Here is a 71,354-nt window from a genome sequence, read left to right as displayed (position 1 = left end):
GATTCAGCTACAGCCGATGGCTTGGGAGCAGATGGTGAGGCAGAGGCTCCAACAGTGGGGACAGCCAGGACCAGGGCTAGAGAAAAACAGGGGTTGGTCTCAGCCACACAGAGTCTGAGATGGAGACAGGACAGGCAGCTCTATCCAGCGAGTGAGAGAATCCAACACAGGCAGAAGGTCAAGGGCTATGGTGAGGACATGACCCATTGGAAAGCAGTGAGAGCTCAGAGTCCCTCAACACTCAAGGACAAGGTGTGACGGGCCACTGGGACCCCAAAGGGGTGGCAGTGGGAGGTGATCAGGGCAGGAGCACAAATAATTGTGTTAAAAATGTATACAGAACTCCTAGCCCAATGGAAATGTAGACAAAAACCACAAACAGGCATTTCACGAACAAGGAAACACCTAGAGCCAACAAGCACACAAAGAGATGCCTGGCCTCCTTGGTTTTCTGTTGTTGCCGATTGTATGTTTTTAAAACTTTTATTTTGTACCTGGATATAGCTGATTAACAACGCTGTGACAGTTTCAGGAGAACAGAGAAGGGACTCAGCCATATATACACACTCATCCATTCTCCCCCAAATTCCCCTCCCATCCAGGCTGTCACATGACATTGAGCAGAGTTCCATGCGCTATATAGTAGGTCCTTGTTGGTAATCCACTTTAAATACAGCAGTGTGTACACACCCATCCCAAACTCCCTAACTATCCCTCCTCCTCTTCCTTCCCCTGCTCCAGCAACCATAAGTTTGTTCTCTAATTCTGTGAGTCTTTGTTTTGTAAGTAAGTTCATTTGTATCATTTCTTTTTAGATTCCACATATAAGGGATGTGATACAATATTTCTCCTTCTCTGTCTGACTTACTTCATTCAGTTTGACAATCTCCAGGTCATCCATTTTGCTGCAAATGGCATTATTTCATCCTTTTTAATGGCTGAGTAATATCCATTGTGTATATGTACCACATCTTTTTTATCCATTTGTCTGTTTATGGACATCAAGGCGTTGCTTCCAAGTCTTGTCAATTGCAAACAGTGCTGCAATGAACATTGGGGTGCATGTATCCTTTCAGATCATGTTTTTCTCTGGGTATATGCCCAGCAATGAGATTGCAGGGTCATATGGTAGCTCTATTTTTAGTTTTTTATGGAACCTCAATACTATTCTCCATAGTGCTTGCCTCCTTGTTAATCAGGGAAATATAAATCAAGGCAGCAAGAAAGAAGCATTTTTCACTCACTCTATGACAAATGAAGAATCTGACAATGCCAAGAGCTAGAGAGGTTGTGGACTAGCAGCCTCTTCAACACGGCCAAGGAGAGTGAAACCAGTGTTAACAACCACCTGGATTTTCCTTGTAAAGGAAACTGCCCCTTGGTGTATTACCCAAGACAAAGCCCCAAACACCTACCCCAGGAAACAAGTTTCAGAGAGTCCTCCAGTCTATTTGTGACAGCAGCCGTGACCCTGATGCCCACCAGCAGAAGGTGAAATAGGGTAGGGGCATTTTCTAGCAGTGAACGTGAATCAACACCAGCTTAAAAAACAAAAGTATCTGGATCTTTATAATATGATGTGTTGTGGAGAAGATGAAGTCCAGGAAGCTACTTAGGTGATGGCTAATTTTATGTGTCAATTTAGCCAGGGCACTGTACCCAGATACCTGGTCAAATTTGTTGTTGTTTTTTAGTCCCTAAGCTGTGTCTGACTCTATCACCTCATGGACTGTAGCCCGCCAGGCTCCTCTGTCCATGGGATTTCCCAGGCAAGGATACTGGAGTGGGTTGCCATTTCCTTCTCCAGGGAATCTTTCCAACCCAGGGATTGAACCCATGTCTCCTGCATTGGCAGGCAGATTCTTTAGCACTGAGCCAAATACCAGTCTTGATTCTGTGATGATATTGTGTAGGCGAGATTAATGTTTACATAGTCAACTTTGAATAAAGCAGATTACTATCCATAATGTGGGTGGGCCTCATCCAATCAGTTGAAGGCCTTAAGGAAAAAAACAAACCTGGTTCCCTTGAATAAAGGCTTTCCCTAGTGGCTCAGACAGTAAAGAATTTACCTGCCAATGCAGGAGACACAGGTTCGATCCCTGGTTTGGGAAGATTCCACATGCCTTGGAGCAATTAAGCCTGTAGGGTTGAACTACCAAGCCCACACATTCTAGGCCCCATGAGCCACAGCTCTTGAACCTGTGTGCCACAACTGCTGAAGCCCACACCCCTAGAGTCTGTGCTCAGCGACAATAGAAGCCACTTCGATGAGCAGCCCCTGCTTGCCACAACTAGAGAGCACTCTCTCACAGCATCAAGGACTCAGCACAACCAAACAATAAAAAAGCAAAAAAAAAATTTTTTTAATATATGGTAGACCAAAGATTTTGATCAATCTAATTCTATGCATAAAATAAAAGTGTCATACATCAGTATGTATATTATGATTATATGTATATACACATATATGTGTAAATTCGCATTTAAAATTTTGCATAGGAAAAGCTCAAAAGGACAGACACTGCTGTCTCTGGGCAGGGGGTGGCTCTTCATCAGGGAAGAGCTGATGATGCAGTCTAAGTCATTTATATTCTCTTACTTTTGCTTTTCTGTATTTTCCAGTTTCCACAATAAAAATATATTTTTTAAAAGAGCTTACTTCCTAATAACAGAAGGGGAAACTCAGTAACATTACCAGGATGCACAGCTGTAACTTAACTGTGATTGCCTATTGTGTGCTATTTTCATGCAGTACCGAGTGGTCAAAGACATGGGGAGTTGAAGATCTCATTCTTCTTTTCAACTTAATTCTGTTACATATTTACCAAGCGTTCACTGTAAAGTAGACACAAAGATAAGACATGGTCCCTACCTTTAAGGAGCTTGCAGACCAGTAGGAAAATAAATCTTGGGAAATAACTGACCACAGAACAGAGCATGTAGCAGCTGTGAGAATACCCCGACTGCTGTGTGTTTCAGCCAAGCAAGGTGGCCCCAATGCCCAGAGGTGCTTTGAAAACCTTTATGGAAATTCTAAATGGGCAAGTGACCAGTCCAGGGGATTGCATGCTGAAGCAGGCAGTGAAAATGAAAAGGTTACAAGAGGGCAAGGAGGGTAGCAAAATTTTGGGGGGATTTTTTTTTTTTTTTGGCTACTCTGCATGGCTTACAGGATCTTAGTTCCCTGACCAGGCACTTTTCACAGTGGTGAAAGTGCCAAGTCCTAACCACTGGACTGCCAGGGAATTCTTCTATTTGGGATAATTTATACAACATTTCAACAACTTGAGGATTTACTTTTAACTTTTTATTGGACATAATTTCAGACTTAAAGAAGTTTCAGGACTTCCCTAGTGGTCAGTGGCTGAGACTGCATTCCCAATGCAGGGGCTCCAGGTTAGATCCCTGGTCAGGGAACTAGATTCCACAAGCCACAACTAAGAGTTCACATACTGCAGCTAAAAGTCACGCGTGCTGCAACAAAGATCAAAGACTGTGCATGCTGCAATTAAGACCCAATTAGTGCAGCCAAATAAAGAAAGAAAAAAAATTTTTTAAGAAAAGGCCAGTTAGAAACACACAAATCCATTTAAAAAAAAGTTGTGGGGCTTCCCTGGTGGCTCAGTGGTAAAGAATCCACCAGCGAACTCAGGAGACAAGGTTCGATCCCTGGTCGAGGATAAATTCCACACGCCACATGCCACAGAGCAATTAAGCTGGTGCACCACACTACTAAGCTGTGCTCTAGAGCCTGGGAGCTGCACTACTGAGCCCACTACTGAGAAGCCTGCACACCGCAACTAGAGAGTAGTCCTCACTCACTGCAACTAGAAAAAAGCCTGAGCATCAGTGAAGACCCAGCACAGTCCCCTCAAAAAAGAAGTTGCAAAGTTAGCACAAGGAACTCTATACACTTCACTCATCCTCCAACTGCTAATGTTTTCCCATATCTACTTCATTGCACTCTGTACATGTGTGTCTTTTTCTGAATCCTTTGAGTGTAAATTACAACCATGATGCCTGTTTTACTTCTAAATATTTCAGGGTGTATTTCCTAAAAACAAGGATATCCTCTTACAAAGCCACAAGGAAAATGATCAAAATCAGGAAATTAACATTAACACAGTATTATTTTCTGATCTACAAACCTTATTCGGATCTCATCAATAGTGTTCTTTATGGCAAAGAAATGCCCCAATTGAGTTGTCGCATCTCTTCATCCTGCAGTCTTCATCTCTCGTGGCACTGGCATTTCTGAAGTTAGTTTGCAGCCTCTGATTCTGTGGACGTTCGTTCAGTGTAGGTTTGTCAGCTGTTTCCCCCAGACTAGATGCAGGTTCTGCATTTCTGAGAGGAATACTACAGAAGTGATATGTGTCCTTCTCGGTGATTGTATCAAGAGACACCTGAGGTTGATTTATCCCATTCAGGGTGACGTTATCTGTGATCACTTGGTTAGGGCAGTGGCTGCCAAGCTTCTCCAATGCAGGGTTACTGTTTTTCCTTTTGTAATTAACAAGTACTTCAGGGAGATTCTTTGAGACTAGGTCAATATTCACTTTACTCAGCAAATTTTCACTTACTGTTTTTAGTATCCATTGATGATTCTTGCCTGAATCAGTTGTCACTGTGATGATTGCTATTATGCTTCATATTCCATCATTTCTTCTATACTTGTCACTTTGCTTTCTACTGTAAAGAGCTCTTCTTTCTCTCAATTACATATTAATATCAGCACATATACATGGAATACATCTTGTTTTATTCACTGGCTTATAATCTGTTACTATTATTCTTTATTTGATGCTTAAATTATCTCAGATTTGGCTAAGAGGGGTGTCCTTTTGACATGTCCCACTTATTTTTTGAGCATTTACTTACTTTCTGACACAAGAGATTCTAGGCTCAATTTGTGCTTTCTCTCCTCCAGCCCTGAAATCAGCCATTTCTCCAGGAAACTCTGGTTCCTTTCAGTACAGAATGGTATTGAGAAACCAAGGTCTGGGCACTAGGAGTGCTCATTGCTCCTGGGGTGTCATTGCTTCTCAGAAGTATGTATATAAATAAATACATCCATACATATGTCCGTGTGTGTACTGCTACATCTCTGTATGTGTCTATTTCCATATTTATCTGTGTGTGTATGTTCATATGTTTATTTGTATGTGTATGTGCATGCACATGCGCATGTCTGTGTAATGAAACCACTAGCTCGTATTGATACCTCTGATTCTAAGCCAGTGCCCTACAGGGCATGTTCTTATCTTTCCGGGCTACATTCCTAACTTTTACCGGGTAAAGATTTCTTTAAAGGCTATGGATGGAGTTCAGGTCATTCATCATTACTGCTGGCCCTGGAAACCTCCTTTTCCCTTCCATATGGCCTTGCTTGTGCTCAGCATGGACTTGGGCATCGCCAGTCATTGTCTAACTGAATGAAGGGCAGGCGGAGGAACCCAGCAGGGGCCCGGTTCAGAGCAAGACAGCCTTCTGGAAGATACAGAGGAGGCTGAAGCAGAACCCCTAAGAGCAGGGGGGTAGAACACTGGGATTTTCTGGATGAAATGAGAAGCAGAACAGATGGCTGTTGGCTGGCTCCATGGAAAGACCACAAGTGACCCAAGGGTGCTTGGAAAGGGCAAACCTGTTCCCCATGGCAGCTGGGAGAAGAGTCCTGACTAGAGGCTTTGTGGGCACAGCTGGCTCTAGCTGAGCCACTAGGACAGCTGGGAGGAGGCCCTTCATATCCCCCTGTCACTGAGGAGGCCAGCTCCCTGCTACTTAGGGTGTGAGTGGGTTCAAACACGAGTGACCTGAGTTACAGCCTCCTCAGACCTGCTTATCCATCACCAGCTGATACATTTTCCGACTCTTCTATTTTAGGGATGCTGTTCCTTTTTACAATAGTTGTATTTGGGATATCAACTCTCTTGTCCAACAAATGTACCTCCTAAAGAAAGATGAAAGTCCCTCTGGGTTTTATGTTCATGGTCTCTCAACTCAACACCGGGTCTCTGCAGAACATGGAGCCTGGAGGAGAGGTCTGGAGGAAGCTCAGTCACATCCATGAATTACACTCACAGGGCAAGGCCGTTTGGGGCCCTCGTGTGCCAGCTGCACCACTGAATGGTCTGCACACATCTCACCGCTGGGAAGCAGGAGTGAAACAGTGGAGGCCTGCCACATTCCAAAGAACACATAGCTCTTCCAGGGACTCAGGGAGCTACGTGGGAGGTGGTGGATGTGAGATAAATAAGCTTGACGGGTGTGCGAAAAGCAGTCTCTCAGCCTCTGGGAGTGCCACAAAGGTTTTATTTTTTTAAGGTCAAGAGAAGCTATAAATCAGGGAGGGGGAAGGCTATTGAGTTAAGTCCCAAGGCTGAGAAACGGTACCCCTTGGAACCCAACACCAATGCAAGGAATTGATTTTCTACCTCTTGGAAGACAAAAATCCCTAGAATAAACAGCAGGTGCATGCCTTCTTCCCAGGCCGGATGCAGTGATCTCTTTAGATTATTCTAGAAGAACACACCTGCTTCCAGACACCCAAACTCAAGAAAACATCCCTGGAGACTTCAACACATGCCAGCCGACTTCTGGGCCCAGAGCATCAGCTGAGATGCATCTGCAAGGTTGGGTGCCCTGTCTGGGGATCACTGTGCCAATGCCCTCAGGGATGGCGCCCCTCCACACTGGATTCTGCTAAGTTCACCTTCTTCCCTTTTTTCCTTCTAGATGGGAAAGGACAGAACAGGCCAGGAGGTCATGCGGCTTCTGAGCAGCTCACAGCAAAAAGGCCGATACAGATTTGACCACGAATACATTTGACTCCCCACCCCCACCCAGTCTCTCCTGCCTTCCTTGCTGACTCTGAATCTTCTACTACCTCATCTTCCCCCCTGCTCTGGCACCAGGGCTCATTTAGGTGGTGGGCAGCACTTCGCTTGCTGTGGGGAGTTAGGTTAGCCAGGGCAAGGACGTGCATTCAGACTGAGGTTGAGAAGTGCCTCCCGATGCAAAGTGGGAGACAGTCTATGAAATAAGGCCCCTTCACCCCTCAGATATGTCAATGCCAAGGACACAGACAGGCAGAGGCGGGAGCAGCTCCAGAGTGAAACAAGGAAGGGTGAGGGCCCCCTGGATGCAATGGGATCTTCTGTTGCTACAAAGGACATAATTGGGACATTTGGCAATATCTGACTCAAGTCTGTCAATGAACTTCCCTTCCACCTCCCATCGCCATCCCACCCCTCTAGGTTGTCACACAGCATTAGATTTGAGCTCCATGAATCATACAGCAAATTTCCACTGGCTATCTACTTTACATATGGTAATGCATGTTTCAATGCTGGTCTCTCAATTCGTCCCAGGCTCTCCTTCCCCACTGTGTCCACAAGTCTGTTTTTTATGTCAGCATCTCCTTTGCTGCCCTGTAAATAGGACCATCAGTACCATCTTTCTGACTTACTTCACTTGGTATTACAGGCTCTAGGTTCACCCACCTCACTGTGTTCATTTCTTGTTTTTGATCACTATACTCTGGTTAGGCAAGAGAAAAATCCTTGCTTTGGGAAAGAGATGCTAAAGGGCATCACACAAGTGATTCTCAAATGGTTCAGGAGGAATAAAAACTAGAGAAAGAGAGGTGATGAGGCAAATGTGGTACCATTTGGGGGATCTGGGTGAGAAGGACTATTCCTCAACTGTTCTGAGTTTCAACTTTAAGCATAATAGGAAAAAATAATAGAAAAACAAAGGCGTGACCTACAATGTCTGACCCCTTTCTCCTTCTCCTGGCCTGAAACCAGGAGAAGGCTCTGGCCATCTGAGGACACTGGCCCCCAGCCTCCTCCCCTTACCCCCCTGACTCACAGGTCTCCCCAGCCCTGGCAAGGCTCACTGCCATCTGCTGCCTCCTGCTCAGCCTCCAAGCTGCTCCAAGTGGCTGGAGACAGTGTGCTTCTGCCGTGGTCTTAGCAGGATCCTGAGCTGTTTAGGGATTCTCATCCCAGCCAAGCCTCATAGGTCTTCTCGGCCTCCTTCTTGGCATATGGCCTCGCTCTTGGGCACTGGAGCAGACGCAGGAACAGTTCCAGCTTCTCTGCTGTCCACCAGAAGCTCCTGTGTCTCTCCTCCACTCTCCCTGGTATCATGAGCAAAAGGACAGATTCTTGCCTCCCATGGCCCAGCCACACCTCCTATACCCATCTCCAGGTTCATGCTTTTCTTTGTTGGTTACTATTCCACATGGCACTAGCAGTAAAGAACCCAACTGCCAGTGTAGGAGACATAAGAGACGCGAATTCGATCCCTGGATCAGGAATATCTCCTGGAGGAGGAAATGGCAACCCACTCCAGTATTCTTGCCTGGAGAATCCCATGGACAGAGGAGCTTGATGGGCTACAGTCCACGGGGTCACAAAGAGTCGGACACGACTGAACGACTAACACACACAATCCCCTCTGTCACCCGGGCAGCTCTTGAACCCATAGTCCTGCCCTCGCTAGCAATGTGACATATGGCTTCCATGCTCTCCCCCAAGGTGGCAGCGTCAAAGACAGAATTTAGAATTGGAGACTTGAGCTGCAGCCTCTGCTCCACTCCTTAAGAGCTGTGTGATTCTCCACCTATTTCTAGGACGGGCAGGAAACGTTTGTCAGGTTCAGTGTGAACTGTGACACCTGACCCCTGGCCTCATTCTCTCCCCATCTTTCTCACTTGTCCTTGTTTTCTCTATGCGGCCTTCTGGGAGCTGATGTCAAATCCATGCTGTCTGCTGGCAGCTCCCAAACCAGCATTTCCACAGGTGCCCCTCGTCTTGACTCTGCTTCTCTGGGTCCCACAGCTGCTTGGACACTCCCTGCCCAGCACCCAGCTGGCTGCTCAGACTTCACATGCCAGTACTTAAGATTCACACTCACTCATGCTGGATTTGCCAAAAGGCAGTCCCAACAAGTGCTTAAGGCCACCAAGAGGTAATAAACTTCCCAGGGAAGAATTTGGTATTCCAAAAATGCATCAAAGCAGTTCTTCCTGTTGGGTCCTGTCTATTGTGAATTTCATAGGGGAGGAAAACCTCACATTTGCAGCATCTGAATCTCTGAAGTCTTAGATCAGTGCTCTTACCATCTCAAACAACAGCCTTGAGAGCAGTCACTCAGAACACACACTCTAAAACCACCCTTCACTCTTCTCCCCCGTTTACACATCCAGTTTTAAATCTGGTCCTTTCTCATGTCCTCAAAGCCCCAGTGGCTCCTTCTCACTCAATCAGCTGCATCCAGCCCCCGCTGGCTTGGGTCTGCCAGGTGGTTGCTGCCTCCTGACTAAGCCCATCCATGCTATCCTCTGCCATGGTCACCTCCTCTCTGTCACACTCCTGTTCACATAGCTCCAGGGGCTCCCCCTCAACTCAAGCCCAGTCTCCTGCCAACATGTGAAGGCCTCCCCACTGGGCCCAGGTTTAACTGCCTCCAACTCTTTTGTTCACCACCCACTCCTCACAGACTTTGGGCTCCAGCCAAACTAGACTTTTCACCATCTGGGAACACATGTTCCCTCTGCCCAAAATAACCTACATTCATCTCCACCTGTCGAGATCTGTCCTTGAAGGGTTATTTAATAAATAGTACTGGGACAATTGGTCATTTGAAGGAAATTTTTTAGATTCTTCACTTGATACTATTCACCAAAATGTACTCAAGATAAACTAGAGTTAAAGATGAAATAAAAATATATGATATAATCACACCTATTAAAAATTGAACTGTAAAAAGTCTGGAAAATGTATAATTTTCAAATAGATAAAAAGGGAGAAGATGCTAAGCTTAAAATCCAAGAATGAAATTTCAAAGGAAACAAAGCAGGAACTTCCCAGGTAGTCCAGTGGTTAAAACTTGCATTCCCAATGCAGAGGGCACAGGTTTCATCTCTGGTTGGGGAACTATGATCCCGCACAGCACAGACAAAAAAAGGAAATAAAGCAATGTGTCTAACTCATTAAATAGGATTTGACATTAAAACTGAACTGATAAGGAATGAATATATGGGTAGAAAGTCCTTCACATGAACTGAGTGTTGGGGTCCCCTATGCAGAAAGTGGTTTGGTTAGCAAGAAATTAGAGGAGCTTCATGGACATCTTTTATGAAGGTTAAGTGATGCCTGACATCAGATTTCTTCCCTAGGGATTTCATATGTCCAAATTCACTCCAAGACTGAAATGTTCAAGACCCCAAATCTGATGCTTTCCCCTGGACTCTTCTGTGTTTAGTTGAGAGGTATTACTCTAATTTTGTTTGGGTCTTTTTTATGAATCAGGATGAAGAGTGATTAAACACTTGGGGAGGGGCTTCCCAGTGGTTAGGTCTCAGAACTTCCAGTATAGGGAACACAGGCTGGAGAAGTAATATCCCTCATGACACATCCAAAAAAAGAAAAAGAAAAACTTGGGGAGTGCTTCTTCTGTGCCAGGTGAAGTGCTTTATGTGCATTATCTCACTTAATTCTTATAGCAACTCCACAAGATAGTTACTATTATTCCTATTTAACAAGTTATGCAACTAAGGCTTAAGAGGTTAATTGACGTACCCAAAACCTCACAACTAGTATGGGATTCAGACCCAGGCAGAATGACTCTTAGCACACACCTCCCCCCATCAAAAGATACACATTTTACTTTTTTTTTTTAATATTTATTTATTAGGCTGGGCTTCCCTGGTGGGTCAATTGGTAAAGAAGCCGCCTTCAATGCGGGAGACCTGGGTTCAATCCCTGGGTTGGGAAGATCTCCTGGCGACGGGAACAGCTACCCACTCCAGTATTCTGGCCTGGAGAATTCTATGGACTGTACAGTCCATGGGGTTGCAAAGAGTAGGACAAGACTGAGCGACTTTCACTTTCACTTTATTTGGCTGTTGCCGGTCTTAGTTGCAGCATTGAAATCTTTAGTTACCACAAGTGAACTCTTGGTTGAAACATGTGGGATCTAGCCCCCTATATTGGGAGCATGGAATCTCAGCCACCAAACCACCAGGAAGTCCCACTGTTCACTTTTTAAATCCATTCCTGTTTCTCCACACAATGTAACACATGAAACAAGTATTCTTCCAAGTTAACGTGTAAAACGGTTACCAGTCCCTGTACGTACGTGCTTTATAAAAATTAACTCCTTTCCTAAACTCCATCCCCACTACCACTACTTAGTTCAGGCCATCATTTTATCTTACGCCACTGAGACGGTGATGATGATGTTACCAAGCATGTTCCAGGCACTATGTACAGTATTCCACGAACTAAGAGTACGTATTTATTGAGCACTCACTATAACTCAGTCATTATGCTAAATATCACTCACGGATTCTTATACAGCAATCCTATTAGGTTAGTTTTGTTTTGAGTACCCCAACATCTTCCTCCCTTTAATTCCTCTCGTAAATAATAACTGTAGTCCGGTATAATCTCCCTAGAATAAACCGCATTTATTTAAAGCGTAGTTTGAATCACTTTCGGCTATCTGTAAAACCACCACCACAAACAAGATGCAGACTGTTTCCGTCGCCCGTAAGCTTCCAGAGTTCCTTCCCAGTTTGGGTCTCCAGGATCCCCAGACCCCCGCGGACCCGTGACGTCACTGCCCTGCGCCTCGCAGCCGCCGCCTCGCGCGGCGCTTCCGGCAGCAGGAACGTGGGGGCGGGGCGGGGCGGCGTCACGGAGGCGCGCGCCGGAAGCTGGCCCGGCGGAAGTGGCGGGGCGGGGCGCGGGGGCGATGGGGGGGCGGCGGCGGCGGCTGCCGGCGATGAACAGCGGGAGCGCGTGAGCGGGCCGGCGAGCGAGGCTGGGGGGCCCGGGAGAGCGAGCCGCAGGGCGGAGGGCAGGGGCGCGAGCGCGGCGGGCGGCGGGCGGCGGCCTGGGCGCGGCGGCGGCGGCGGCGGCCGAGAAGATGGCGGACGGCGACAGCGGCAGCGAGCGCGGCGGTGGCGGGCCCGGCGGCTTCCAGCCCGCGTCCCGCGGCGGCGGCGAGCAGGAGACGCAGGAGCTGGCCTCGAAGCGGCTGGACATCCAAAACAAACGGTTCTACCTAGATGTGAAGCAGAACGCCAAAGGCCGCTTTCTCAAGATCGCCGAAGTGGGCGCGGGCGGCTCCAAGAGCCGCCTTACGCTGTCCATGGCGGTGGCCGCCGAGTTCCGTGACTACCTGGGCGACTTCATCGAGCATTACGCGCAGCTGGGCCCCAGCAGCCCGGAGCAAGTGGCAGCGGCGGCGGGCGCCGAGGAGGGCGGTGGGCCGCGGCGCGCGCTCAAGAGCGAGTTCCTGGTACGCGAGAACCGCAAGTACTACCTGGACCTCAAGGAAAACCAGCGCGGCCGCTTCCTGCGCATCCGCCAGACGGTCAACCGCGGCGGCGGTGGCCCGGGACCCGGCGGCCTGCAGAGCGGCCAGACCATTGCGCTGCCCGCGCAGGGCCTCATAGAGTTCCGCGACGCGTTGGCCAAGCTCATCGACGACTACGGCGGCGAGGATGACGAGCTGGCGGGGGGCCCGGGCGGCGGCGCCGGAGGCCCTGGGGGCGGCCTGTACGGGGAGCTCCCAGAAGGCACTTCCATCACGGTGGACTCCAAGCGTTTCTTCTTCGACGTGGGCTGTAACAAGTACGGAGTGTTCCTGCGCGTGAGCGAGGTGAAGCCGTCCTACCGCAACGCCATCACGGTCCCTTTCAAGGCCTGGGGCAAGTTCGGGGGCGCGTTTTGCCGATATGCGGATGAGATGAAAGAGATCCAGGAGCGGCAGAGGGATAAGCTTTATGAGCGACGCGGCGGGGACGAGTCAGAGGGAGAGGAGGTGGATGAGGATTGAAACACGCGGCTTCCTCCCTTACGGGCCTCCCCACCCCACCACCGTCTCCTTGGCTAGAGAACTCCCCTTCCTGTTCATCCCCAGTGAGCTAGTGGAGGGGAAGCAAGGGAGGCCCCGGAGGGGGAAAACAAAATTTTAAATAATATAGTTAATTAAGAGAAATAACCGTAAGAAAACAGTCAGGACAATTAGAGAAAAGCAGTAAAGTTCCAAGGAATTGACAGTAATCTGCAAAGAGAGGACAACAGCGTCTCCTCACCTGAGCAGAAGTCTCAGCTTCTCTTCCTTCCCAGCTAAGGTTCCTAAATCCATCAGGATAACCCTGGATGGGATAGATCCTTGCACGCTGGCCAAGGAACACCTCATCAGTTACCCAGACCCGTTGATGACAGCTCAATTTGTGTTATATTTGGGTAACTTGATCTAAAGATCTTTCTAGACCTCATTGTTGCAGTGTCTATCCCTTCACCTCCATTGAAATCAGCGTTTTGGATCTAGATCTTCATGGAATTCTTGTGAAGAGAGAGGCCTTTGCAGTTACCCAGTCCTGAGGGTACAAGTTTCATGAAAAGGAATGCAACTTTACATAATCATAGACAGGGCAAAATAAGAATTGAAGAAGCCACCAGGGACAGAAACAAATTGGATCCATTTTTAAATGGTTTTGCATAGAACCTGGACCAAGGCCCGTGTCTTGTCTTTGCAGAATTATTTTCCGGGATGCAAATGGATTCAGATGTCAATCCTTGAACTAGAATCCCTTACTATAATGTTTTGGAAGTTGGCAGATTTTTTTCAAAGATAAAAGCAGTTTTACATTGGGGGTTGCTGAGGTAGGCACAATAAGAAATCAGGCATAAAGCACAAGGAAAACTGTTTGAGTGGATTGGTTGCTGCTCACTAAAGTTCTTCCCCGATCTCCAAATATGGAGGTCATGGCTTAGATATGAATGAGAGCCAGATACCCGTGGCTCCATCGTGTGAGCCAGTGAATTATGGCTAATTCGGCTGTTTCGGCCACTGGTTGGCTGGATTTTAAACCATAAAACTTGGACATCTTTACAAAAGGAACATTGTGGCTACAAGCCTGAGCTTTAATGGAATATAAGTCCACACAGAAAAGTTGGAAGTAACCAAAACTGAAGTCATCTACCTTCAGTTTAATCTGTGGATTTGTTCAAATACTAAGATCCTCAGGTCCAGAATTCCAGCATCATTTATTCTTTTAAAATAAATTTTTAAGAACTTGGTCCATTGTATCAGTACCTCACAATCAAAGTTGGCAAATGATGGATGAGTGATTCAAGCAGCGTGCCCTTTGAAGCTGAAATCCATTTGAATGGAGCTGAAATGAACGTGAATATGCTGACTATATCCTGGAAGCATTTTTATACCATCTTGAAATTTCAACAAACTGGCTTTTGCCAGTTTATCCAGCTGTCTTTCAAGAATAAAAGTTGGGGTTTTCAAGGATCGCCTCTTCTATATTTTAAATGGATTTTCAGTATGATTTTTACTAATCAAGTTAATCCCACCCCATCAAAAGGTATTCCTAGAAGTGTCATAGACCTAGGTAACTTTGAATTGAATGGGAGCTAATGGTCTTTCCAAAGTTTTCAGGTATACTTTGTGCGACACCTTCTCAACAAGGAGGCAAGTAACCCCACCTCCACAATCTTAGTTTCGTTTTTTTTTTAAACTGCATGCCTGCCCTTTATTTGAGCTGCCTTTTAATTTATTGCATACCTTTTTATTATCTTATTTTGGTATTATTCAACCTACAATCTTTTTGTATTTATTGGGAAATAAGTAATATACAAAAAGGTCGTTTTCATGAATTGTGGCTGAGAGGGAGGGAATAATTGTGTATATAAAATTAGGCTTTTTTAAAAAATTAGGTTTGATTCAGAATATCATTGATCTTAGATTTTTTTGTTTTTGTTTTTAAAAAGTGGGAGAGCCACAAATATTGGTGCCCTTTTCAGACTATTTCTCTACTCATCATCCACAGTAGACTTTTTAAACAGATTTTTTTTAAGCTTTTCTTTTTTAAAAAACAACTTTCTCCGTTGCAAAGAATGTTTCCTAAATTGTATGGGAGCAATAGTATTTTTGATGTTTTAATGACATCTGTATACTTGTACTGTATTTTGTACTACAAGGCAGCTGTTTTCAATAATGTCCTGCTGTATTTACCTATGTGTTTTGAGTGTTTATTTCTTTGCTGCGGAGAACAAATCCCTAAATAGTTTTAGTAAAGGGGCTGAGAAGATAGCATTATTAGGTTTGCATAAACTGTTTATAAGTTTCAAACTCTGAGGCAGCAATGGAGATTAAAGTTGCAGCTCTTAGTTGATTGCTGTAACTTTTTCATTTTCAAAACATGTATAATTCCTGTATAGACCAACTTGTTTTCCTGCTTCAGTGGTGGTTCTGTTGCTCAGCTGCAGTGAGCCAGTTCAATTTTGCAAAGGTGCAGTACCTCTCCTTTTTAAGGGGTTGGTTTATTCTTTTTTCTTTTCTTTTTGTTTGGCTGAATTGCAGCAACTAGCCTTGCCTTTCTACTCTGTAGAAATGACAGGGTCTTCACAATCCTTCACCAGTGGCTACTAAGCTATAATTAGCTGAATAGAAAGAATGTGGAAGTGGTCTGAGGCATATAGAGTATATGCCAAGAACACTACCATATATGGCATCAGCTTTGGTTACCAGAGAAATTTTCTTAGTCATTAGACCATATAACAGTAATATATCATATGTAAATCTTTAGATATCAATTTGAGAATCCTCCAAAAAAAGGAGCAAAGAATGCATAAGCTATGTGTTGGAAAAAGTAATTTATATTAAAATTTTGACCTGCCTATGTAAGATTAAATGGTAAATGTCATAGTGGTGGGTTTTTAAGTCTTAACCAATCTCAAAGGTTTGTTTCTCCTGCAGGGGGTGGTTCATGGCCTCTCTTCTCACTGCAGGAAGATTACAGGAGGATGTGGATTAATTGTAGCATTCACTGATCCTCATTCAGTACTAGGGACAATAGAAATCTGCAAAGCACAGACTACACTTTCAGTGTGTGGTTTGTTAAACAAAGTGATATTAACAGGCTGGCTTTCAGAACTCATTCATAAATACTGCCTATTAAAGGAAATGATCTTTGTTAATTCCAGTCAGAAAATAGCATTATACAGACTATGGGAAAGCAATTTTGTGTTTTGTCTTTCAGCCGCTACTATGAACAGTGATTTAGGACTGTTTTTCAACTTTGGCAAACATCCCAGCTAATCATGTGTTCAAAACAGTCATATTCCGGAGAAGTGGGAAACTAAAATTCTTTTTTGGAGAATTGGTAGAATGTCTGTTTCTCAAACTGCTGCAGACATGAGAAATTTTAAGAACAAAATCGAAGGATCAAAAATTTGTGATGAGATACTACTCTTGCCTTCTGGTTTCTATTGTCCCTACCTTTCATTCAAGTAGAATGGCAGTTCTAGTCAGCGGAGAAAGTTCCCAGTGCATATGCTGCACAGGACACAGTGTAAATCTATATGGCACCAAAAATCAAAGTGAAAACCAAACCAAAAACCCAGACACCCTATGTTACTACGGGAGGCATGTAGGTGGTATAAATGACTGTAGCTGTGATACACACATGGCTACTTGTCAAGTCACTTTCCATAATTATTTACTGCAAAATGATTGAGGCTTTGGTGCAGGCAGGCTGTTAACGCTTCCCTGTTACCTCTCTATCACTTTGCAATAAATTGCAGGTCTTTTAAGAGATTCAAGCTTCAGTTTTCTCAAAAAACAAAACAATTATCCTGGCTTATCTGAAAATGCAGGGTTGTGGGCAAAAGAGGCTGGTTATAATAATGCCCTCATATTGAGTGGTCTGTAAATGGCTGCACACTTCAGGCACTATAGTTGCTGAGAATGCTTTGTTAAATGTGACCTTGACTGGCTTTACAGGGGGTAGAATATGCTCTCCACAAGGTATTAAAAGGTAACTACCCATTTGTGTCTACCTTGCTCTTGAGGTGGATGAACTTGAGAAGCTTGAGTGTGTAAGCCATGCACATAGGTATTCTTCACTGTAAATTTTGTTTTCATTTTTAACCCAGTTATGGTACTTTGTCCAATGCACAGCTGATCTCTCAGTAGATATTCATTTGAGAATAGTGTGGCCTTGATCTGTGAGAAGGGGAAGGAGAGAAGTGACTTTTTGCTTATGTAAAAATGACTCTTTGTCGAGAGGCATTCTGTAGCACTCTTGGTATCTAATGTGGTCGGTCTCCTTGTTTATTGGGGAAAGTTAATGTTTTTGACCCTGGAGTTATTAATTCAATTGAGTTGTCTTCTATTTTTAGGAAGTATCAGAATTGCTCTGATAAGTAAGAAAGTAGACTGCTTTGATGTACAATCTCAGGTTTTAGAATACATATAGTGGTGTAAAATTCCACTGTTAACTCTTAAAACAATTTTAATTTAGTATACCCTAAAAGTCACCTGCATAAGGCCTGTTCAAAGAGCAGCGCCTCCCATCTTTTTGCTCCTTTTCCATTTCGTACTTCACTTGAGAAAGTGTCAAGTGATTTTTTTCCTTGTATATTTCCATTTTAGCCCTGACATATTTCTCAGATAAAGCACTTTTTGATCATGAAATACATGGAATCTGTGTGTGATGTGGATCATGGTTTCTCAGGCTCCCCTAGATAATTTGCTTTTGAATATTGTTTTAACTCTGTATAAGAAAAGTAGAAATCTTTGCTAATGTTAGAAAGTTTGTATTACTGATCTAGAATGCATTTTGCTAGTTTCCAATGGACGGGAGAGTAAACAATGCTGCATTCACGATTTAATAAGTTACTTTCCCTTGAGCCTTAAGGTAACTTTTTTTTTTCTGTCAATACGGCACTGAAGTTACAGTAAATGAATGAAATTGCCAGTTTTCAGGGTTGGTTTTAGAGTACTGTAAATCGATTAGGTGTCTTCCTAAACAGTTACTATTCCCGTTGAATAAACTGGATAATGGGGCGGGGGGGCGGGTGGTGATTGTTTGTAGAAAAAGAAAAAAAGAACCACATTTACCTAAAAAATATATGTATAGACACAAAAGTACATGACAGTGCCCATTTGGAATTCCAGGCATAAGGTGGAAATGGACATTATCACCTCATTTCCCCTGTTTTTAATCTAGAAAAACAAAGTCATTAATTTTCAAATGGTAACCCCCAGAAGCTTCAAGAGAGAGCGGACTGTTGAATGATGACTTCTCTTGATATGTTTACCTGCTATTTAGTTAAAGTCGCTGTTCACAGCCCTCAGTCTTAAAACTTAGTTTCATTACTGATGGATTTAACAGACTCTTATTTAATAAATGTGGTCCAATTGTCAGGATGAAAATTAAATTTGAAAAATAATGCATCATGAAGACATTAGTAATTTCTAGATATCTAGAAATTGATATCTAGTTGATATCTGTACCCCTGATCCAAGTTAAGACCTTTATGAATGTATTTTATATTTCCTAATGAAATAGGGAATATGCCATCAATGTAATCGCCTTTATTTGCAATCTTTTACTCTTCATTTGAAAATTAACTCATGCCTCTTGAATTAGACATTGCAATGGGGATAGGTAAAGCCATGTTAAAATAACAGCAAATGCTGTATTGGTAGTGTCACTGCTTAATAGGACTTCTAATTACAGGAGGGCAAAGCTTTATTTGATGCAGAAATGTTATTTTTTTCCGTAGGTGATTCTAACATGGTTTGATAAAAGAATATGACTACTTTATTAACATGGGATTTTGAGTCTAGGAGCAAATTTCATTTTCCCCATATTATATATATAAAATGCCTACTGACATGGATAAGAGAGGGCTGATCATACGTTTAGTGTGATGAAATGTGGGCCCAGAGTATTGGAAAGAAAGCAATAAACCTATCCAAGTTCATTGTCCACTAGCATATTGAAGAAGACATAAGTTTGTTTGTTTTTTTCCTTCCCTACTTCAAAGACATCAGTGAGTAAATCTTTCAAGAAAATTTATGTAGATCGTCTCATTTCTTAAACTCTCATCCCCATTCTTGCCCTGTATTACAAGATCAAGCTGGCTCAAAAAGTCTTTATTATACATATTTGGAAGTAGAGTGGCAAGTGGTAGATTTCTTCGCTTTTAAAAATCCCTTTTTCAAGGACATACATAACTGCAGGTAGAGAAAGAAAATTGCAAAACAAAAACATTTGTAGAAATTTGAGAGTTGCATCTTAAACTGTTCAGGTATGAGGCATAAACCCTTTTCTCCTAGCCTACATGTCACTTCTGTTTCAAAAGCTGCCTGTATTCCTAGAAGCTAATAGATCGGGCAGAAGTCCAGAAACTGATTTTAAATAAGTACAGGGCATACTTGAGAGCTGTGCATGTTACAGTAGCAGGCAAGTAAATTTGAGGTTTTTTCCACTGATTATCAATAATTGGAATAATGACTGTGGTTATCAGTATATTTGGGCTTCTCTTTTTCTAAAGTTCTAAAATTATTAGTATTTATTCTGTCTTGCACCTCTATGCAGATGTTTTTCCAAGTCCATTTTTTGAAGTCTGTCCATTTTCTGACATATTTCCAAATAATACACTTTCTATAGTAACCTTCACTGCCAGTCAGATCTACCAGGGGCTTCCTTAGACTAGATGATTCTTCATTCCAAAGTTGGGACTGATGTCCTGCCCATAGAGAATCTACAGACATAATTAGAATGAATTAAAACCAAATCTTGATAGCAGGAGACAGAGCTTCCTGATCTAGATGTACAACTAGACTTTAGGTTGGAAGTTACTTTAAAGAGGGTTTTTTGGGATGTCTTCAGTCTCTGTAAATATCCAAATGCTTGTGCATTGTAAACCAAGTGTGTACTCCTATGTATGAATTTGTAGAACTGATTTCTGCTTCAAGAGAAGCTGCACCTTTAATTTTATAAGGTCCCCTCCACCTGTTACCCTATAAATATTTGTAAATAGAACACTAAAATTTGTAGTGATAGGATCAATTTGGGAATATCTGCTGAGAGACCAAAAAGTTCATTTTTTTTAAGTACCTTGGTTAAAGAGTAAAGATTATTCCTCTTATTTTTTAAAAGAAGAATGCACTTTAACAAACACAGCTGCATGGGCAATTCAAACAAATCCGTGAAGTGCAGTACCCATTCAGAACTCATACTTCCTGGAAACCATTCAAAAGCATAGTTTAGACGGGCTGTTGATCTCACTGCCTGGAGGTTGAAGCTGATTCCGGTCAATTTTGAGACGAGCAGGGCTGCTTCAAAAGAACAATGTGAATACAGCCAAAAGCTTCAGTCAGTCTGTAAAATGGCGGGTCCCGTATTTACCACTAACTAGCAAAACTGACAGAAAAACTCATAGAGAAAAAAGAATCCTTACTGCTGGTGTGCACTCCTTACAATAACAGACTTTTGCAAATGGAGTTTTACAGTCTATATTTAAAAAATTGTATGTTTGTAACAAATAAAGTATGCGGAAACGTGAATGACAGTCTTGTGCTGGTTGTCTCATTTAAGGAATTACGTGTTGACTGGGAGGGAAATAGCACACACCCTCTACTGGGGTTCATAAATGGGTCTGGAATTGTGTGAGTTTCCACTTGAAGTGATTTAAAAGCTGTTTGCACATTTCATCTGAAATACAGCCATTTAGTTCCAGACCCTCTGGGTTTGCATAACCCTTTTCTAGTTAGTAAGCAGTCTATGGAGTAAATCAAAGTTGCAAATGGTTTCATGCTTTGGTTCATATTCCAGAGGAAGTGCTTGTTGCTTCCCCTAATTTCTTCCTATTCTGCCTGCTCTTAGGCCCTATCACTTCAAATGGCTGTAAAGAAACTCCTGTGTTGATTTGTCATTTATCATAACTAACTGCTTAGAAAGTAGGTTAAACCAGTGTTATATACCCCAAGCTAAAGGAAAAATAAAAATTTTGTATTGATAGATCCTGGCTGTGGTTCCAAACTTTTTGGTCTCAGGAACCCTTTTACTTCCTTAAAATTCACTAAAGACCTTCAAGGAGCAATCCTATTTCAGGCCTGTATCAATTGATACCTATCATATTAAAAAGAACTTTTTTAAGACAACAGTACACATTCCATCTGCCTCAAAGCAGTGACATCACATCATTTAGCCTCTGGAAAACAATATAAACTTGTGAGAATGAAAGTGAACAAAGCAGCTAACAATTAGGAAAGTAGTTTACACTTCTGGACTCCCTGAAGGTCTTGGGGCTGCTGGAGGTTTCTGGATCACTCTGAGACCCGCTGAACTAGCCTGGTTATATGAATTATGCTTTTATGTAACATATATATGTTGCCTAAGTTACCCACACGAAGTCCACTTAAACCCCCAAGTAACTAAACTTGAGAAAAGTTTGCAAATGGAATCATCAAGCATTGCATTGGTAGTCTCCTCGCTGGGGTAATGTGGGGCTTTTATTAGCAGAGAGAACCCTTTAGTGTGCATCAGTCACCTCCCCGCAACCACCACCAGCTCAGCTGCTTCAAGTTTCTGAGCAGGTTTGGGTGTAACCTGAGAAGCTGTATTTCTAACAAGTTCCCAGGTGCTGCTGCTGCTGGTTGAGGATCACACTTTGGGATTCTGCAGCAGAAATCATGAAAGTTCTAGGAAAAATTAGCTGTTGCCACCAACTTAAGGTGGCAAGAGGTCAGGAAGCCTTTACCCTGATGCATCAGTTTGCCGTAGCCCTGCTGAATTTTTTTTCTTGATGTTAAGTTGTCACCTCAAATTTAAGGATGAAATGTAACCAGGCTATATAGTCTGCAGTTTTATTGGAGCCAGTGCCTCAAGGAATAGGGCTGTTACCTCATAGTTTCGGTATTTTGGATGTTGTGAGCTAGGTTCTGTCCCCGAATCTGTCCTAAACTGATAGTGTGAGTCTGAGATAGTATCTTTAACACTTAAAAATCCTTAAGGCCCTGCAACAGTGTCCCGTTTCCCCAGAGAAGACACTGGGTCTTAGGAAAATGAGAGCCACCTGGTGGTCAGTACTGAAATCTTTTTAATAACCTTTGTGAGATCATACCATTTGTAAATTCATGCATACTATATGCCAGGTGTTACACTAGGTGTAGAAAATATGGTCCATGATCCAAATGGAGCTTAACAGTTTATTCCAGAGGAAAAAAAGCTTTTAGGAAGAACTAGGAGGAACTAAGTTACATTGGACTGAGGTATATTTAGGATAAAATGTTTTGATCCCTGTGACCCTAGAACTTAAGGAGTCTCCGATGGTTTGCAGCTCAGATTTACTAGACATATCTCCTTCCTCAGTAAAACACCTCTGTGCAGTCTCAGATCCTGAGAAGCTACTTCCCCAGACCCCAGGGAGGAAGTGGGCCAGCGTAGGTGAACAGAGCAAGGAAGGAGTAGGAGAGTTTGCTCAGAGCCCTGGTCTGCATTCTCACCACACAGGACCTGGGAGGGGAGAGGTCCCATTGCTGGGGCTTGTGCCCCAAGCTTATGCAGCTAGTGAGCACCAGCACTGGGCTTTGACAAGGCCCCGTAGGTCCTCCTTCTTGCTCACCCTTCCATCAGTTCAGTCGCTCAGTCGTGTCTGACTCTGCAACCCCATGAACACCAGGCCTCCAATTCATCACCAACTCCTGGAGTCCACCCAAACCCATGTCCATTGAGTCAGTGATGCCATCCAACCATCTCATCCTCTCTTGTCCCCTTCTCCTCCTGCCCTCAATCTTTCCCAGCATCAGGGTCTTTTCCAATGAGTCAGCACTTTCCATCAGGTGGCCAAAGTATTGGAGTTTCAGCTTTAACATCAGTCCTTCCAATGAACACCCAGGACTGGTCTCCTTAAGGATGGACTGGTTGGACCTCCTTGCAGTCCAAGGGACTGTCAAGAGTCTCCTTCAACACCACAGTTCAAAGGCATCAATTCTTCGGTGCTCAGCTTTATAGTCCAACTCTCACATCCATACATGACCACTGGTAAAACCATAGCCTTGACTAGACGAACCTTTGTTGGCAAAGTAATGTCTCTGCTTTTTAATATGCTGTCTAGGTTGGTCATAACTTTCCGTCCAAGGAGTAAGCGTCTTTTAATTTCATGGCTCCAATTACCATCTGCAGTGATTTTGGAGCCCAGAAAAATAAAGTCAACCACTGTTTCCACTGTTTCCCCACCTATTTGCCATGAAGTGATAGAACCGGATGCCATGATCTTAGTTTTCTGAATATTGAGCTTTAAGCCAATTTTTTCACTCTTCTCTTTCACTTTCATCAAGAGGCTATTTAGTTCTTCTTCACTTTCTGCCATAAGGGTGATGTCATCTGCATATCTGAGGTTATTGATATTTCTCCCGGCAATCTTGATTCCAGCTTGTGCTTCCTCTAGCCCAGCATTTCTCATGATGTACTCTGCATATATGTTAAATAAGCAGGGTGACAATATACAGCCTTGATGTACTCCTTTTCCAGTTTGGAAGCAGTCTGTTGTTCCATGTCCAGTTCTAAACTGTTGCTTCCTGACCTGCATACAGGTTTCTCAAGAGGCAGGTCAGGTGGTCTGGTATTCCCTTCTCTTTCAGAATTTTCCACAGTTTATTGTGATCCACACAGTCAAAGGCTTTGGCATAGTCAATAAAGCAGAAATAGATGTTTTTCTGGAACCCTTGCTTTTTCGATGACCCAGCGGATGTTGGCAATTTGATTTCTGGTTCCTCTGCCTTTTCTAAAACCAGCTTGAACATCAGGAAGTTCACAGTTCACGTATTGCTGAAGCCTGGCTTGGAGAATTTTAAGCATTACTTTACTAGCGTATGAGATGAGTGCAATTGTGCGGTAGTTTGAGCATTCTTTGGCATTGCCTTTCTTTGGGATTGGAATGAAAACTGACCTTTTCCAGTCCTGTGGCCACTGCTGAGTTTTCCAAATTTGCTGGCATATTGAGTGCAGCACTTTCACAGCATCATCTTTCAGGATTTGAAATAGCTCAACTGGAATTCCATCACCTCCACTAGCTTGGTTCATAGGGATGCTTTCTAAAGGCCCACTTGACTTCACATTCCAATATGTCTGGCTCTAGGTGAGTGATCACACCATTGTGATTATCTGGGTCGTGAAGATCTTTTTTGTACAGTTCTTCTGTGTATTACCACCTCTTCTTAATATCTTCTGCTTCTGTTAGGTCCCTACCATTTCTGTCCTTTATTGAGCCCATCTTTGCATGAAATGTTCCCTTGGTATCTCTAATTTTCTTGAAGAGATCTCTAGTCTTCCCCATTCTATTGTTTTCCTCTATTTCCGTAAATCAGTTCCTAATGAGATCTGAGTAAAGGAGTCTCCCTCAATCCAAGCAATAGAGAATTTGATTTGCAAGCCTCCTGCCCCAGGCCTTTCACTCCTTACAGAAGACAAGTGAAACTATACTAAGAATGGGATGGGGGGAGGGGAGGGAGGCTCTTGAGGCAGGGGATATACATGTACATAGCTGATAAAAACAGGTACAGCAGAAACTAACACAACTTTGTAAAGCAATTATACTCCAATTTTTAAAAATTAAAAAATATATACACTATGCAAATGAACTAAACACAAAAACTAAAAGCATAAATTAAAAAAAAAAGAAACTGTAGGGACTTCCTAGTGGTCCAGTGGTTAAGAATCCACCTCCCAATGCAGATGACATGGGTTCAATTCCTGGTCTGAGAAGATCCCACATGCCACAGGGCAACTAAGCCTGTGTGCCCAGTTACTGAGCCTGTGAGCTTTGGAGCCCACATGCCACATTGAAGATCTCGTGTGCTGTAACGAAGGCCCAACACAGCCAAATAAATAAATTACCAAAACTGTAAATAAAAATGTTCTCCACACAAGAGGTGACTTCTCTTCAACTTCTGTGGTACCCTGGAAGATGTCTCAGTGGACCCAATTAAGGTCTCCAAACTAATTAGCGGCAAGAGTGAGCACACATCTAAATTGGTCCTCTCAGCTGCTACGCCGCAGAGCCACAGAAAGGAGTGCATTCCTGTGCTGGGAGCCTAAGACGACACATGATGAATCCACAGGTATTTCACAAAACTCTGCAGAACTGAGTCAAGTTTCTGCCCAAAGGCAGTTAGATGTAGAAACGGTGGGTCATATGTTAATGTTTTCAGGATAAGGTCTCTGAGAACCAAATTTAAAATAGTTCCTCTAGTTTAAAAAAAAAAAAGATAAAAACATACCAGTCTGATTCATTTGTATCAATGACCAAAAATAAAATTCTAGTCTTCTATCAGGGCAAACAGCTTAGGATCCCCATTTCAATCATAAGTACCAGCAGCCCACCCTCTATATGTTAAAATCATGTCCTCATCAGAATACAAATGGTTACAATGTCATGTTGCCAGAGCAGATTGGAATCAGGTACTCACTATGAAATGAGCAACATAAAGCAATATGGATCTGAAAATACCTCTTTTCTATGTCATTTTGTATTTTCCCTATCTTAGGTGTCAAACCAAGAAATAGCCGAGAATAAGCAGTGGTCCACATGCAACTCTAGACCTGGATTCCCACAGGTATTTTATGGAACAGATGTTGGGGAAGGTGGAGTGAGGCTCTCAAGCCTATGCATACAGGACTGGCCAAGACACAACCATTACATGGGCTTCCCCATCTTCTCACCTTCAGGACTCTACCAGGAAGCTGTCCCTAGATGTCCAACCCTCAAAACTGCCTTGTCCTTTGCCTGTTTATTCGGTACCCCTCATAATTGGCGGGCATCATTTTTGGCAGTTATAATCTCCAAACTTTCATCATAAAAATGAATGCAGTCAATTTAACAAGTATGAACAGAAGAGAATCACTGTAAAGAAACAAAAATGAATGTGCTCTCTTCCTTCAAATGCACTTGTTTTTTTTTTGTTTTTTTTTTGCTGAGCCACACAGCATGTGGGATCTTCATTCCCCAACCAGGGATCCAACCTGTAGCCCCTGCAGTGGGAACTCAGAGTCTTAACCACTGGACTGCCAGGGAAGTCCCTAAACCCACTTTTTAAGGGTAACTACTGTTACATAATTTAGCATACATCCTTCTGAAATTTTTTGATAATTAAAAAAAACTCAACAGTATTAAATGGCCATCACATTTACGTATGTAGTGATAGACATTGAAAAAATGTTATATTAACTAAATAGGTTTAATAAGGAGTTCATGTTAGGTACACTGATAACTATTGCCTGTGATATTTTCTAATGTACACACCTTATTATTAAGCTGTGCCACAAAGCCAACAACTCATGGAAAAATTAAATTGAAAAGTAATTTAATTTTCATTATTTTAGGTTCCATCCAATCAGGCACACACATCTTCTCTGGTGGTAAAATAAAAAATTCTCCAGCCTCTAGGTTTAGAGAAAAATGTCTTTATTTAATGAGGTCTGAAAAATGAGCATTTACTGATTGCATTTCACAGATCTTTTCTACTTTGTGTTTCTCTTTCAGGTAAACAATGTGCATAAAAATTAATAAATCAATAAATGAAGTGATTGGGGATTAACCTGGCAATCCACTGATTAAGACTCTGCCTTTCAAGGAGAGGGCATGAGTTTGATACCTGGTAAGGGAACTAAGATCCCACATTCTGTGCAGTGCAGCCAATAAATAATTTTTTTCAAAAATGAAATGATTGCTGAGAATCCATTCAGCTGAGTAGAGGTACCCATACCCTTAGGTTTTATGTTAAGAGATTACTGTTATGAATAAGAAAACTTGGTTTTGTTATATGACCTGTAGTGAGGTATTTCTGTTTGTAGATTTAAAAAAATTATACCTATATCTAGCTGCTTCTGATCTTGAAGATTTTGCTCAGAATTAAGACAGCATCTTTATGAATATATAATGTCTCCTATAAGAAACTTATATGCAGGTCAGGAAGCAACAGTTAGAACTGGACATGTAACAACAAACTGGTTCCAAATAGGAAAAGGAGTACATCAAGGCTGTATATTGTCACCCTGCTTATTTAACTTATATTCTGTTGTTTTCCTCTATTTCTTTGCATTGATCACTGAAGAAGGCTTTCTTATCTATTCTTGCTATTCTTTGGAACTTTGCATTCAGATGTTTACATTTTTCCTTTTCTCCTTTGCTTTTCGCTTCTCTTCTTTTCACAGCTATTTGTAAGCCCTCCCCAGACATTTTGCTTTTTTGCATTTCTTTTCTATGGGAATGGTCTTGATCCCTGTCTCCTGTACAGTGTCACGAACCTCATTCCATAGTTCATCAGGCACTCTATCAGATCTAGGCCCTTAAATCTATTTCTCACTTCTACTGTATAATCATAAGGGATTTGATTTAGGTCATACCTGAATGGTCTAGTAGTTTTCCGTACTTTCTTCAATTTAAGTCTGAATTTGGCAATAAGGAGTTCATGGTCTGAGCCACAGTCAGCTCCTGGTATTGTTTTTGCTGACTGTATAGAGCTTCTCTATCTTTGGCTGTGAAGAATATAATCAATCTGATTTCAGTATTGACCATCTGGTGATGTCCATGTGTAGAGTCTTCTCTTGTGTTGTTGGAAGAGGCTGTTTTTTATGACCAGTGCATTTTCTTGGCAAAACTCTATTAGTCTTTGCCCTACTTCATTCCGTATTCCAAGGCCAAATTTGCCTGTTACTCCAGGTGTTTCTTGACTTCCTACTTTTGCATTCCAGTCCCCTATAATGAAAAGGACATCTTTTTTGGGTGTTAGTTCTAAAAGGTCTTGTAGTTCTTCATAGAACCGTTCAACTTCAGCTTCTTCAGTGTTACTGGTTGGGGCATAGACTTGGATTACTGTGATATTGAAGCCCGGTATTAATTCTTCTTTAAACATTTGATAGAATACAACAGTAAAGACTGGGCTTTTCTCTGTAGGAAGTTTTTTTTTTTTAATTGGAGGATACATGCTTTACAATGTTGTGTTGGTTTCTGCCACACAACAACTTGAATCAACCATAAGTACAAATACACACACACACACACACACACACACACACACACAGAGATAGATACATACATAGATAGATATCTCCCATCCCTCTTGTGCCTCTCCCACCCCACTCCCCATCCCACCACTCTAGGTCATCACAGAGCATAGGGCTGGCCTCCTGTTGGAAGATTTTAAATCACTAATTCAATTTCTTTATTTGTCATAGGTCTATCGATTTTCTATTTTTTTCTTGAGTAAGTTTCAGTAGTTTATTTCTTCCTAAGAATACCCATTTCATCTAGGTTATTTAATTTGCTGGCACACAGTTGTTCAAAAGGATTCCAATAGTCCTTTTTATTTCTGTAAGCTCAGTAGTGATTTACCCTCTTTAACTTCTTAGTAATTTGAATCTTTTTTCTTTTCTAAAGATTTTTCAATTTTGTTGAACTTTACAAAGAGCCAACTTTTGATTTCATTTTTTCCTATTGATCTTATTCTCTATTTCTGTGTGTGTGTGTGTGTGTGTGTGTGTGTGTGTGTGTGTGTGTGTTAGTCGCTCAGTCGTCTCTGACTCTTTGAGACCCCATGGGTGTAGCTCATCAGGCTCCTCCATCCATGGGATTCTCCAGGCAAGAATGCTGGAATGGGTTGCCAATTCCTTCTCCATTTTTTTTTTTTTTCCCAAATCTTTATTGTTTTCTTGGTTCTGCTTGTTTTTTGTTTGCTCTTTTTTTAAAAAAAATATTTATTTATTTGTTTTTGGCTGTGCTGGGTCTTCGTTACTGTGGGCTTTTCTCTAGTTGTGGTGAGCAGGGGCTACTCTAGTCGTAGCACACAGGCTTCTAATTACAATGGCTTTTCTCACTGCGGAGCACAGGCCCTAGGCCCAGGGGCTTCAGCTGTTGCAGCTCCCAGGCTCTAGAGCACAGGCTTAGTAGTTGTGGCATACAAGCTTGGTTGCTCCGCAGTACTTTGGGATCTTCCTGGACCAGGGATCAAACCTGTATATCCTACATTGGCAGGCGGATTCTTTACTACTAAACCACCAGGGAAGTCCTGCTCTTCTTTTTTGTCTTCCTGTTTAGGTAAGCAATGAATGTATATTGTACAAATTCAAGATGACCCGTTTTTGTAAGGAAACTATTTTCCTGTAAAAATATTTATTGTCCCTTTCCTTTACTTTGAATTCATTTCAGTGTAACCCACTTAGGGGAGGGGCAGATGTAAATGTGAACGTAAAATAAAATAAATGTGGCCATGAATTAATGATCATTACAATTGTATGACATTGTACATCAGGTTCATTTTACTGTTTTCTTTACTTTGTATATCTTTAACTTTCCATAATAAAAAGTTAGAAATATATATATATATCTCATCAGATCAGATCAGATCAGTCGCTCAGTCGTGTCCAACTCTGCGACCCCATGAATCGCAGCACGCCAGGCCTCCCTGTCCATCACCAACTCCCGGAGTTCACTCAGACTCACGTCCATCGAGTCAGTGATGCCATCCAGCCATCTCATCCTCTGTCGTCCCCTTCTCCTCCTACCCCCAATCCCTCCCAGCATCAGAGTCTTTTCCAGTGAGTCAACTCTTCGCATGAGGTGGCCAAAGTACTGGAATTTCAGCTTTAGCATCAATCAGGGTCCATACAGTGTGCAGGAAACATATAATTATTTTAACAAAGAGTACTAACAGAGTACTGTTAACTGGATATAAAGTTGTTAACTGCTAAATGGTAAAAAGAGAACTCTAAGGGGTCATGGAAGTTAACAAATAGCTACCCTGAAGAAACAAAGGGAACACCTTAGAAACCTAGAGGAAGGGCCCCGTGGAACTAGAGAGAACTCAAACCTCTGGGAAAGGAGCTGGTTGCTGGTGAAGGGGGAGGGAGGAATGAGACTGTTGAGAAAACTGATTTAGCTGCTTTTACAAAAGGAACCGCTGCTGCCAGAGTAAAGAAGCACTGAGTGGGTGATGATGCTCAGAGGAACAGAAAGGAGCAAGTCCCTTCTTCCTCCACTCTTACAGTTTCCCTCTAGTGCTCCTAACGGGCAAAGCCTTAGCAGGGAAGCAGAAGGCAAAGCAGAAATGTTTGCAGAGTCCCAGCCTCAGAATCACAAAGCTCAATGTAGGTAGGTGGATACTGCATCCTGACTGACCTCATTAGAATCTGACAGCTTCTGGCTCATGTAAATGGCTGCCCAGCTACTGGGATCTGGCATCAACCTCCAGGAATATTTTCAAAAATAAAAAGAATTTGTCCTATAACTAGAGTGACTAAAAGAAAATTTCTGTCTCTTAACAGCTTTATATTATTTGAGGGGAGTACTGCAGTGTTAAAGGGGAATTTAAAATTAAACATAGAAATTAAAAACTCCTGGAATCTATGTAATGATTAAGACCCTCCTCTCTAAAGGCTAAAATATTTCTACTATACTGACATTGCCTATCGAGGTAAAATGGATAATTGGGTAAGGGATGGGAAGGGTCTTTTCACTGTATATCCTTCGAACCTTTAAAATATTGTACGTGTGAATATATTGCCCTATCAAAAACTAACTAAATTTTTTCAGAGAATGGCCATCGTCTTAGATCAGGCTTCCCAGCAGACTCTGAGGCTTCACTGGGGTGGCTCACTAGTAAAGAATTTGCCTACCACGTGGCAGGAGACGTGGGTTCGATTCCTGGGTCAGGATAAGCCCTTAGAGAAGAAAATGGCAACCCACTCCAGTATCCTTGCTTGGGAAATGCCATGGACAGAGGAGCCTGGCAGGCTACAGTCTATGAGGCTGCAAGAGTTCAACACAACTCAGTGACTAAACAACAACCCCCAGATTCTAATTTACCTTCATGAAGTTTACTGTGATTCCACAGTGATATTCTTGGCAACATTATTATGAGAAAATGAAGGAAATAGGATTAAGTAGAGGGAGAAGTTGAACTGCCACACAGTTCAAACACTGGTGTTAATCACACAGAAAATTCTGGACCTGGAATGACCCTTTAGAGAGTTGTCCCAAATTAAGGCAAAGCAGCTGGGCAGCTATCTTACTTCCACCAGTCCTTTGAAGGAGGCTGCCTGCTGTAAAGGGGTTAAACTTGGGTGATGCAGCTCATTTTGAGCAAGTACAATTCCTCGGAGGAGACTACTAGGCAATAATCAGTCAACACTGAACTATAGACCATAGTTTATACTATACCAGTGGTTCTCACATTTTAGTGTGCACCACATTCCCATGAAGGGCTTGATGGGCCCCACCGCAGTTTCTGATTCAGTAGGTGTAAGCTGGAGGTCAGAATCTACATTTCTCACAAGTTCTAGGTGGTACTGATGCTGCTGTTTAGGGATCACATTTTGAGAACCAATACTGGGGCTTTCCAGGTGGCTCAGTGCCAAGCAGGAGATGGGGGTTTGATCCCTGGGTCAGGAAGATCCCCTGGAGGAGGAAATGGCAACCCACTCCAGTATTCTTGCCTGGGAAATCCCATGGACAGAGGAGCCTGGTGGGCTACAGTCCATGGGTCGCAGAGTTGGACACAACTTAGCAACTAAACAACAATAGCACACTGTGTCTTACTGGGTTAAATCTAACAAAGGTGAATAATTTGTTAATGTTTGGTAGTTTATAATTTATAGATGCTAATACTTAAGATTCTCTGGTTAGATGTGCTCCTTATGAGTCAATACTGCCTTCTTTGCAACCCCAGTTCACTGTAAACTAGATTTTATTCACTAACACACTTGCTTCATAAAGAGTTAATAGGCAGTTTTTCTGTTTACAGGTGTCAGAAAATTTGCATCCATTTTCCCTAAGTCTGTGGGCTTCGATATACTTCTTTAATTCCTAAACAGGATGTATAAATCACTAAAGAGATTACTATTGTCTGTGATGAGAACCAGTTTCTTTCAACCTGATTCCGTTTTCATCAAAATGTGAATCAATGAAATGGAGAATGGCAAGTGAGAAAATGAACTTCCTGTTAAGGAAAGGAATTAATATTTACTGGCTATTTATTACATGCTACTGCTAAGTCACTTCAGTCGTGTCCGACTCTTTGCAACCCCATAGACGGCAGCCCACCAGGCTCCCCCGTCCCTGGGATTCTCCAGGCAAGAACACTGGAGTGGGTTGCCATTTCCTTCTCCAATGCATGAAAGTGAAAAGTAAAAGTGAAGTCTCTCAGTCGTGTCTGACTCTTCAAGATCCCATAGCTGAAGCCTACCAGGCTCCTCCGTCCATGGGATTTTCCAGGCAAGAGTACTGGAGTGGGTTGCCATTGCCTTCTCCAGTTTATTACATACTAGGTGCCTTTTTATACATCATTGAATTAGTGTTAATTCACAACCTGTAAAATAGGTTTTGCTATTCTCAGTTTTACAAATGACAAAATAGATAATATTAAATCCCTCACCCAGATCACACAACTAGTAAGTAAGGAGTTTGGATTCAAACTCAAATCTTTCCACAGACCACACTGCCTATCTAAAAATGAGTTCTTTTCATTTGCCAAGTGACATTTTCAGGGTACTAAGTACTGTACCAAGCAGAGTGACAACCAAGGGAGATCAACACAATTGAGCATGACAAGGACTGATGATAGCAGAATATACTAGGTGATACAAGGCATCCAAATCAGGGCTGTCAAGGAAGACATACTGAAGAAAGTGGTATTTGGGTTGGCCCTTGAAGGATGATTAAAAGTTAGCCAAAAAGAAGCTAAGATGGAGGAATGTTCCAAGCAAAGGCATGAGCAAAGGCAAGACTGAGTTTCAGGGGTGGTAAGGAGAATAAACAAAACCTGAGATGAGCAAAAGCCAGAAAAACGTAGGGCTTTTACACCATGCTAAGGATCTGATTTTATTCTAAAGTCAATGAGGTTAAAGGAAAATATATCAAGAATTGTATTTAAGAAAAAGTGAAGTGAAGGAAGAAAAGGATAGGACATTTGTTAAGAGGTTTTTGCACTACTAAGGTGAAAAATGGCAAATGCTAAACTGCTGCTGCTGCTGCTAAGTCGCTTCAGTCGTGTCCGACTCTGTTCGACCCCAAAGACGGCAGCCCACCGGGCTCCCCCGTCCCTCGGATTCTCCAGGCAAGAACACTGGAGTTGTCATTTCCCTCTCCAATGCATGAAAGTGAAAAGTGAAAGTGAAGTCATTCAGTCGTGTCTGATTCCTAGTGACCCCATGGACTGCAGCCTACCAGGCTCCTCCGTCCATGCTAAACTAAATCAGTGTTAATACACAGGGGTGGGGGTGGGGGGGAAGCCAGATTTGATATTCAGAAAGTAGAGGGATCTGGATAGAATTGCAACAGCCACACCAGCTTGCTTTTAAAGTCCCTTCATTGTGACATTTCTTTCTCACCTCAAGAACCTTTATACTTGCTTTCTTCTTCACAGAACACTGCTAAATTACACCTTATGAAGATAAATGAATGACAGAGGATGAGATGGTTGAATGGCATCACTGACTAAATGGACATGAGTTTAACTAAGCTCAGGAAGATAGTGAAGGACAGGCAAGCCAGGCATGCTGCGGTTCATGCAGTCACAAAGGGTTAGACACCACTTAGGGGCTGAACATTGTAAATTACATCTCCTCCACTTCTCCTCTCAAAACACCTTCTTTTCCTACTATGCACTTGCATTTATTATAATTCACACATTTGTCTGTTTACTTCTTTAACATCTCACCCCTGCTATCAAGGACTGTTAGGGCAGGGACAAGTCTATTTTGCCAATCCCTGAATCCCAAGGACCTAGCACAGTGCCTTCAAACAGTGCCAACAAACCACTAGGTGACTGGTTGAAGGTGAAGTCACAGATGGATGCCTTGGCAGACGTATAATGCCATCCACTGAGGCCAAAAACACGAAAGGAGGAGCAGCAATTAACTAAAAATGGTTATTGCTTACTGAATTGACTCCCAACTCTTGCACCTTTTCAGGGTTTCCTCCCCCTGTCTTCAGGCACCTCCTTCCTCACGTTCATCTACACCTTCACTCAGTATTTTTCCAAACACCCTCACTCCATCCGGTCCGTTCTAAAGGAGATCAGTCCTGGTTGTTCTTTGGAAGGAATGATGCTAAAGCTGAAACTCCAGTACTTTGGCCACCTCATGGGAAGAGTTGACTCATTGGAAAAGACTCTGATGCTGGGAGGGATTGGGGGCAGGAGGAAAAGGGGACGACAGAGGATGAGATGGCTGGATGGCATCACCGACTCGATGGACGTGAGTTTGAGTGAACTCCGGGAGTTGGTGATGGACAGGGAGGCCTGGCGTGCTGCAATTCATAGGGTCGCAAAGAGTCGGACACGACTGAGCGACTGAACTGAACTGAACTCACTCATATTTTTCCAAACTCTTATGTGGAAACTCTGCCTTTTCCTCTCCTGGAACTCGTTACATTTCCTTAGAGAATCAGGGGTCTCCCCACCCCACGTTACTTCTCCATGTCAGAAGAGAATTCTCATTTTGGGATAGGATCTGCCCATCTGGTATACTTCTGAAATTCCCGCCTTGGTAAATCCCGCCAGAACAAAATCTCCGCGGGGACCATCGGCTCCACACACTCGGAACGCTGCCCGGCGCGGTCAATGCAGACAACTGTGAAAAGAAGCAAAGGTTCCTAACTGCAGCGGGTGAGAACTGGCCCGGAGACTGGGCCTGGGACCTGGCAACCAGGGGCGGTGCGGTCCAGGGGATGATCGGGCCAGCACACCGCCTAGGGGCTGCCGCGGTTGCGGGGAGTGGGGAGCAGCCGTAGGCTGACAAGTGAGAAAGCCCTGCTTCGCGCCGGTCCCTCAGGTTCGCAGCGGGCGCGGGGACTCCAACCCCATTTCCGAATTTCTCTCCCTTTGCAACGAGCAGCTAACCTAAGGCCAACGGGAAGGCGCTGCGGAGAAGGGCTGCCAGGCCTGGAAATAGTGCCCACCGCGGAGCGAGTCCCCGCTAGCACAGAGAAATCCTCGGAATCTGTGAAAAACCACGAGGAGAAGCAACGAACACGACCCTTTACTTCCCAATCAAATCTCAGCAAATCTCAGAAACCCTAGAATCGACGCTGAGAAAGAGCGGGAAAGCCAGCGCAGCCACCGATCTGTCCACCCATGGCCAATCGTGCTGTCTTTCCCTAAGGTCCGCCTCCCTTGCTCGCGGGCGATGTTCTTATCGGCTGATTTCCGCCAGCCTTCAGCTCTCATTGGTCAGCTCCTCCGTTCATCAGGTTGGGCCTTGTAGACAGGCGGAGAACAGAGTCTGGCTCCGCCCCCAGTCGCGCACAGGCGCGTCTGTGTAGGAGTAGGAGGCTCCGCCTCCGCGGGCCGTGTGCAAAAACAAACAGCCGTTAGGGAGGAGGGGCTGAGAGGCGGGGCCTGGTTAGAAGGAAGTGCGCGATTGGGCAGCAGACGGGGTTCAAACGAGCAAGGCGAGCGGGCATTGGCCGGGGCGGCGCGAGGCGGGCCCCGGTTATTGTCCGGGCTCTCGCGGCCGCGGCGGCAACGGCGGTCGGTGCTGCGCTAGCGGCGGCGGCGGCTCGGCGGGACCGAGGGCACGAGCGGCCGAGACCATGGTGAGGGCTGCGGGGCGGCCGGGAGGGCGGCGATGGCCGAGTGGCGCCGCTACCTGTTGAGGCGGCGGGCGTCAGGCGGCGACGACATCGGTGGGGCGGGCGTCAGGCGCCCGGGCTGCCAGCGGTCCCGGCCTCGCTCGCCGCGGCGCCGGCGCGAATCGAGGTGCGCGGGCTGAGGCCGGGTGTCCCTGAGCAGGACAACCCTCGCGGCTCCACAGCACCTCCGCTGCTGCTGCGACTGACTTTGAGTCCTAAATTGTGCGTTGGTAAGAAAAGTGCGGCTTTTTAGAAACGCGAATGGAGGGAACCGGGCTCCTTGTTAAGTTGAGAGGGAAAGGCGTTGGAGGGGGGCCGTGCCCTGCGCGGGAGTGAAGCAGTAAAGCCGAGGCGATGAGTGGTGTCCGCCCGAGCGCCCTCCGGAGACAGCCCTGCCCGAGGCTGAACCACAAACAGAAATTGTGGTTATTGTGACGTTCTCGCGTCTTAGATCTGGAGTCGACCTTGTGGATGGTAGCACCCGGGCTCTGTAACTTGTAGTTGTGCCGTTAACGGAAGCGCTTTCACAGGCAGACTCTGGCATAGATTACATCTGCTCTGTAAACTGATTTGCTCGAGCCGACAATTCTCGTGATGCTTGCTGGTTTCAAAAGGTGTCATTCGTTTAATCTCTAGCAACCTACCATATATTGGCTGTCCCTTTACCAGCAGCTAAAAATACATACACGTTCGCATGGCTAAAAATACAGGAGGCGTGGAGTTGTCATTCTTGTTTTGAAATTTTAAACGTGATGGGAAGTGAACATGTATCTGTTAAACAAATTTGCAACTTGCTTGACATCCAGTTTGCAACTTTTTCTGAATGAAATATACTCCATTGGCCTCCATAGGCATGTTTTCTACCTGGAGATGCTTAGCCCAGGTTAATACTAACTCAGTTTTCAGAATAAAAAATTTTATCGTGCTTGTATTTTGTTTCTCAGCAAACGTATTAAAATGATTGTGCGAAGTTGGGAAGGTGTGTTTATACTTTGAGGAGGTTGTGAAACGAAAGTATTCATTTACTATGCAATTTTATATTCACAAGTTTAATTAAAATTTTGTTTTTGTTGAGTATAAGAAATGTATCTGGACTCTCCAAGCCACGGAAATAGTCATTTAATTTACTGAGATTTTTAAAAACTGATTTCCTGCCTACTTCCTTAAAAAACAAATAGGTTATACAGCAAATGTAATGGATTTGAAACGGTAGGGATAGAATTGCTTAAGATAAGTAAATTGGGAAACCTGAGGAGTTTTGCAGTTAATAACTTTTTTATTGATAACTTTGTGTTTCATAATTCAGTCATAGAGAAATAATGATTATAGTTTTAGCCTCATGCACTAGTTGAGATGTTTCTTATGTTTTACATCAGGGCAAATAGAGCTGAAAAGATTTATTTGAAGAATAAGTGAAAACACATGGTTACTTGAACTGACCTCAGAAATCCAAAGATGATGCAGTATCTTTTTCTTGTATAGCAGCATGGTCAGAAATTATTAAAAATATATGAGGCATTCTTGTAGAAATCTAAAGATTCTCAGTTCTCTTTGTTAAACTTAAATCAGTCTCTCTTGCTAGATTATTAAATTTAAGACAGATACTAATTATTCATTTTTTGTTCCTGCTCCTAACAACTGCCAAGGCCTTTTATTTTTTTCCCTTAAATATAGATTTGAGAGATAAACATTGGCTCAACTGAGACATGGGGTATGGGGCATACATAGTTGATTTTTAGTCTAAAAATAAAGCATTACAAAAGGGATATGCCATTTCTACTTCACAAATACCCTCAAACAACTGGCCAGTTTTGTAAACTGATTTTTTTTTTTTTTTAAACAGACAAGAAATAGATTTAAATAGTAAAATCGAGCAGTTCAAAAGGGAGTATTGGTTTCCTTCTCAAGTCAGATCCTTAATATTCCCTCCCTAGTAGCAAATAACTTTTCTGGTGTGTTGTGTGACCTTCTAGAAGTGTATGTTACACACATACTCTGCAGTACCTCATTTTTACATAAACAAAAGCTCACTGTGCTTGCACATACCTTGCCTTTTACCCAAATATGTATTGTGATTTCTTCCATATCAGCACATGTCTATAATTCATTTGTTGAAATGGCTGTATAATATTCCATTGCATTTATATACTGTGTCCTATTTGTGAACATTCAGGTTATTTGAGAAACATTTCTATCATTTGAAAGTGTTTTTTCTTTAACTCCTTAAGAATAAGTTTGAATGTCTTTTCTTTTTTTTTAAACACACATAACAGTGACCATTTTGCAATTTTTTAAATGCCTGCCAAGTCTCTATTCCATCCTCTTCCCAGCCTCTGGCAGCCACCCTTCTGCTTTCTGTTCCTGTGATTTTGACTAGGTAGGTCGTGTTAAGTGGAATCAGACATATTGGTCCTTTTGCAACTGGCTTATTTCACTTAGCATCATGTCTTCAAGATTTATTCGTGCAGTAGCATGTATCAGAATTTCCTTCATTCTTACAGTATATACCACAATTTTCCATGATGGACATTTAGGTTGTTTCTTTTAGCTGCTATTTATAATACTGCTGTGAATAAAATAGCAAATAGTATACAAAATATGTTTGAGTCCCTGCTCTCAATTATTGAGTATGTGCCCAGAAGTGCTAGATCATAAGGTAATTCTGCGTTTAATTTTTTGAGGGTTGTTGTTTTTTCTCAAGATGGTATTTTTTTTCCTCTCAAAAGAGGTAAGTTCTGAATATTTCTATGGAAATGATAGATGCTAACATTTAAAAAATTATTTTATTATGAACTATTTCTAACATAAGAGTTACATTGATGATGAATATTCTTCAGTCTGAAATTTGAAAAATATGTTCAAATTTTTAGAAATCTCATTTTAAGTAAATATTTAAGTTTTGATTTCATCTTTATATAAATCAATAAATGGCAATATGGCATGTATATTTAAAATTGAAAGAGAATTTTTTTAGCTACCTAAAATAAAACTAGAAGAAATTTTGTTTCCTAGATATTTTTGAAATAGCATTTTTGATTCTTCATCTGGAACTTTTTTCACTTAGGCTGGAGGCAAAGCTGGAAAGGACAGTGGGAAGGCCAAGGCCAAGGCAGTGTCTCGCTCACAGAGAGCTGGGCTACAGGTAACTGATTCATTATTAAATTAATTTCTTAACAGTTGTAACTCATGACTCAAATGTTTCTTTAATTACAAAAGTGTACTATTGACCTTTGATAATGAAATTAATTGGTCAAAATACAAACAACAAAGCAACAGCCTTTTAATTTGTACTCTTTTCTAAGCAGCGACAAGTTAGGAAAACATCTTAGGCAAATTTGGTGATTTTGCTGTCTTAAAATCTGTTATTTCTAGATAATAATTATGTTTCTAGTACTTTTATAAACTATCATATTGAAGTGAGTATGCTGTTGCTTTCGTTTTGAAGAAGGTGTTTGTAGTGGTATATCAGCTTTCAGGATGAAATAGAAGAATGGACTGTCCACTAGTCCTCTGAGTCTTTCCCAATACCTTCAAATGTAGACTAAGTTATATATACTCAAGAACACTAGGTAATTTCAAATTTTATATATATGAATTGCTGCAACTTTAATCCATAAACTCAAATTTTTCTGGGTGAGTAAGAATTAATTGCCTTACATATAAGAGATACTTTTTAAACAGGAAAGTTTGAAGGCCAGACTATAAGGTAGTGATGCAAAATTTTTAAGGAAGAAGATGACATTTTCTGAATGGTACTGAAGGAAGTGGAGGGGCAAGAACTTACCCTTTATGGGTACTTTCTCTGTTTTGGAGCACCATGCAAATATCAATTAGAATTTATTTGAGGGAATTCCCTGGCAGTCCAGTGGATAGGACTTGGTGCTCTCACTGCAAAAAGCCCGGGTTTGATCTGTGGTCAAGGAACTAAGATCCTGCAAGCTGCATAGCCAAAAAAAAACCAAGTGGAATTTATTTGCAGTATCCTTACCTTGAAGTTGCAGATGGAAGACAGATTACAGGTTATTGCAGTGGTTTAGGAATAAGGTAACGCATACTTGAACTTATATGTGTGTGTGTGTATGTTAGTTGCTTAGTCGTGTCTGACTCTTTGCAACCCCATAGACTGTAGCCCACCAGGCCCCTCTGTCCATGGGATCCTCCAGGCAAGAACACTGGAGTGGGTTGCCATTTCCTTCTCCAAAAGGAACCATAAAAAGAAAGAAAGAAAGTGAAGTTGCTCAGTCGTGTCCGACTCCTTGCAACCCCATGGACTGTAGCCTACCAGGCTACTCCATCCATGGAATTTTCCAGGCAAGAGTACTGGAGTGGGTTGCCATTTCCTTCTCCAACTTGAACTTGAGTGGGATGGAAAAGAATAGAAGGCATATATATGCTCCTAAAAAATGAGAGGAGAGGTACAGGTTTGAGAGGAAGGTCAGAAGTTTCTCTAAGGCCTAGACCCTAAGGGGAGTTTGTAGTAGGAGCAAGTTATAAAATAAAAATTTAAGTGGAATCATTTGGAAATTCAGTAAAATATCCATGTGAAAATATCCAAAAGTTGTAGATTTGAGTCTAGCTTTCCAAGAGAAGTGATCAAAAGAATTACAAATTTAAAATCACTTAAGTAAAATGGGTAGTTTGTGCTATGGATGAGTTTCCTCAGTAGTGCTTGAGAAAAGAACAAATAGACATTGGTGGACTCCTCACCGTATTTGACATACTTGAGTCAAACAATGAAGACTGAGGAGTAGTCATTGTTAGAACTGTGTAATCCCTGTGGCCTGAGAAGAATGGTTTTCAAGGTCCTCTGTGTCAGACAACATGTCAATCACTGAGGATCTAAAAGGGAGTAAGGCATAGATCCTGGTCTTGGGGACCTTAGAATTAGGGAAGGAATGTAAATAGAACAGTCATGCATTTTCTTCTGAAGCATGCAATCTAGAAGTGGCTAGTAGATTTGATAATTAAAATGTTATTGTTGATCTTTAAGAATGGTGTTTAACAGAAGCCAAGTTTGGATTGGGAGAAAATGGGTGACAAGAAAGAGGTTTCAAGTTTACTTTTAAATTTTGCCTTTGAAAAGGGATGTTTAGGCTGTAAGTGGAGGCAGTTACAGTAGACTAGACTAGACGTGTAGAGACCTTTGAACTGTGCAGAAAAGGAGCCAGCAAAAAGGAGGTAATGGAGTTGTTGAATGATGGAGCAGTAAGGATGAGGAAGGTCCTTAAAGTCAGGGGGTGGGGGTGGATGTAGTCAGAGGCATAGACAAGTGGGATTAGGGTATTGTAGAAATGAGAAAGTACCTATTCTCATAAAGTAGGAAGTCACAATATTGGTTTTCTTAACTATCAGGTTACCTCTTGAAACTGAGGAAGGAAGAATGAAGTTGGGGCCTAAAGAAGGTGGTAGAGGTTCATAGTCACATGAGCCTGTTATGTGAAGGAATTAATTAAATAGAAATAACAGTTATTAGGCCCTGTGGAATGTGCAGTTGGTGACTATACTGCATAGTTTCTCTTTATTTTGTATAATGACTCCATATTATGCAGGAATTAATTTGTAAAACTGTGTTTTTTGTTTGTTTTTAAATTCTGTCTTCAGGGGGTGTAAAATTAGGCATGACCATTTGGGGCTAATTATTAGGACATACTAACTTACAACCCCAAAGAACTGTTAATTGGCAAATAATTTTGGCTTCTAATAAATGTAACCAGATTTTTTATCTTGATTTACTTATGTCATTCGGCTGTTCGTTACGTTCAGTAACGTGATGTTAAAACTTCAGTGTTTCCCATTTTGATGGTCTCTCTTTCAGTTTCCCGTGGGCCGCATCCATAGACATTTGAAGACTCGTACCACGAGCCACGGAAGGGTCGGTGCCACTGCTGCAGTGTATAGTGCTGCAATTCTGGAGTACCTCACTGCTGAGGTTAGTGGTGGAAATAATTATGTGTTGGAATCCCAGAGTTGTCCTAGACATAAATGGCTGAAACCCATGGAGTATGAGTTTGAAACAAAAAGACTCACTCTTGTTAGTTTCTTTTAATAGCAGTTTTTAGATGGATTTTTCAGCCAGTACTAGTGTCAAACAGAACTTTGGTGTGCTCACTTTTAAAGTTAGGACAATAAAGGACAGAAATGGTATGGACCTGCTGCTGCTGCTGCTGCTAAGTTGCTTCAGTCATGTCCGACTCTGTGCGACCCCATAGACGGCAGCCCACCAGGCTCCGTCGTCCCTGGGATTCTCAAGGCAAGAATGCTGGAGTGGGTTGCCATTTACTTCTTCAATGCATGAAAGTGAAAGTGAAGTCGCTCAGTTGTGTCCGACTCTTTGCAACCCCATGGACTGCAGCCCACCAGGCTCCTCCGCCCATGGGATTTTCCAGGCAAGAGTACTGGAGTGGGTTGCCATTGCCTTCTCCTAGCAGAAGCAAAAGATATTAAAAAGAGGTGTCAAGAATGCACAGGAGAACTATACAAAAAAGATCTTAATGACCCAGATAACTGCAATGGTGTGATCATTCACCTAGAGCCAGACATCCTGGAAGTCAAGTGGGCCTTAGGAAGCATCACTATGAACAAAGCTAGTGGAGGTGATGGAATTCCAACTGAGCTATTTCAAATCCTAAAAGATGATGCTGTGAAAGTATTGTACTCTGTATGCCAACAAATTTGGAAAACACAGCAGTGGCCACAGGACTAGAAAAGGTCAATTTTCATTCCAGTCCCAAAAAAAGGCAATGCCAAAGAATGCTCAAACTACCATACAATTCCACTCATCTCACACCCTAGCAAAGGAATCCTCAAAATTCTCCAAGCCAGGCTTCAACAGTACATGAACCATGAACTTCCAGATATTCAATCTGGATTTAGAAAAGTCAGAGGAACCAGAGATCAAATTGCCAACATCCTCTGGATCATCAAAAAAGCAAGAGAGTTCCAGAAAAACATCTACTTCTGTTTCATTGACTATGCTAAAGTCTTTGTGTGGATCACAACAAACTGTGGGAAATTCTTCAAGAGATGGTAATACCAGACCACCTTTCCTGAGAAATCTGTATGCAGGTCAAAAAGCCACAGTTAGAACCTACATGGAACAACAGACTGGTTCCAAATTGGGAAAGGAGTACATCAAGGCTGTATATTGTCACCCTGCTTATTTAACTTATATGCAGTTAAATCATTTGAAATCCCTGGCTGGATGAAGCACAAGCTGGAGTCAAGATTACCAGGAGAAATATCAATAACCTCAGATATGCCGATGACACCACCCTTATGGCAGAAAGAGAAGAACTAAAGAGCCTCCTGATGAAAGTGAAAGAGGAGAGTGAAAAGCTGGCTTAAAACTCAACATTCAAACTAAAATCATGATATCCTGTCCCGTCACTTCATGATAAATAGTTGGACAAACAATGGAAACAGTGGGAGACTTTATTTTTGGGGGGCTCCAAAATCACTACAGATGGTGACCGCAGCCATGAAATTAAAAGATGCTTACTCCTTGAAAGAAAAGCTTTGACTAACTTAGCATATTAAAAAGCAGAGACATTACTTTGCCAACAAAGGTTCATCTAGTCAAAGCTGTGGTTTTTCTGTAGTCATGTATGGTTGTGAGAGTTGGACCTTAAAGAAAGCTGAGCGCTGACGAACTGATGCTTTTGAACTGTGTTGTTGGGGCAGACTTGAGAGTCCCTTGGACTGCAAGGTGGAGCAGGCCAGTCAATCCTAAAGGAAATCAGTCCTGAATATTCATTGGAAGGAATGATGCTGAAGCTCCAATAGTTTGGCCACCTGATGTAAAGAACTGACTCATTGGAAAAGACCCTGTTGCTGGGAGAGATTGAAGGCAGGATGAGAAGGGGATGACAGAGAATGAGATGGTTTGATGGTATCACAGTCTCAATGGACATGAGTTTGAGCAAGCTCCAGGAGTTGGTGATGGACAGGGAAGCCTGGGGTGCAGTAGTCCATGGAGTCGCAAAGAGTAGGACATGACTGAGCGACTGAACTATACCAGCTGAGCTACTAGGAAAGCCTGAACTGAGCATCAGTAATCCATATTTTTAAGTGACTTGACAAACAAGTGTAAAATAATTTAAATACCATACTGCTAATTAAACTAATTCTGAACTATGTATATAAGCAGTAGGTGATATTTGTGGACTTCACTAATGGTCCGTCCAGTGGTAAAGACTCTGCACCCCGCTGCAGGGAGGTTTGATCCCAGGTCAGGAAAGATTCCCAAATGCTGGGCATCATGGCCAAAAACAAAAAAAGTATTGGTGAAGTTACAGGATAACTCTTAGTTAATAAAAATTTAAAGTGGAGTAAAGTTTTACCAGTGTGATCATACATTTTTTTAATGTTATATTAGTTATTAATTTGGCTGCACTGGATCTTTATTGCAGTACATAGGCTTCTCATTGCATTGGTTTCTTTTGTTGTGGAGCAGGGGCTCTAGGGTGCACAAGCTTCAGTTTTGCACATGGGCTTAGTTGTTCCACGGCATGTGGAATCTTGCCAGACCAGGGATCAAACACATGTCCCTTGCATTGGCAGGTGGATTCTTCACCACTGAACCACCAAGGAAGTCCATCACAACTCTTACTGTGATGATATGATGACATGAAATTTGGTAAAAGACCTAATCAATCCTGGTGCTCTGTGTGGTTGTACACATAAATTGCTGTATCATAACTCAGTTTGACTTTTCAGGAAATTAGATAAGTTATTTGGGCAAAAGTTCTTAATTCATGGACCATCACTTCCTCCATAGTAATCTCTCCTAAGTAAAACAAAAGGGACATCATGAGACTCCTCCAACTGCATTCCAAACCAGGAGAGTAATTTGAGTAGCAAGCAAGTCAAGTGATAGAGTTAGCCAGTCTAGTAGAAGCAAGGGGAAGATTCTTACTTGGGAAAGATGTGCTTGGGAGCTAGGTTGAAAGGTTTAGGTTTAACCTGTGTGTTAATTATCACTGCTGTCATTTCATTAACTTTACCAAATCATTTGTTTTCCCATTGGAGATTTACCATTTACTTTAACATTGATAGTGTCAACTTTACTGTGTCACAAGGAGGGATTTTTGTGTAGGTAATATTTTTGTTGGTACTAGTTAGGAGCCTTTCTCCTCTATCACTTTTATATCAGTTTTTATTAATATTTGTTTAGCTGCAGGCTTTTCAGAAAGGTATGCATTTTGTTCATTTATGTGAAGATACAGGCTTCTGCTTCAGAACGTTCATGTCCCATCTGAACTCCCATTTTCTTTATTCTTAGGAACTTACGACTTTTTAGGTTAAGATTAAATAATAAATATACACATTCACTTACACACACGAGCATATACACATATGTAATCAACACGTGTCTTCCACATATCTAAGTTTGGGGTTTTAGAAGTAAAGGAAATACTGAAATGTGAGTTTGGAGGTAATTAACTTTTCAGTGTTCGTTTCACACTAGAATCACTTGCAAAAGCTTTCAAAAGATGGTGGTGCCTGACCTCACCTCAGTCTACTCAGGGTTGCAGAGGAGAATGGAATAGAGAGTGCTGGTGGTTTTTAAAGCATACTGATTGTTCCATATGTTATACCAAGGCTTTCCACCACTCTGCTTAAATCAGGAGACTCTGTGGAGTTAGTTTTGTATTGTTTCCATCAAAAGTTTTATAATGCCAGTACAGTCTATGGATGAGAAAAGAGAAATGCAGTTTTATGGCCAGCTGGGACTTTGAAATTACTCTTGCTGAAAATTCCCATTATAGAATAAAGGGCTTCTGGCATACTGCCTACATATTATAAAGCCCAGCGGTGTTAGAAATTCTGAATAAGGAATTATCTTTATACTTTTAAACTTTTCTACAAGTTGTAAGCAATAAATTCCAGCTGTTAAGGGCTATGAAAAATTAGACTACTCGGGTATATTAAAATATAATCATTTTCTAGATGTTCACAATTAGAATCTTGGCTAAGGGATAATAACACTTATTTCTTGCTATAGAAGTTGATGATTTTTGCTCATTTCTAGTTATTTTGCAGAGAATTAATATAAAAGGACCAAATGAAGTACTAAGAGTTCTATAACCTTACTGTAGAAATTTGGAAATAAATTATTGTTGGTTTATTTATGTATCTTTTGTGTTTTATGTGTAGATGCTATAGTGATCTTTTAGCTATAATTGCAAGTCTAAACAGAATCCTTAAACACTTCACCCTTGTTTGATATGCTGTCTCATGGGTGCTTTGTAGGTGCTGGAGCTGGCAGGTAATGCATCCAAGGATCTCAAAGTTAAGCGGATCACTCCACGCCACTTGCAGCTTGCAATCCGTGGTGATGAAGAGTTGGATTCTCTTATCAAAGCTACCATAGCTGGGGGTGGTATGTATTATTTACTCTTCAACGTAGACGTTATTGGCCTTTATGACTAATACGTAATTCAGATCAGTGATCCAGTACTGAGAACATAGAAGGTTAAATTCCAAAAGTGTTAAATCTTACTATTCTAGGCTTCTTCTCATGATCTGAATATTTCTTCTCCACATACAATGCTGTTTTTGAAAGGAAGTTCTTTAGCTAAATTTCATAGATGAGATTTGAAACCAAGTGTTTAAAATATTTTCTGTATCCTTTAAACTGTGTTTGAAAAAAATCATCTTGAGAAATTGCATAATGTGATGCTCTTGAAAGTCAGACTGAGGGTAACTGAATGAGTCAGTTCTTCATCCTTTTTGGATTACATTTGGAGAACCTCTTGAAAGCCGTGGTTACTCTTCTCAAAAAAAAAAAAAAGAAAAAAAAAACAAAAAACAGAAAATCACACCATTTTACATACAGTTTTAGAGGGGGTTCCCAGACCCCAAGATGAAGATCCCTTGGTATAGATACTTAAGTAAACTTCATTCTAAGAGAAAAACAAATACCGTATATTAACACCGTATGTGGAATCTAGAAAAATGCTACTGATAAGCCTATTTACAGGGCAGGAATAAAGATTCAGACATAGAGAATGGATTTGTGAACACAGTAGGGGGAAGGAGAGCATGGGAGGAACTGAGAAAGTAACATTGACATAGATACACTACCATGTGTAAAATAGATGACTAGTGGGAAACTGCTGTATAGCACAGGGGTCTCCGCTCCGTGCACTGTGATGACCTGGTGGGGTGGGAGAGAGGCTCCAGAGGGAGGGGATATATGTATCCTTAGAGCTGATTCACGTTGTTGTGCGGCAGAAACCAGCAGAGCATTGTAAAGCAGTTATCCTTCAGTTAAAAAAAAAAATCTTCATTCTTTGTGAATTGTTCTTTGGGGTTGAGGGCCTGAACTGATAGTTTTTCTACTAATACCGTTTCATTTCATTTCATTCTAGGAGTGATCCCTCACATCCACAAGTCTCTGATTGGAAAGAAGGGACAGCAGAAAACTGCTTAGAGAGCTGTCGTAACCAGCCCTCTTCCTCCCTGTCACTGTACTGTAACGGGACAGAAGAAATAATGGAGTTATGTGGAATTTTTAAAACAGTTAAATGGAAAACCATAGACAATTACTGTAGACATGATAAAAGAAACATTTGTACGTTCTTAGAATCGAAGTTTGATAAAAGTACCTTTTCATGTGGCAACAGTTGTGTTGATTGGCTAGGTTTCTCCCTTGTGTTTTATACAAAAATGGAATTGATAAACCATTTTTTAAAAAAAATAACTTGTCTCAAAACTGTTTGTGCTGTGTTGGAAATACTTTGCTCATCCTTTGAAATTTTTAATATTTCAAATTGGTTATATATTCAGAAAAATCAGAAATTGGGAATCTGCTTCTATCATTGATACCATATTATATTGGATCTTAGATGCTACCTATTTGTAGTATATACAATTATTTTACATACCACTAAAAAAAGAAAAACTGCCAATTAAACCATGATATGCCATCAATTATAAGATGCATCCAAATTTCAGAGATCTTAGAATATTTCAAGAACTGATGAAATACGTGTGAAATTATTTGAATTAAATGAGTACTTACCATATGGCAGGTTCTGTACTAAGTGCTTTACTGATGAAATTTTATTACCCCCATCTTAAAGGTATGGAAACTGAGGCTCACAGATGTTAAATGGCTTGCCAGAAAACATTTATCCAGTAGATCGAAAAAGGCAGAAGTAGGATACAAACTTCGATTTGGCTGACTCCAGAACCCACACACTTAAACCTAGAATTGAAGATTATGTAAGTTGTCTGCTTTTGGCTTAAAATTCCAGCTTTTAGTGATCTTTTATTGGTACAGTAATATTCAGTAATTTGTACAATATTTTAAAAATATTTTTGTCAGTTTCTAAGTAACTATTGTAAGATTTAAGTTAGTGTACCAGTTAATGGTCCATCAGGAAATTATATTTTTTCTGCCTGGAAGTCTTCATTGACAATGGAAATTCTTGAATGTTTTCTAATACAATACCAGTATAAAACTCTCATTTTTAAAAACTTATTTTATTATGGAAATTTTCAAAAATAAAGAGAATAGTATGATGAACCCCCGTGTACTCATCCTCCAACTTCAGCAGTTATCCTGTGGTCAATTTTGTTTTACCTATATCCCTCCTCAGCCCTCATGTTGATTAGTTTGAATCCCGTTCCAGGCATGATTAATTTTCATATCTACATACTTAAGTATGTGTCGCTAAAGAAGGGGTACTTTTTAGACTATAACCACAATACCATTATTTTAAGACAGCTAAGACATTTTGTAATACAAATATCCAGTCAGTATTCAAATATTCCTCATTGTTTCCTAATTTTACAGTTGGTTTGTTTGAATCAGGATCCATACACTATGTCTCCATTTTACTGATAGCTCTTCAGTTTCTCTTTAATCTATAGGTCTCTTTTTTTTTTCCTTAAAATTCAATTTTTGAAGAAACAGTTCTATAGGATTGTCTCTAAGTGTGGATTTTACTGAATCTTGGCACACATTTTGAAGAAGCTTCTATACTGAGAAGATCTACAGTTATCATGTGTGAAGTTTTGTAGTTTCTAGAAAACAAAGTAGCAATAGAAAAGGCAAAATAATCTTAACAGAATTACTAGAGTTTTAATAGAGTTCTCCAGAGAATTGCTTCAAATTTTGGTAATGTAATTATTTGCTATGTCCTGTGTTGCCAGGATTGTATTTTTGTTTTCTAATGGAAGAAAACTAGAGCAATTGGGCCAGGTTCTTTGGGCCTCAGCCTCACATTTGGTCCATCTTGCTGCATCTGTACACCACTTCCTCCTACTGGCTTGTTGTAAAGTGTGTCCCAGCCATCATATTTCATCTGTTGTACCTTCACAGGTAACTAGGAAGGGTTTATGTGTGTGTGTGTGTGTGTGTTTTACATGTTTTTTTTGTATGTGTGTGTGTATTTTTTTTTTTTCCCTGACACTGAGTGGCATGCAGGATTTTAGTTCCCTGACCTTAGTTCCTTCAGGATGGACCTGAGCCCATGCTTCAGGAGCATAGAATCTTAACCACTGAACTGCCAGGGAAGTCCCAATAATAATTTGAAGTGAGCCAAATTTGGTCATACTTCAGAATCCATGCAGGATTGGTTCCAGGACACCTCGGATACTCAGATCCACAAGATGCTCAAATTCATTACATAAAATGGCGTAACACTTGCACACAAGATTGGACCATCTTCCCAAATACATTAACTCATCTCTGGATACTACCTAAAACACTGTAAATACTATATATAGTTTTAAATACAGTGTAAATGTTCTGTAAATAGTTGTCAGCGCATGGTAAATTCAAGTTTTGCTTTCTGGAAATTTGTGGAATATTTTTCTCCAATATTATTTTTTAATTTGGCTGCACCAGCTCTTACTTGCAGCATGTGGGATCTAGTTTTCTGACCAGGGATGGAACCTGGGCCCACTGTGTTAGGAGAGCAAAGTGTTAACTGCTGGACACCAGGTTAGTCCTTCCAATATTTATTTTTGGTTATGCTGGGTCTTCACTGCTGAAGGCATATTTTCTCTTGTTCTGGAGGGTTGGGGCTGCTCTCTAGTTGTGTGGGCACTTCTCATTGTGGTGGCTTCTCTTGTGGAGCACAGGCTCTAGGGCATGTAGATTCAGTAGTTATGCACAAGCTTAGTTGCCCCTCAACATGACTTGTCCTAGACAAGGGATTGAACCCATGTCCCCTGCATTGGCAGGTGAATTCTCAACCAATGGATTACCAGGGAAGCTCCCTCCCGAATATTTTTGCTCCATGATTGGTTGAATCTGTGGACATAAAACCTGTACCCCAATGTTCATCGCAGCACTGTTTATAATAGCCAAGACATGGAAGCAACCTAGATGTCCATCAGCAGATGAATGGATAAGAAAGCTGTGGTACATATACACAATGGAGTATTACTCAGCCATTAAAAAGAATACATTTGAATCAGTTCTAATGAGGTGGATGAAACTGGAGCCTATTACACAGAGTGAAGTAAGCCAGAAGGAAAAACATAAATACAGTATACTAACACATATATATGGAATTTAGAAAGATGGTAACAATAACCCGGTGTATGAGACAGCAAAAGAGACACTGATGTATAGAACAGTCTTATGGACTCTGTGGGAGAGGGAGAGGGTGGGAAGATTTGGGAGAATGGCAATGAAACATGTAAAATATCATGTAGGAAACGAGTTGCCAGTCCAGGTTCGATGCACGATGCTGGATGCTTGGGGCTGGTGCACTGGGACGGCCCAGAGGGATGGTATGGGGAGGGAGGAGGGAGGAGGGTTCAGGATGGGGAACACATGTATACCTGTGGCGGATTCATTTTGATATTTGGCAAAACTAATACAATTATGTAAAGTTTAAAAATAAAATTAGAAAAAAAAAAAAAACCTGTGGATATGGAGGACAAACTATACTATAGATTTGTTTTAAAATTAATGTTTTTGAAATTTGAAATATTTAGTACAGGTAAAAGGAATGTGTGATGAGAGTCCTCTCTGCCCATAGGCCTTCACCCCTCTACCCAAAGACACCCACTGGAAAACATTTCTCTGTATTCTCCGAAGGATATATAAAAGCACAAAGATACACTTTATTCTGCTTTTTTACAAAAACTATCATGTTATAGGGCTTCCCTGATGGCTCAGTGGTCAAGAATCCACTTGCCGATGCAGGAGACTTGGGTTTGATCCCCGGTCAGGAAGATTCCCTGGAGGAGGAAATGGCTACCCACTCCAGTATCCTGCCTTGGAAATCCCATTGACAGAGAAGTCTGGCGGGCTACAGTCCTTGGAGTCACAAAAGAGTTGGACACGACTTAGCCTAATCACAACAGTATATGTTAAATTGCATTCTACTGCCTTTTTTTTTTTTTTTCACCTAAAAGTCTAGTTGATGCTATTCTGGAGACGCACTACCTTGTTTTTTAAACAACTACATCCTATCTCATTATGTCAGTGATTTTTAGCCAGAAGGCAGTTTGAAAATTTGTGGGCCTCTGACAATAGATGGGGGTAGTGCTGGATGTATTACAATGCTTCAGACTGCCCCACTGATTTCCAATCATCATGTTTGTGCATGTGAAAAATGCATCTAAGTCTAAACTCCATTTTACGTGTTAACACAAAGAGTTTCGTTTTGGGTTGAAAATGTGAATATCCCTGACACTTCCCAGGCCTCTAACTGCTTTGTAATCTAATGGAAGCATAAACTTTAGAAAGGCCTAAAGGCTCCTGGAATTATGTCAAAGAGACACAGAGGTCAACTTAGGGGGGCTTGTACTAGTCAAATTTGGGATGATTTGAACATCAAAAATAATGAGTGCAATCATAATACATTGAATGAAAATCCTTGAGTCTATTGTGATAGGAGGAGGGAGGGAGAGATTAAAAGATTTCTCAGTTTTTTGCAACCACAGAATAATTGATTCAGGGGAATTCCCTCGTGGTCCAGTGGTTAGGACTTCATACACTCAACTGCTGAGGGCATGGGTTCAGTCCCTGATTCCCTGACTAGAGAAATAGGATCCCTCAAGCCATGTGATGCAGCCAAAAACTTTTTTTAATTGATTCAGGTGAAGACCAGTAATTGATATTGAAATAAAACAATCAGGTGAAAGATCTGGGAACAGAGTCTTCACACAGACAAAGTACCATCCCACAGGTTACCTACTCAGTAGGAAGTGTACAAAGTACCTTTCCAGTGGAGCAGCTGATGGTCTGTTGAGTCTAAGCTCATATGCCAACTGACAAGAGGCAGAATTAACAATATCTGATTATATTCTTTGCAGCCAAAGATGGAGCTCTATACAGTCAGCAAAAACAAGACTGGGAGTTGACACTCAGATCATGAACTACTTATTGCCAAATTCAGACTTAAAATGAAGAAAGTAGGGAAAACCGCTATTCAGGTATGACCTAAATCAAATCCCTTATGATTATACAGTGGAAGTGAGAAATAGCTTCAGGGGACTAGATCTGATAGAGTGCCTAAAGAACTATGGACAAGGGTTTGTGACATTGTGCAGGAAAACCATCCCCAAGAAAAATGCAATGGCAAAATGGTTGTCTGAGGAGGCCTTACAAATAGCTGTGAAAAGAAGAGAAGCAAAAGGCAAAGGAGAAAAGGAAAGATATACCCATTTGGATGTAGAGTTCCAAAGAATAGCAAGGAGAGAGAAGAAAGCCTTCCTCAGTGATCAATGCAAAGAAATAGAGGAAAACAATAGAATGGGAAAGACTAGAGACCTCTTCAAAAAAAATGAGAGATACCAAAGTAATACTTAATGCAAAGATGGGTACAATAAAGGACAGAAATGGTATGGACCTAACAGAAGCAGAAGGTAGAAGAGGTGGCGTGGTAGGGGGGTTCAGGATGGGGAACACGTACACCCGTGGCTGATTCATGTCAATGTATGGCAAAACCACTACAAAAAAAAAGGTGGCAAGAATACACAGAAGAACTATACAAAAAAGATTTACATGACCCAGATGATCACGATGGTGTGAAGACTCATCTAGAGCCAGACATCCTGGAATGAGAAGATAAGTGGGCCTTAGGAAATATCCCTACGAACAAAGCTAGTGGAGGTGATGGAATTCCAGCTGAGCTATTTCAAATCCTAAAAGATGATGCTGTGAAAGTGCTGCACTCAATATGCCAGCAAATTTGGAAAACTCAGCAGTGGCCATAGGACTGCAAAAGGTCAGTTTTCATTCCAATCCCAAAGAAAGGCAATGCCAAAGAATGCTCAAACTACTGCACAATTGCACTCATCTCGCACGCTAGCAAAGGAATGCTCAAAATTCTCCAAGCTAGGCTTCAACAGTACATGAACCGTGAATTTCTAGATGTACAAGCTGGATTTAGCTAAGTTAGAGGAAGCCAAGATCAAATTGCCAACACCCGTTGGATCATAGAAAAAGCAAGAGAGTTCCAGAAAAACATCTACTTCTGTTTTATTGACTATGCCAAAGCCTTTGACTGTGTGGATCACAACAAACTATGGAAAATTCTTCGAGATGGGAATACCAGACCACTTGACCTGGCTCTTGAGAAATCCGTATGCAGGTCAAGAAGCCATAGTTAGAACCTACATGGAACAACAGACTGGTTCCAAATTGAGAAAGGAGTACATCAAGGCTGTATATTGTCACCCTGCTTATTTAACTTATATGCAGAGTACATCATGAGAAACGCTGGACTGGAAGAAACAAGCTGGAATCAAGAGTGCTGGGAGAAATATCAATAACCTCAGATGTGCAGATGACACCACCCTTATGGCAGAAAGAGAACTAAAGAGCCTCTTGATGAAAGAGAGTGAAAAAGTTGGCTTAAAACTCAACAGACAACTAAAATCATGGCATCCGGTCCCATCACTTCATGGTAAACAGATGGAGAAACAATGGAAAGACTTTATTTTGGGGGGCTCCAAACTCACTGCAGAGGGTGACTGCAGCCATGAAATTAAAAGATGCTTACTCCTTGGAAGAATAGCTATGACCATCCTAGACAACATATTAAAAAGCAGAGACATTACTTTGCCAACAAAGGTCCATTTAGTCAAAGCTATGGTTTTTCCAGTAGTCACGTATGGATGTGAGTTGGACTATAAAGAAGGTTGAGTGCCAAAGAAGTTTTGAACTGTGGTGTTGAAGACTCTTGAGAGTCCCTTGGACTGCAAGGTGGTCCAACCAGTCCATCCTAAAGGAAGAGTCCTGAATATTCATTGGAAGGACTGATGCTGAACCTGAAACTCCAATAGTTTGGCCACCTGATGTGAAGAACTGACTCATTGGAGAAGACCCTGTTGCTGGGAAAGATTGAAGGCGGGAGAAAGAGATGCAGAGGATGAAATGGTTGGATGGCATCACGGACTCAATGGACATGAGTTTGAGTTGGCTCCAGGAGTTGGTGAGGGACAGGGAAGCCTGGCATGCTTTAGTCCATGAGGTCACGGAGTCAGGCACAAATAACTGACTGAACGATGCCTTTCTGCTTAAACATTGAACTCGTGTCCATTGAACCTTCTCTAATTTCCAGTTTACAGATAATTAAGTAGAACAAGCAGGTAACACAAAGTGGAGACATTGGCAGCAGCTCCAATGTCAATGATATTCCAAGTCAATGTGCTGGACTTAAAGAGTACAAGTCAGAGGGACTGCAAATGGGCATGAGGTTCTTCCTAGTGTGGTGAATTACAGGGATGGTTGCATTCACTACTGTACTCTTAAAATGGGTGAATTTTATGGTATATATACAGCATATGGTATATACCTGTTTGCCTGCCAAGTCACTTCAGTCGTGCCCGATTCTCTGTGACCCCATGGACTGTAGCCCACCAGGCTCCACTGTCCAGAGGATTTTTCAGACAATAGTGAAAGTAGGTTGCCATACCCTCCTCCAGGGGATCTTCCCAGCCCAGGGGTTGAACCTACATCTACTTAACATCTCCTTCATTGGCAGGCAGATTCTTTACCACTACGCCACCTGGTATATTATGTAGTGTATATTACACATTATAATACCAATAGTTTTTAATATTAATAGAAATTGTTAGAAAGTAGGACTGTTCTAGATTAAAAAGACAGTCAATCAAATAGGCTTCCCAGATGGCACTAGGGGTAAAGAATCCACTGATGCAGATTCCATCACTGGGTTGGGAAGATCCCCTGGAGTAGTAAGTGGTAACTCACTCCAGTATTCTTGCCTGGAAAACTCCATGGACAGAGGAGCCTGGTGAGTTACAGTCCATGAGGCTGCAAATAGGACACTACTGAGCAACTGAACACACAGCAAACTAGGGACTGCCCTGGTGGCTCAGATGGTGAAGAATCTGCCTGCAATGCTTGAACTGGGTTTAAACACTGGGTAGGGAAGAATCCCAGTATTCTTGCCTGGAGAATTCCACGTACAGAGGAACCTGATAGGCTACAGTACATGGAGTCGCAGAGTCGGACATGTCTGAGCAACTTTCAAATATGTAAAACCTAGGTTAGATCATGGTGGGGTTGGGGGAGAATAGCATTAAGACACTGATTGTAAAGAAACTGTACCTTAATAAAGCAGATTTGGGGCTTTCCTGGTGGCTTGATGGTAAAGACTCCACCTGCCAAGGCAGGAGACATGTGCTTGATCCCTGGGTAGGAGGAAATGGCAACCTGCTCCAGTATTCTTGCCTGGGAAATCCCATGTACAAGGAAGCCTGACATGTTAATATAGTCCATAGGGTCATGAGACACAACTTAGCAACTGAACAAAAGCTGATTCTAAACACAACTTTTGTCTTAGAAGTAACCTGTTGCTGCTTAAAATGAAACCTACATCAATACTCTAATGCAAACAAAGACAGATAATTGTTTAGTTTTTATTTCATAATCATAAATTTAACTTTGCAATCCAGCTAAACTTGGAGGGGGATAAGGAAAATATGGAACCCAAAGAACTGTAGCAAGAGCACAAAGATTATAGGATATTTCAAGCACATGGGGTGAAGGGGTGCTCTCCTGGGCTACAGAAGGAATGGTCTGGTGCTTAAGTAAAACACAAGTCAAATTTATTAGATTTGTCCACAGTCAGCAATGGTGATCTTCTTGCTGGTCTTGCCATTCCTGGACCCAAAGCGCTCCATGGCTTCCACAATATTCATGCCCTCTTTCACCTTGCCAAAGACCACGTGCTTGCCATCCAACCTAGAACAGAATAAAAAACATTATTACCTGTGACCAGAGATGTTAAATACTGGAAACATTTTTATTCTTCTACCTAAAAAAAGTTGGCAACACCAATAGATTGCTTTAGGCCAGTCTAAGAAACATAAAGAGTCTCCACTGTTAAGAATCCTAATTTTAGAACGGATCCCTTAAAAAGAACCAACAAATCACAAGCAAATTAGATAAAAGCACCACTTGTAACTAAAACAAGCAGCTAAATGCCCTGTTTTGCTAGAGTATCTCCACTTACTTTCTATAAGCACACTAGAAATTTTCACTATGGTCCATGCCCTTCCACTACCTTAGAGCAGGCAACAGCAGGGAAAGGGTGCCTTTGCCATCTCCTGTCTTACCACTCAGTCTTGGCAGTGCAAATGAAAAACTGGGAACCATTTGTGTTGGGGCCAGCATTTGCCATGGACAAGATGCCAGGACCTGTATGCTTCAAAATGAAATTCTCATCATCAAATTTCTCGCCATAGATGGACTTGCCACCAGTACCATTATGGCGTGTGAAGTCACCACCCTGTGAACATAAAGAGAAACATGTCACTTTTGGACACAGTCAGAAAACATGCCATGTCTACAAGATTCAAACTTTAAGACTCAAGTTCAAAATAAGGTGGTCAAGGGACTTCTCAGGTGGTCCAGTGCTTGCAGTACAGAGGATCCAGGTTCAATTCCTTGTCAGGGAACTAGATCCCACACATTGCAACCAAGACCCAGTGCAGCCAAATAAATGAATAGTAAATAAATAAAACTAGAAGGTCACTTGGAACCAAAATGGTAGAACAGCACTTCATGTGTGCACATATTTTTTTAAATAACATTATAGAACTATAGCAATTTAGATGGCATCCTATCAGTGCAAAATCATAAAACAAACAAATGCACCAGAAAAGTTTAACAGCAGACTGGCACCAGTGCAGACAAACCATATATACACATTCTGGAGTATTCTAGTTCAATCCTAAATTAAGACAACCCAAGTAAGTATCAGTCTATTTCATACCTGGCACATAAATCCCGGAATTATTCTGTGAAAGCAGGAACCTTTATAACCAAATCCTTTCTCTCCAGTGCTCAGAGCACGAAAGTTTTCTGTTAAAATAAAAGTATATATACATATATATAGGGACAGAAAGGGAGACACACACACACAGAAGTTAATAATCAGAATACCTTTGTTAAACTAACCTGCTGTCTTTGGAACTTTGTCTGCAAACAGCTGTAAGACAAAAATGACAGTTAATTAACAACATCTGTTTGCATATTTTGTTGCTTAGTACCCTTGTCTTTAGGGGTTTCTGAATCATAAATTCGTTTTCTCACAAGAACATAATCCTTCTTCAGTAATTGCTCTGAATCCCAAATAAGAACTGTTCCTGACAGCCTTAAGTCCTGTGGTGTTGGGTTAGCAACATGAGACCCAAAGACGTGCCAAAAATCCAGAACCAGCAATGACTCAAATAGTGTGAGGCTTCTAAAAAGTGACTTAAAACTTTTACGTGTTATCACACCTACTTCTGAACAGATATATGGCTTCTCAAATGTACATCACCTCCCCCAACTTCAGTTTGAACCTAAGGACAAGATTTTCAGGAATAGCAAGTACTCCTGCTTGATCAGGGAGTAAACAGGTGTAATTTCAGTCACTGGTAATGAAAATGCTACTACCTCCAATCTGTTAACATAGCTTTATGGATTGGATGAGCAGTCACTTCTTGGTTTCCAGGTCCCTTACCTAGTAGTGGGGTAAAAAATAAAGATTGGTTTCTAGTACAACTGCTTCAAACCTTTCCTGCATATATAAAAAACATTCTGGCCAAAAATGCTTAAACATCACGCTTAAACAAACCCTTTAAAATATTTTATGAACTATTCCAGAGATCTGTGACTAAATCATCTATTGAAATCCTGTATGTTTCTTAGATCTAGTTACTTAGCTTCTAAGTATTGTATGTAAAACATACGGTCTCTCCTAAGTCTAACGTTTCTCAAATCCTGTAGTCAACCGCTTCCCTGGTAAACCGTTACTAAAGTTAAAAGTCCGTACTGGCAGTTCCATCTCTATTCTCACCAATGGATATGCCAAGAGCTCCTATCTCATTTCCATTAAGCCGTCTGGCTAACCGGAGACACGCTAGGAAGCGTAAGGCTTAGGCAGTTTCCACGTGGCTCCCAATCAATTATCAGCTGACTACAGATAAAAGTGGGGCGTAGATCAATAGGATCTATTATTTCTCCATAGAGTTTTACCTCAGGGCAAGCTTCCACATGGGCCCTTACCAATTCTTAGCTCTGACTACAGTACGAGTAGGGTACAGACTCAATAGGACCTAATGTTTTCTCTAACAGGGTTTAGGCGTCTTCTGTGTGTCTCCAACGTGGACAGTTATCATGACTGGAAACCCTCTGCCCTCATGATCTGTATGGGGGCCTATCCATCCTTGGGATAAGATCCTAAAACTAACCACTGACAGCTTTTGAGAGGTCGTTAAGGAGGATAAAACCACTTAGGGCTACACCCTAAGTGAGACTGCAGGACAGAGGAGCCTGGCGTGCTGCAGTCCATGCCGTCAGAGTTGGACACGATTTAGCGACTGGACACTTCAAGACCTACCGGTTAACTGGAACGGAATCGCATTTACCGTTTCAAGAGCAGGCTGAGTAACTTAGCTACCTTGCTGTAACCACAAACTGATTAATAAGTACTCTAACTAGTTAAGAAACCATCAGAGGTGCCCTGCCGCGGAGCCAGTCTGGACTAGCCCATTCTGCAGGACGACGACCGGGAGGAGCCCGGGCGCCTCCCACCCACCCACCCACCCACCGTCACCGCAGCGGAAGGCGGGCCTCGGCGCCAGCGGAGGGAAGGCCGCCTGTGCATTTCCGCTCGGGGTGGGGGCCGGGAAGGGCACGAGGGGCCTCTTTTTACATTTCAAGATTTTAAAGACATCTGGGGAAACCCTAGAGTCTGCCAGACCCGCAGCCCTATAACCCAACCCTGAACTAGCAGGCGTCCTCCGGGACCAAGGCTAGACTGCTAACCCCACCGACCCTGACGCGCCCGGGGCGGGAAAAGCAGCCTTCAGGTGCGACCGTCGCGTCAGCGCGAAGGGAGCCGCTTCCGAGCCTCGAGAGTGGCCTCGCGACCGTGGCAGCGGCCTGGGGCCGGCGTCTGCCTTCCGTTTAGGGCGTTGTCGACCCTCTGGGGCCTGCGGTCCCGCGTGGCGACCAACAGCTAGCAGCCCGAGCACGTGCGCTGCCGGAAGGGCGCGGCCGCCCCTCCCCCGCCCGCCCCGCCTTTGTCTACCCACCGCCCCCGGCCTCCCAAAATGGCCCCTCATCAGGAAATGGCGCCGCGCCGCCCGCGTTCCTCAAGCAGGGTGCCCGCACCCGGTTACTCGGCCTCTCCCCTCGCCGCCCGCTCGGGCCCACCCGGCTCGTCGCCGCCTGCCCCAACCTCAAAAGAGACGCGGCCCAAGGGCTCGCCGTCGACAGCGATGTCGAAGAACACGGTGGGGTTGACCATGGCTAAACGGCAAGGGAAGCTCCGAGGTGGCGGCGTCTGCAAGGCAGCACGAGCCCCGCCGCCCTCCTCTTTTATAGCCAGTTCAAGCCCCGCCTACAGCCGGTCGCGCGCCTCATCTCTGGCCAATCGCGACCACGGGTCAGTCGAAATGACGGCATGGCTGGCCTATGAGTAGAGATGGCGCCCTAGAGGCAGGACCGGAGACGCGCGTGCGTGCTGGGCGATGCGGGCAGGTTCCCGCCCGCGGGCTCCGTCTCCGCGCTGCGGCGTGAGGTCGCGCGCTAGCGACTGCTATGGGGATGGGGATCGGGAGTGCTGATGGTCCTGGTGGGCCGGTGGGAGCTGGAGGGCCGTGGACCTGCCCGGCCTCGCGACCAGGACGTCTCCCCATTGCTCAGAGGGGGCAACTGAGGCGAACGAAGGCCTCAAGGTCGCGCCGCCCGCCAAGGTCGCTTGGGGTCCAGGGAGCGCGCCTCTCTGGGAGGCTAGGTGGCCTTGGCCATCACCATTTTCTCACTGCAGATGAGGTTAAGGCCCAGTCACCTCCCTCTCTGCTTCCCCCTCTCCCTTCTAGTCTGAGAGGTTATGAAATGTTTCCAAATTGTCCTACTTTCCGAAAATATCTTGTACACTCTACTTGAATTTTCTCCAGGAGGAAGACATTAAAGCAAGAGGCTGGCAGACACTTATCTATAAAGACACACTGCGCACTTTTGCCTTCCTTTTAAATCTTTTAAATGCTCTACCCCGCACCCCGTCTTTCAGAGGCAGAATTGAGTTCTGGGTGAAAGACAAAGCACAACTTAAAAATGAATTCCCTTAGTCAAAGATATTAATAATGCTTTTATTACTAGTACTAAATGCACTTATATGACCCTGGTCTTCTGTTCAGAAAACCTTGAGAAAAAAATTTATATATCCTCCAACATTTAGTTGCAACATTCAGAGTTATTTAGTATTTCTGAAACTTAGTTTCTTCATCTGCAAAACCAGGATAGGGATCTGAGAAGCAAATGAGAATTTATGACTGATGAAATCCAGTGTCTGGCATCATGCCATCATTATTAATAATGGCATTGTGAGCTTACATGTGCTCAGAGTTTATAGAGTGTGGTTTTGTTCTCACAACCACCCCATAATCCCCATTTACAGAAAAGTGGAAAGTGAGCATCTTCCATGTTAAATAGCTTGCTCAGAATAACCAGTTTAGGAGTATTAACAAAGCCAGAACTGGAAACTGAACTGCCTTTTTTTTTGCTCATTCCACATCACCTTTTGCTTTGTGACCCTAAGGAAGCTGCTTGTCCTTATCTGGTACAGAAAAAATGACCCAAGACCCTCAGGGGTAAACTCTCTCAGCTTCTATCTCCTTCACTCTGAATCTTAAAGCAATTAGGAACCCCTCCTAAGAAATAAATGAATGAATAGTAAGGGCATCACTTATGGGTTCCCTCACATTACTATTCAAAGTCTAGTCTTCTCTTTACTACCATCCTCTCACTTCACACAGGTATACCATATGTACACTCAAGAAAATAAATATGCACGTGTTTTGTTTGTTAAAGGGGGAGCCAGTGTTGTAGGGGATCCTTTATTAGTATTATCTCTTGAATAGGACTTCCTTACCGAGTAAAATTTGAGCAGACATAGAACCTCAGGAATGTGAGGCCGTCCAGTGCCTTATTTGGATGATTCTGACCAAAAGCAAATCCAACTGAATTCAACAGAGCCCTGATCTGGTTAGCTGGAGGTGTACTATACCAACCACCAACTGGTAAGCAGAAGTCTGTGACTTTGTCCATGGAGCATATTATAAACAAATGCTTGCTTCAAAAATATCTCTAGAGAGAATGTAACAGGGAAAGGTCAGGTTATTCAAAATTATAAAAACAGGCTACTTTTTTTTCATGGTAGATGACGGAAGATGGTAACTTGTCTCATATGCACTTCTTGCCCAGGGCCTCATTTGTGCTTCTGCCACGTGGCTTCTGCTGAGACCCGCAGTGACATCACAACCCACATACCCATGGCTTTCTCCAGGCCTCATCTTCCCTGATATGACTCTCCATCAGGCACAACCTCCTGCTTCCTTGATGGGCTGGACTTTTCTCTCCCATTTCTCCAACCCTGACCTTTTCCTCTTGAACTGTTCCACACATTTGTCCTGTCATAGTCATATATATGATCTTGTTTTCTTCCTTACACATTGGCTATGGTCAACCTTATTCACTCTCATGGCTCAGATTCTCAGGTAACTTCTCAACCAAGCTCCAGGCCCACATTTACTCCAGAGCTGCAGGTGGCTCCTCCCTGCCCACTGGGTCTCTCCTCAAGAATAAACCCTCAGACAGAGCTCTGCCACCTACCCCTCTTCCCCAGGCCTCCCCGTCCCCTAGGCCTGCTCTCCCTCCCCACCGCAACAACTCTGGCTTGGCCTTTTGCAGTAGCCTCCTAACTGGTTACTTGGCCCAGGTTTTTCTTGTTATTTCTAGAATGGTCATTCGCAAAGTAATCTGCTTTTGTAACTCCCAAGTTGTACAACCTCTTGGTCACCCATAGTGACCAGGCAGCCCCTTCATAGTCTGGTCTTAACTTGCTCTTCAGCCTCCTGACTGGGATTTTTCCTGCCACGTTGAGTTTCTCATTGCCACCCCCACCCTGCCTTTCCAGTACTCCTTCTTTGCCTGTGGCCTGTGCCACCAAACCTCACCCTGTGGTCCCCATGGGAAATCTTCCTTAGGTCTCCCAGAGGTACTGGGTCTGCTCTGCAGCTTCAAAACTCAGAAGACACGTATTGAATGAATGCATAAATCCATGAAGAAGGGGCCAACCAAAACCTGGCCCTGGGGACTCCCCTGGTGGTCCTCAGGTCTTCCACGGCAGGAGGCAAGGGTTCAGTCCCTGGTGGACAAGCTAAGATCTCACATGCCACACTGCTTAAACAAAAACAAAAGCAGGCCCTGGAGTGCGACTCGTCAGTGGGGTTGTTAATTAATTTGCACACACTGCTCAGAGCTAATGACTCTGCATCCCACTCAGGCATCAGTAATCATCCAGCCACTTGACAAGCAGCTCCTCACTGAAAATCATCGTTCAGGAGCTGAAGACGTTCACTTCAGCCCCATCATACTGTCCACCCATTTGCGGAGGATGCCTGCCCGCACCCTCACTCCTTGCTGGTTCCATCCTCGCTCCTGTCCACATCTATCCAGGCCCATCCAGGCTGTCTAGCTCCATGGCTGCTCTTCCTTTCCCCCTTAGAGGAAAAGAGCTTCCTGCAGCTCTTCTGGCTGCCTGGATCTTCCTTATCCACCAGTCCCTGAAGACCACATCCTTGCCACCCTCCTCTTCCCTCCTAATTCACTCGCAAGAGTAGTCCACGCTTCTGTGATCTGTCCAATCACTCCCCACTCCATACATGTCATCAGACTCCTGCTCCCACCCTTAACCCCAAGCTGCCCTAGCCAAGGCCTCCAGGGACCTCGCATTTATAAACTTGAGATTCATTTGCTTTATGATCGCTGGCATTTGACCCCATCATGCTGCAGGGTTCTGAGCTCTCAGCCCCAGGTACCCATCCTGCTGTTCAGAATGTGTTCAGTGGCAAGCAGGAGAAACCTCAGGCAGGAGCCGGTTTCAACAATAGAAATCCAGGGCAGGGCGCTGATCAGAGTGGCGCTGAGTAGATGGGCCTACTGAGCTGTGGTTAGAAGTTAGGAAAGCTGCATGGAATGGTCGAAATTCCAGCAGGACCACTTTCCCACCCCTGAGAGTTATGTGGGCCTGGGAAGTCTATACAGGAGTTCAGAATGCCTACCACATACAGAGATGATCAGATGCGGACAGAAAAGATGTTTATTTAGCTGAGGATTCATTCAAATTGAAAGGAAGGCCGACTTTTCTGTGCAGGACCAAGATGGGGGCCTCTGCGGCAGGCCAAAAGGAGTCTGTCTGCAGCCAGGCCAGCCTGGCCATTATTGATCTGAGTCAGGTGTTAAAACATGCAGTAGGTTTCTCTCTCTCTTTGACTTAGATATGCAATTTTTTTTTTCCTTGCTGCACTGCCCAGCATGCAGGGATCTTAGTTCCCTGACCAGGAATCGAACCCATTCCCTCCGCAGTTAATGCTCAAAGCTCTAACCACTTGACTGCCAGGGGATTCCTTGCATTTCCTTTTTTTTTTTTTTTAATTTATTTGGCTGCGCCAGGTCTTAGTTGTGGTATGCAGGATTTTTAGTTAGGGCATGTGGGATCTTGTTCCCTAACCAGGCATCAAACTCAGGCCCAGTGCATTGGGAGCTCAGAGTCTTAACTGGTTCAGAAACTGCCAGGGAAGTCCCTGCATTTCTTTTTTAACAGCTTTTAACAAGTGAATTTCATGGTGTGTAAGTTTTATTGAGATGTAGTTTACATACCATGACATTTACTTGTTTTAATCATACAATTCAGTAATTTTTTAGCAAATTCAGAGCAGTGCAAATATCCCCACAGTCTAATTTTAGAACATGTCCCTTACCCCAAGTACCTTGTACCCTTTTTTAGTAATTCCTTGTTTCCACCCAGCAACTGCTTTTAAAATTCTGTAGTTAAAAAGTGATTTAGACTTGTGGTTTGAAATGGAAATACTATAAAGTTTATATATGGTGTTTAAACATTTAAGAGAACTTTAGGTTCAACATATCCGAAAGTCTATTAGAACTATTTATTGCTCAAGGTGGTTTTTTTCTTTGCTAATTTGGACAATTAAGTACTTTAAAAGGAAACCAAATGTATTACACCTATAAATGCAGTTTAAATGTTGGAAGATGTAGTAAAAGAATTCAAATCTGCCATGTTTATAAAGAGACTAATATGATGTACAAGCTAAAGAACTAGGTTTTAAAATGATAGTTTAATAAGTTAAATATCAGTTGTGAAAATATAATAAAACAAATATAAAATGTAACAAACACTGAGTGGCTTTTTTACATAAAAAAGAAGCTGCAGGACTCCAGTCTACATGTCAAGGGCCCTAGGGCCTTTGGTTTTCTGTCCTCAGGACTGTCACTTCACAGTTCCGGATGGTGCCACCACCTCCCCTCCCCTCCCCTCCTGCATCGCCCCAAGTTCATGTTCAAGATAGTCTGGTTGCTGCGAAGACTAAGGAAGAGGGAGAAAGGGAAAGGGGAAGAAGCCCGAGAATTACGCCAGCACAATCCTGTTGGCTAAGCTTTCCCAGGAGCCCCGCCCAGTGGCTTTCACCCTTGGCTGCAGGAATCCAGGAAGATGAATATTTTGATCTGGGCACATTGCCAACCGAGCCACCCGGCTTCTGTTAGTAAGAAGGAAGGCAAAATGGATGCTTTGGGAGATAACAGGCAGCATCCAAGGCACCAATTATTGTCACCCAGCAGAAAAGGGATAGACTGGGAGGGATGGGGGCGTTCTCAGTCCTCAGGAAACCTGCACAATAGGGCACAGGGAGAAACCCCACTCAGCCTGGCTGGGGAGGACCACGCCCCACCCCCACCAGAAATGTTGGATCTGATGGCACAGTGGGGATTGCATCTGCTTAGTGGAGCCCTGATCATTCCAATCTCCCCAATCACCCCGGATCACAGGAGGCTGGGAAAAGTGGTGTCTGGTGTTCTCATGTATTTCCCACTCAGAAGGTGGGGCATTTCCCTAATACAGAAAAGGGCACAGTAACCAAAGGATAAATATGGATAAATATGGCTTACGATAGTTAAGTCAGGATTTCAGGAGGAATTGGGTGCCATTATTAAGATCATTATTTAATTCTCACAGCAGTCCTTTGAAGTAGGTACTATTATTTTCGCTATTTTTCACAAGAGGAGACAAGCTCAGAGAAGTTGAGTAACTTTCTTGGAGAGAGAGAGCCAGGGTTGATGCCCATTCTACCTGGCTCTGGGTCCTGTGCTACTCACTGTCATGCCACATCCTAAAATTTTTTTAAATCCTGTTAAATATATGTAACATAAAGTTTGCCATTTTAACTAATAAGTGTACAGTTTACAGGCATAAAGTGCATTCCTATTACTATGCAGCTATCACCACCATCCATCTCCAGAACTTTTTCATCTTCCCAAACTGAAACTGTCCCCATTAAACACTAACTACCCATCTTCCACTCCCAGCTCCTGGCACCCATAGATCTGCTTTCTGCCTCTATGAATTTGCTTATTCTAGAAACTTCACATAAGTGGAGTCATACAGTATTTGTCCTTCCGTGACTGGCTTATTTCACTTAGCATAATGTCCTCTAGCTCTATTCAGGTTGTGTCAGAATTTCCTTCTTTTTTGTAGCTGCATAATATTCCTTTGTTTATCCATCCTTCTATCCATGAACACTTAGGTTGCTTCCATCTTTTGGCTATTGTGGATAACGCTGCTATGAACATTGGTGAGTCCTTTCTTTCAATCTCTTCGTGCATATTCTATGAAGTAGAATTTCTGAATCAGACAATAATACTGCTTTAATTTTTTGAGGAACTTCCATACTGCACCATTTCCACAGCTACACCATTTTTCATTCATTCCAGCCATGCACAACAGTTCCAATTTCTCCACATCCTCACCAACGTGTTATTTTCTGTTTGTTTTTACAAGAGCCGTCCTAATGGGTGTGAGGCGGTGCCTTGTTGTGGTTTTGACTTGCATTTCCCTAATGATTAGTGCTGTTGAGCATCTTTTCTTGTGCTTTTGGCCATTTATATGTCTTCCTTGAACAGAGAAATATCTGTTCAAGCCTAATCTATTCTTTAAGTGAGTTGTCTGGCTTTTTGTTGTTGAGTTTTAGGAAGACTTTACATATTCTGGATATTAATCCCTTACCATATATATAATTTACAAATATGTTCTCCCATTCTGTAGGTTGCCTTTTCATTCTGTTGATAGTGTCATGAATTTTTTTGAGTTCCCAGGCGGTAGCCATTATCTTGATCTCATCTTTGGCTGTGTGATAAGTCACACTCAGTTTGGGTTTGTATTTGAGTCCTACCAGAAAGGGAAGGTCACTTTACCCACACAGCCCAGTTCTCCAGGTTCCTGGGGTGATTTCTGCCAAGTCCCTGTGGTGACCATCCAGGCCTCTTTCTCTAATGCTGAAGGCAGAACTGCAGCAGGTGAAGGCAGAGCCAGCAGAGGAAACTGAGGCAAGGACCATTCAGCCCACTGCCCAGGAGCAGCTACAGCACATACGGTTGTGTTGTTGTTTTAGTTGCTCAGTCGTGCCCGAGTCTTTGCGACCCATGAACTGTAGCCCACCAGGCTCCTCTGCCCATGGGGATTCTCCAGGCAAGAATCCTGGAGTGGGTTGCCATTCCCTTCTCCAGGGGATCTTCCTGACTCACAGATCGAACCCAGGTCTCCTGCATTGCAAGCAGATTCTTTACCATCTGAGCCATCAGGGAAGCCCATCATGTACAGAGCGCAGAGCAAAATGAAATGTGAGGCCCCTTGTTAAAAAATTATCAAGGGTTCCAGGACAGAGACAGCAGAATATTAAACCAAGTTCAGGGGTTGGGTGGTGGTATGGGGGTTACAAGCAGCAGCTCCTGAAGTCAGCTCTGCCACTGCTTTTGGTGGCAAAGCATCAGGTGCCTGGCAGCCCTGGGCACAGGGAACTTTACACACACCCCCTGTTTTCCAAGGCCATCACCAAGTGCTCATGAGGAAGAGTGGAGGCTGGTCCAGGAGATGGAGACTACCTGAGGCTCTGGGGGAGGAACAGGGGCCTGAGGGACCCTCCAATGACAGAGGCTTGGCAGTAAGCACCCGGCAGTGACTGTCTGCCCCTGAGGGGACAACGAGTGAGACCTGGGTCTGAGGCTCAAGCATGTGGGGCTCCTGGAGCCTGAGAGTAACCATGCCAGCCCTGACACCACGTGCCACTGGGGATGTGGCAGGAGAGCCAAGACCTCCTGAAGGACAGGCATGTGGGGCCTCTATGTCCTGACAGCAGGACATGGCCAGCTGCACCAGGAGGTGAAAGAGCAGAGTGAGACCACCCCCCACGGTGCAGGGGCCCAGCGCCCGCTGCAAGAGACGCTCACACACTCAGATGCCGATTCCAGCAAAGGAAGGCCCAGTCCGGCTGTCTGTGCTGAACTGAATCTAACGCCGCAACAGAGCTCACCCACAGGCCAGGCAGGCTGAGCCCAACAGCTGACAAGCAAGGATGTTCCATTTCCTGGGTGTCCTGACCCTTTACTTCAGCCGCTGCTGCTCTTTACACACTGTGTCTGGAATTCAGTATTGAATGCCTCGTGCCTGACTGCCTTTGAAGTGGGGCATTGACTTTTTCCTGCCATTGGACTGGAACTTGCGCTTTTGGTTCTCCTGGATGTCTAGCTTGCTAACTCACCCCACAGATCTTGGGGCTTGTCAGCCTCCATAATCAAGTGAGCTAATTCCTCATAATAAACAAACAAATATACGTATCTCCTGTTGATTCGGTTTCTCTGGAGAACTCTAAATATAGACACAAAAAAGAAGGAAAAGGAAAAAAAAAAAAACACTAGATAAAGTGACCCATCATCTAGAAAGACAACAGTCAGTGGAGCCAGACCCAGTGACGGCCTGTGTCATAAGGCAGAGACTTGATTTATTTAAAGTCATTTATTTATTTACTTATTTGGCTGCTCCAGGTCTTATTTTCAGCTTTATGGGATCTGGTTCTATGACTAGGGACCGAACCCAGGCCCTCTGCTCTGGAGTCTTAGCCACTGGATGACCAGGGAAGTCCTTGTTCTGCTTTGTTTTTAAGTCAGTAACAATAACTAAGAATTGTATTTACAAATAATACATAAGACGTCAATTTTTTAACAGACTTTCTAAAAAGAAACTATTTTTAAAAGCAGTTTTAGACTCATAGCAAAATTGAGGGGAAAGTACAGACATTTCCTGTACATTCCCTGTCCCCACCCACCCATCCCCTGCCCTGCCAGCCTCCCCCATTATCAACATCGCTTACCAGAACAGTGCATGTGTTACAGCTGATGAAACTGCATCAACACCTTGTACTGACCCAAACAGTTTACATTAGGGTTCTCTCTTGGTGTTGTATATTCTATGGGATTTGGGGATTTTTTTGGCCATGCCTGATGTCTTGTGGAATCTTTGTTCCCTGACCAAGGATGGAACCGTCTGTTCCGTCTGCTTTGGAAGTACAGAGTCTTAACCACCAGACTACCAGAGAAGTCCCTTCTATGGGTTTTAACAAACATATAAATACAAGTGTCCACACCTGACCTGCCTCTTGAGAAACCTGTATACAGGTCAGGAAGCAACAGTTAGAACTGGACATGGAACAACAGACTGGTTCCAAATAGGAAAAGGAGTACGTCAAGGCTGTATATTGTCACCCTCCTTATTTAACTTATATGCAGAGTACATCATGAGAAACGCTGGGCTGGAAGAAGCACAAGCTGGAATCAAGATTGCCAGGAGAAATATCAATAACCTCAGATATGTAGATGACACCACTCTTATGGCAGAAAGTGAAGAAGAACTAAAGAGCCTCTGGATGAAAGTGAAAGAAGAGAGTGAAAAAGTTGGCTTAAAGCTCAATATTCAGAAAACAAAGATCATGGCATCCGGTCCCATCACTTCATGGGCAATAGATGGGGAAACAGTGGAAACAGTGTCAGACTTTATTTTTCTGGGCTCCAAAATCACTGTGGATGGTGATTGCAGCCATGAAATTAAAAGACACTTGCTCCTTGGAAGGAAAGTTATGACCAATCTAGACAGCATATTAAAAAGCAGAGACATTACTTTGCCAGCAAAGGTCCGTCTAATCAAGGCTATGGTTTTTCCAGTAGTCATGTATGGATGTGAGAGTTGGACTATAAGGAAAGCTGAGCACCGAAGAATTGATGCTTTTGAACTGTGGTGTTGGAGAAGACTCTTGAGAGTCCCTTGGACTTCAAGGAAATCCAACCAGTCCATCCTAAAGGAGATCAGTCCTGGGTGTTCATTGGAAGGACTGATGTTGAAGCTGAAACTCCAGTACTTTGGCTACCTGATGCAGAGAGCTGACTCGTTTGAAAGGACCCTGATGCTGGGAAAGATTGAGGGCAGGAGGAGAAGGGGACGACAGAGGATGAGATGGTTGGATGGCATCACCGACACAATGGACATGAGTTTGGGTAAACTCCGGGAGTTGGTGATGGACAGGGAGGCCTGGTGTGCTGCGGTTCATGGGGTTGCAAAGAGTCGGACATGACTGAGTGACTGAACTGAACTGTTAAGGATTACACAGAACATTTTTATTGCTCTAAAAATCCCCTGTGCTTCACCTGTTCATCTCCCAGCCCCCAACCCCTGGCAACCACTGATCTTCTTACTGTCTCCATAGTTTTGTCTTTTCCAGAATGTCATATAGTGAAAATCACACAGTATGTATTCTTTTCAGGTTGACTCTTTCACTTAGTAATATGTGTTTAAGTTTCCTCTATGTAGTTCAACTGCTTATTTCTTTTTTAAAAAATTTTATTGAAGTGTAGTTGATGCACAATATTATAAAAGTTGCAGGTGTACAACAGATGGCTTATTTTTTAGTGCTGAATAATATTCCATTGTCTGATTGTTCCACAGTTTATTTATCCATTCATCTATTGAAAGACATCTTGGTGGCTTCCAGATTTTGGCAATTGTGAATAAAGGTGCTATAAACATCTCTGCAAGTTTGTGTGGACATGTTTTCCACTCCTTTGCATAAATACCAAAGAGTCTGACTGCTGGATTGTGTAGTAGGAGCGTGTTGAGTTTTATAAGAAACCATCAAACTGTTTTCCAAGGTGGACGGACTATTTTGCATTCCCACCAGCTGTGAATGAGGGTTCCTGTTGCCTTGGTGTTTTATTTTTTATCATGAGTGTGTATTTTCTATACAAAAGCAGCATTTCCTGCTCGGGTTGCAAGAAAGTCAAGCAGAAGAAAGTCAAGTGACACTGTTGGGAGTAGGCAGCAGCTCCACTTCAGACTCTTCTTATATGGGCTCCTGGGGAAAAAGAGCAGACCCCAACCTCTGGAGAACTTGGGCTCTGTGGTCCCACTCCATCGCAGTCAGGAGGGATTTTGGCTACAGACTGGAAACACCAAACAACACCAGCTCAGGTCACATGGTCTCTTTTGATGTCAGCAGGGTCGGTTGGCCAGTCCATCTGGCGGAGCTTGCTCCACCGTCCTTCACCTCCTGGTCCAGTCCTGACCCCCGTCCACATCCAGCAGCAGGAGGGAAGAGCAGGACAGAGGAGACAGCCCCTTGAAGCCAGCCAGGGTCTCAGCACCGGAAGGGGCCATAAGGAGCTTCAGGGGAGCCAGGAAGGAAGCTGCTTCTCCAGGGGAGGGCAAGGTTACCACATCTAGGTCTTGCTCTGCTATCAAGCATCAAAGCAGAGGGCAGAACTCTTCCTTAATCAAACCTGCAAATGCCCCCTGGACACCTAAATGGAGAAGATGCCAACAAGAGCGCAGTGTGCTTGTGAGATGCTTAGCAATGGGCAGATGTGACAGCCCTTGGGGAGTGTGGGCCAGGCCACAGCACCTCCCACAGGCAGCTTTGCATCCACCCTATTTGTTTCTGCCTTAATCTCGTTGACAAATGTTCTGGGCGTCGGAATAAATCGGGATACAGGAGATATCTGGTCCCTGCCCTCACGGAGTTCACAGTCTTGTGGGGAAGAACAGATAAAAATTATGATCTCCTCTGCTCAGGAATGTTTAATCAAGCTCTAGACTTCCCTGGTAGGGACAGGACACATGGGAGATAAAGGAGAAAACTGAGCAATGCTAGGAGGGATCAGCCAGGTGAGTGTGGGACATTCTACAATGTGACTTATCTGAACCGTTAAAAAAAATTCAATGCAAGGGGAAAAAAGGCCAAAGACTGTTGTAGACTAAAGGAGACTAAAGAGATACAATAACCAGTTGCAAAAGTAAACCTTGATTGGATCCCAGATTGAAAAAGAAAAGTGATAAAATGCATTTCAGGGGACTTTCCTGGTGGTCCAGCGGTTGAGAATCTGCCTTCCAATGCAGGGGATGCAGGCTCGATCTCTGGTTGGGGAACTAAGACCCCACACACCACAGTGCGACTAAGCCCACGTGCCTCAACCAGAGAGCCTGCGCACCGCAACTGCTGAGC

The 71,354-nt window shown here is 42.9% G+C and overlaps 3 protein-coding genes across 4 annotated transcripts; 2 read left to right on the top strand and 1 right to left on the bottom strand.

The window, feature by feature from the left end:
- The first annotated feature begins 11,923 nt into the window (after nucleotides 1-11,923).
- On the top strand, nucleotides 11,924-20,400 carry PURB (purine rich element binding protein B). Its single transcript, XM_027539269.1, has one exon. It carries the CDS (start codon nucleotides 11,944-11,946, stop codon nucleotides 12,856-12,858), a length of 915 nt encoding a protein of 304 aa, XP_027395070.1. The 5' UTR covers nucleotides 11,924-11,943; the 3' UTR covers nucleotides 12,859-20,400.
- Nucleotides 20,401-35,300: 14,900 nt separating this feature from the next.
- LOC113891342 (histone H2A.V) lies at nucleotides 35,301-47,994 on the top strand. Its single transcript, XM_027539268.1, has 5 exons — nucleotides 35,301-35,426; nucleotides 38,527-38,604; nucleotides 41,278-41,391; nucleotides 45,714-45,843; nucleotides 46,835-47,994. The coding sequence occupies exons 1-5, from the start codon at nucleotides 35,424-35,426 to the stop codon at nucleotides 46,894-46,896; spliced, it is 387 nt and encodes a 128-aa protein (XP_027395069.1). The 5' UTR covers nucleotides 35,301-35,423; the 3' UTR covers nucleotides 46,897-47,994.
- A 7,308-nt stretch (nucleotides 47,995-55,302) lies between these two features.
- PPIA (peptidylprolyl isomerase A) lies at nucleotides 55,303-59,293 on the bottom strand. Of its 2 annotated transcripts, XM_027539267.1 has the most exons (6): nucleotides 59,135-59,257; nucleotides 57,346-57,412; nucleotides 56,866-56,896; nucleotides 56,681-56,769; nucleotides 56,022-56,194; nucleotides 55,303-55,647 (listed from the first exon to the last, which is right to left on the bottom strand). In XM_027539267.1, exons 4-6 carry the CDS (start codon nucleotides 56,687-56,689, stop codon nucleotides 55,515-55,517), a joined length of 315 nt encoding a protein of 104 aa, XP_027395068.1. In that variant the 5' UTR covers nucleotides 56,690-56,769; nucleotides 56,866-56,896; nucleotides 57,346-57,412; nucleotides 59,135-59,257; the 3' UTR covers nucleotides 55,303-55,514. The 2 variants fall into 2 exon arrangements, with proteins under 2 accessions (XP_027395068.1, XP_027395066.1); XM_027539265.1 differs by lacking the exon at nucleotides 57,346-57,412 and having other exon boundaries at nucleotides 59,135-59,293.
- Nucleotides 59,294-71,354: the final 12,061 nt, after the last annotated feature.

The sequence above is a fragment of the Bos indicus x Bos taurus genome, chromosome 4 (genome assembly GCF_003369695.1).
Source record: "Bos indicus x Bos taurus breed Angus x Brahman F1 hybrid chromosome 4, Bos_hybrid_MaternalHap_v2.0, whole genome shotgun sequence".
NCBI classification, from domain to species: domain Eukaryota; kingdom Metazoa; phylum Chordata; class Mammalia; order Artiodactyla; family Bovidae; genus Bos; species Bos indicus x Bos taurus.
The sequence above is the reverse complement of the archived record's forward strand: the minus strand, read 5'-3'. Positions and strand labels throughout refer to the sequence as shown.

Excerpts from the sequence above, each read along its gene's own strand:
- LOC113891342 (XM_027539268.1), top strand. Across the intron at positions 38,605-41,277 it reads CACAGAGAGCTGGGCTACAG|TTTCCCGTGGGCCGCATCCA; the intron begins GTAACTGATTCA and ends TCTCTCTTTCAG. Across the intron at positions 45,844-46,834 it reads AGCTACCATAGCTGGGGGTG|GAGTGATCCCTCACATCCAC; the intron begins GTATGTATTATT and ends ATTTCATTCTAG.
- PPIA (XM_027539265.1), bottom strand. The coding sequence starts at position 59,203 with ATGGTCAACCCCACCGTGTTCTTCGACATCGCTGTCGACGGCGAGCCC. Across the intron at positions 56,897-59,134 it reads TGGGCCGCGTCTCTTTTGAG|CTGTTTGCAGACAAAGTTCC; the intron begins GTTGGGGCAGGC and ends TTTGTCTTACAG. Across the intron at positions 56,195-56,680 it reads TTCCGGGATTTATGTGCCAG|GGTGGTGACTTCACACGCCA; the intron begins GTATGAAATAGA and ends TTATGTTCACAG.
- PURB (XM_027539269.1), top strand. The coding sequence starts at position 11,944 with ATGGCGGACGGCGACAGCGGCAGCGAGCGCGGCGGTGGCGGGCCCGGC.